The following is a 72089-nucleotide window of genomic DNA, read 5'->3' on the forward strand; positions in this document are numbered from 1 at the left end:
GTTCAGTAGGCTTAGGTGAGTCAAGCACATATTCCAGCTTCTCAACCCTGAGAACAATTCTCAAGTTTCGAAGCCAGTCAGCAAAATTAGGACCAGTCAACTTGTGAGCATCTAGTATACTCCGGAGTGATAGTGCAGAAGACATAACGAATATAGTAAATCTGTAAATGATGAACACATAACAACACTTAGCAAATATTCAATTTCATTTCAAAACACTATATGAATCGGGTCTTTATTCATAAGTGGCTCCCACTAGTTTATCTAAATTATATAACCCCCTTAAGTGAAAAATTAAGCATTCATAATGCTAGTGGGAATAGGGATCCTACATTCCATCACACAACCTCGGCTGTAGCACGAAACGTCATATGATATTCAATAGGCAGACAACTCTTGTCAATTACATCTTATGATGTTCCCTAATAAAACTTTAGCCTCTTGAATAATTGGGTCACGGCTGTAGCACGACAGACTCAATATTCTAAGTCAAGTCTAACCAAATATTTCGTACAATTGAATCAGTCTCCAACGGCCCACGGCTGCAGCACGTAACGACCTTTAGATTCTAATTCAATGCACACATCTCTATGTAATAGACAAGTATTTCTTATTTCGAAATCAAAGCCCTCGGCTGTAGCATAAAACGACAATAATTCAAAAATAAGAACTACTTTCTACCATGTTGGAAGGCTTTGACCGACACAAGCCCGTTGTGTCATTGGCCATTTACTACTTGATATTATTTAATTTTAGAGGGATTATATTTCGTTACAATCATAATCATATTATAAAGAGATTCTTCCTTTTAAATTAAATATTTTAAATCAATAATCGATAATCAGATGATTCCCAGATCGGGGGGAGCATTGTCAATAAGCGTCACTTAATACCCCTTTCTTACAGATAGAAATCTGTTGTTGACAGAATCATCCTTTCTCTCAATATTGAAAATTCATATTCAATTACGTGTTTCATAAACACAAGAATCTCATGATTGTATTCATAATATTTATATTAAGGCAAGAAATGATTCCTATTCTAGATTTTCTAGAGCACGCCTTATATTGATTTAAGTTCACCTAATTCTATCATCGCATGGTAAATATAGGCATATATCTCATATATAAAAATAAATAAACAAGTAAGCATGCAAGCAACTATCATGTCACACATTGATATAATGATGTATGAATTTATTATAGCATTTAAAAGCAATTAAAACAATTAAAACATGCTTTAAAACACTTTCGGGAATATAAACAGTTCAAAACTTTTATATAAGTAAAATTTGACCACTCCATTAGATCCATTTCGGAAAAACGAATCCAACGATATATTGCACGCCCAAAACGGAGTTACGAAACTCCCAGAAATCAAATTAAAAAAAAAACAGATGGGCTGTAACGCATTACAGTAACGCCTTACAAGCCCTGTAACGCATTCCGGTAATGCGTTACAACCCTTTTAAGCCATTAAAAGGTGTAACGCATTCCGTGAATGCGCCACAGGGTGTAATGCATTCCCGGAATGTGCGACACCCCCTTTTCCCGCGTGCAGCTTCTGCGCCTGTCAGAGTCTGTCACCGCCTTGTCTTGAAAACCGTGCCACCATCAATCAGCAACAGCAGAACACCTTTCTCTTTATTCCAGCAGTAAACAAATATATATATATATATACTTCATATACATATATTTATTACGAATTTTAATTAAAACAACTTCAAAAAATCATAATAATTAATCCACACATCAGAAAATTATGAAAATAATACCCAGATGATCTACAACACTTGTAGAACCCAGATCTACAGTCAAAACAATTTTGAGAAACAATTTATAATCAATCATAATTAATCCATGATATAACTTGAAAAAATTATAATAAATTCATACAAGATTATAAAATTCTGAAATTTTTATCACAGATCTATATGCATACAACCTAAGCTCTGATACCATTGTAGGATTTTATACATCACAGAAGTATGGTAAAACAATTTTCTTAATGTAAAATCCAAATAAAGGCATACAAATCGTGATTAAATCATATGGGATCGATTTCTAACCTTTAAAAGCGATCCAAGAACGAAGAGCGGAGATCCTTAGCAGTTGTTACTCAAGTGTGAAGCACTCCACCGGTATCCAACAAGAGATCAATGTAATGGAGGAGGAAGGGGTGGGAGAAATAGGGTTTGCTTAACTTTTTAGGGTTGAGCCAAAATAAGGGTTTATAATAGTATATTTATAGGCAAAATTTTCAGCTGAAAATTTTCCCATAAAATATTATTATTATTAACCCTTTATTTTTATTAACCTATTAACTAATAATTAAAACACCTTTTAATTGTTAATCCTTTTCCTAAACACTTTAGAAATAATTCTCTCACTTGATTTAATTTCTAAAAATTAAATTCTTAATTAATAATATTAAGAACTTTTTCTTAATTAATTTATAATCAATTAAATCTCATTTATTCAATTATTAAATTTTCCAATTAATTATTTATTACATGAATAAATATTTATCAGCCATTATTAATTAATTTCTCCACCATTAAATCATTCTCTTTTATGGTGTGACCCTGTAGGTTCAATATTAAGCCGGTAGTAGAAATAAATAACAATAAAACTATTTTATCATTATTTATATAAATTCTCTAATTCATTAAATATGATTAATTAATTAATCATATTTATTCTACATCGTGAGGGACACTTCTCAGCATATCGTGACTATCCGGATAATACGAATTCACTGCTTAGAATACCAAGAACCCATTCAGTGAATAGTTACCGTACAATCGATTATTTCTACCCTACAATGTCATGATTAAATACAAGGCTTGGAACTCGTGTCAAGCCTATCTTATTTAATCATATGCTTTCCCATGCACTATGCTTAGTTCTAATTAATGTAAATTAGAAACTCCTTTCTAATTTCATTCACTCTGGCCAGAGATTCCTGAACTAGCATAAGTGGATCAGCATTGAATATTCTCTTCCTTCACTGGAAGGGGCAGATCCTTTATTGATTATACAGTATCTTCGTGTACAAATTCCTATACCCAGTAGAGCCCTTATAATTGTCCCTAGAGACTAAGAACTAAACCAAAGCATAGTTCAGTGTACACAAGATGACTATGATGACCTCAAGTCTAAGGATACTTGTACAACTATCACTATGTGAACAACTGCTGACACGTGAGTGAACTCCATCAGTTGTTCAGCTGTGTGAGTTATGTTCAGTGAACTTATTCTATAATAAGCACCTACATACTAGCTATAGTGTCACCACACAAATGTCTATGAGAACAGACAGCCTTCATAATGAAGCAAGCATAGTATGTATCGATCTTTGCGGATTATTAATTACCAGTTAGTAATCCTACGACCAGGAACTATTTAAGTTTAGAGTTATCATCTTTTATATCTCATTATTATGATCTCATCACAATCCATAAAAATATTTACTTTAAACTGTGGTATATCTTATTTAAACACTTAAAATAGATAAAGCCCGCAATGAAAAAAACAAAACAAATCTTTTATTAATATCAATGAAATCAAAACAGATTCTATAAAAGTTATTCCTAAATCCTCATATATGATTGGACTTAGGACACATCTCTTTCAGTGGTGATAGATCCTGCTGGCAGAGAGTGTAACCAACATTTAGCCTTGTCCCTCAGAGAGAATGGGAACAGGCGTATCTTGATAGCATCTTCAGTCACATAATTGAATTTGAAAGTGTCACAGATCTCGATGAAATCCCTGATGTGCATATTGGGGTCTTCAGTAGGAGAACCCCCAAACTGAACTGAGTTATGTATCATCTGAATCGTGCTTGACTTGATCTCAAAAGTGTTAGACCTGATGGCCGGTCTGATGATGCTTGATTGAATGTCATTAATCTTAGGCTGAGAATAGTCCATCAAAGCCTTCGGATTTTCTGCTTGATCTCCCATCGCTACTACAACTGGTCTTCGACTTTCTCCTCTTCTTCTACCTTCTTTTCTTCCTAAAAAACTTCCTTACGAACTACCACAACTTCTTCCTCGGCTTTATCTAGTGTTCTCTTACGAGTACGCGAACGCGTATGCATACACCCTCGCTAGAGTAGCTGAAATAAGACAAGGAAACAGATAAGTAACAATGTCCGATTCAATGAACTTTAACGACCACTGATGGAAAGCACATAAACTATCAATTAACACTGCAGTCCCCGGCTGCGGTGCCAAAAACTTGTTAGTCGCTAAACACGTGCTAATAATACACGCAAGTATACGAGTTCGCAAGTAGTATAGAATCTTTTCTAGTTCGTTCCCACAGAGACTGTATTGGTTAACTAATTAATTCACGCACTAAAGCAACAATGTATGATTATTATTCAATGCTAAGATGATAACACAGTGAGGTTGTTTATAACTAAGAATTAAACTAATAATTATAACTGCGAGAATAAGATTGATTGAATTAATAAGTATGACAAATGTGGGATTCTAACTTCATTAAATACTTCATTCAATAACCTTATTGTTCTTAACCTTAGCATGTAATGGTGATGATACTAATCAGATAACACGAAACTGATAAACGCCAACTTTCGTTGCACGAGTACCATACTACCAGACATCTACAAAAGAGATAGAAGCTAAATAGACATCAATTATATTGAGACCCTATATATCTATAGAATTTGACAACATAATGGTTTAAGCAAAAATTATCTATCTTGATTACACAGGGCAAGTAAGATGGTTAAAATTACCTACGAATCATGCATGACAATACATGAACCTATGCTAGTATGGCAAGTTCTAAATCCTTAAATTCACTTTCGCTTCATTAAGAATTAACACATTATCTTATAAGTTCACGACGCTCATAAGAAGAATACGCACAACCAACACTAGGATATCATACAATCACCACATACTAAGGCATCAAACAATTTAAGTAAAAAAATCCATAAATAAATCCGTTAGAACCCCACGATAATGATTAGCCTATAATCGGACTCATCATCAATGTGGGTTCCAATGAAAGCATGGTATATAAAACGTAGTCTTTATAGCGAATAAATAAAACCAAGTACAAACAAGAGTATAGGTTCAATAAAATAAGAAACGAGCATCCAATATTATAACTCAAAATAAAGATTCACAAGAATAAACTAGATCGTCTTTGCCTTTGTTGAATTGTGCTATAGGTCTCTTGTCATCTTTTTCTTGTGCTCTGATAAGTCTCCTTATTAAAAAACGATCTTGAGTTATCAATATATAGCAGCCCAATCAACCCAGGAGTCCAGAAAACAGAATTATAATAGAATCAGGATTTTATTATCCTGATACGGCGCGCCCGCGCTGATGCGCACGGACACGCTGGCTTTCTGTACTTCGGCGCGGCCGCGCTGGGCTTCTGCTAGAAATAACTTCTTTTCTTTTTCTTTAACTTGCAGCTTCGAGCCGGCTTCAATGAGCTTTTATTCCAACACCACCTAGACACCATATTAGCACCAAAATAATGCTAATTCACCTGATTCACAGATTAATGCCTGAAATGCAAAAACACTAGAAAACACATTAAAATACTTACAAACTTGAGTACAAATGCATCAATCCAAAGCTTATTAGAGCATAATAAAGTGTCATTAATGCCACTCAACACCTTTATCTTCTCTGGGTTGGCTTCAATTCCCCGGTTGCTGATCATGAATCCTAGGAATTTTCCTGCCCCCACTTCAAATGTGCATTTATCCGGATTCAGCTTTAGTGAGTATTTTCTTAAGTTGTCAAAACATTCTTTTAGATCTTCTATGTGACCTGGGATCCTTGTGGACTTTGCGATCATATCATCAATATAGGACTCCAGGTTCCTTCCAAGCTGGTTTTTGAAGATTTTATTGATTACTCTCCGGTAGGTTGTCCCTGCATTTGTCAATCAGAAAGGCAGCATTACATAGGCATAGAACGCCTTGTGGGTGATGAAGTTTGTCTTCAGGATGTCTTTCAGATTCGTTTTGATCTGGTTGTACCCCGAGTAGGCGTCCATAAAACTTAGCATGACGTGCCCGGATGTGGCGTCAATCAATTGATCAATATTTGGTAATGGATAAGGATCTTTGGGGCATGTACTATTCAAGTCGGTGTAGTCGACACACATTCTCCATTTCCCGTTTACCTTTTTTACCATAATAATTGTTAGGAATATGTTGTGAACTTGATGATAAATTAAACAAAACACCTTAGTAGATTTAACTTAGTGAATTTTGTAGCACTCGATGGATAATCAAATATAAACTCGACGGATGATTTAATATAGTCCCGACAGATGATAATTTGACATCCACCGGGTGAGTATCTTATGTAACAAATAAGTATTGTAGCACATTTCTGTTAACAACTTTGTGCAGATTCTGTAGGAGTATATGAGTCATGTTGACTACTAGTGGATATGCAGAATAGGTTGATTAATTATAAATATGAGATGTCTTGTAATTCTGTATAAGTGAAATGAGTCAAGTGACAAATAGCTACCCGACGGATGATCAACAAAGCTACCCGTCGGATGATCAACAAAGTTTCCCGACGAATTATAAACATGTACCCGACGGATGATCAAATTCAAATATCTGTTGACAGTGACAACACAGTCATATGCGTTTGGGTGTTTGCAAAAGGAATGTGGTAGCCTGTTAAGCAAGAATTTGAGAACAAAGAAGCATTACCATTTCCATGCAATTGTGAAGATATTCAAAGATGCTGGAATAGAGTAGTGAAGCAGCATGGAGTTAGACTAGATATGTTTGTTTTATTATCTTGTCTTATTGTCATGTAAACTTGGTGATATATAAACCAAGTGTAGCTAATAGAACATTCAACTAAGCAAACACATTTTAAAAGAGAGATAGAAAAAGTTGTACTTGTCAAGAATTTCTTTGTAATTTGTTTGTTCTACTTGTAAAGCAGCTGTGAGCCATTTTAAGCTACACAGAGTTCTCAAACTGATATATATATCTCTGGTGGATACATTCAAATCCACCATAAAGTTTTAAAAGTTGTGTTCTTATTACTTTATGTTTATATTATATAACTCTTTCATTCCGCACTCTACAAATCAAACACTTATATATATTCAGTTAGAACAGTTTTTAAAATCTTGGAAAAGTAGCCAGAATTACATTCAACCCCCCCTTCTATAATTCTTGTTGTATTATTAGGGAATAACAACAATATTAGCCAACCATTCCGGGTACTTGACCTCATATATGATCCTAGCTTTGAGTAGTTTCTCAACCTCTTCATCTATTGCTTTTTGTCTCTCTGGGGCAAAATTTCTTCTCTTCTGCTTAACTGGTTTCCTCTCTGGATTGACGTCCAAGCTATGCATTACTATGGATTCGTCCAATCGGGCATGTCTCTTGGGCTCCAGGAAAATATTTCAGAGTACCCTCGGAGCAATGACACCAGGTCTTCTCTGAAGGTAGCTCTGAGGTCGGATCCTATCTTTACCATCTTGGAAGGATTGATTTCATCAATAATGATTGTTTCTATTTCCACTGCAGCCTCGATCTTGGCTTGATCCATGTTTGATACCAATTACTGGATTCGAGCTTCTGTATTCCTCTTCATATAGATTTGACCATGGGCTGTCATTTCTTTTTGGTTGATTACCCTTACTTCACTTGTTTCAGGGTTGGTTGCTTGCACAGTAAGATTGCCCTGGCCGAGGCCTGGGCTCAATTCGATCTATGCCGTGACTTGGTTGCTTTCTTGCTCTTTCGAGCTTGGCTTGGTTGCTTTTGGATCCGGAATGGATTCTATAACCTGGACTTATTTTTCTCGCATCATCTCTTGAGTGGGGACGATGTTTCTTAATACTTTGCTATTTGCGAAGGACTGTGGCCTTTCTCTTATTTTCTTGGTGGGTTTCGGCCATGACCAAGGCCTGGCTGTAGCATCTTTCAGCGACCTCATAGTCTCTGTAACAACCCAAATCCGGGGTCAAGATTTGGTGTCACCAAACAATCTTTGCATAAAATAAAAGAATATTCAATTAACCCCTTGAATCCGGATCGTTTACAGGTTGTGGTATGAAACAAGAATCTAACCTTCTACAACTTACAATAACTATAATACCAGTGAAAATACCATAGTCCTAATGCTCTTTGTCATATTCTTATAACTTCTTCAACCTCTCGCAGCGGAGATTTCTCTAACTTCTGTTGTCTATCAAAGTTGTTCACTTTTATCCTTATTAGTTTCAGGCAGAAATCAGAATTTACAAAGCAAGAGTGAGCCAAAAATGCCCAGCAAGTATATAATTTGAGTTTCAAGCATTAATACCAAGAGAAAAACTTCCGGACAAAATCTCAAAACAATTTTAAACAATTCTATTTATTTGGGCGGGTTGAGCGAATAAACGTTGGCTGTTACCCAGCCTTCAACTATAAGTCCAAAAGTGACAAGCGATTCCCAAATTCTTCTTCAGAATCAGGGTTTTTTTCCAGTTTTGGAATCATAAAACCTTTCGAGAGAGAATGCCGTTAATGGCGATCAAAAACAAATTAGACTGGACACTAGTTCGCATCTATATCCTGCTGATCAGTCAGGATACAGTGCAGATCTATACCTACCTGTATAGATCCAGTCGGGTCCCCAGGCACTACGGCCCATCTCAAGGAACCGGTCAAGTCCCGGTCCTTAGGATTAAGTAAAACTTAATCCCCAAAATATCACTATCCAGCCCGTGGAGTATTTTGATATCAAATCTTTTTGAATTCAAAACATCCCAATTCAGGGTTCGTAAATAACCCAAAAGAATGGGTATTTGCTCAAGAGAGCAATCGATAATATAGGAACAAGAATAAAAGGATCATGCATAATCAGAGTAATTGCAGCGAAATATAAAACATTTAACTATTCTGAACTTAGAATAGGAACAAAGAAGTAATTGCATTATTTTAAAAGAAAAATCAGGAATACTTGCCTCGATACGTTTTAACTATTATCACTAATTGACTTTGGTTCAACTTGAATGCGCAGCTTTTATCGTCAAACTACTATCCCATTTTGGATACGATCCCAACACTTAGGTTCTTCGATTGGAACTTCATTGATCTCGACGTCTAATCACTAGATCATTCCTAGTCCGATATTGATACTCGGGTTTTCCATCTAGGACCTACAGGGTTGAAATACCCTAATTCAGATAATCGCTTAAGCTTAACATCAAATCGCTATCCTATTCTACCCATACGATGTCATAACCGAACTCATATTTATATGTATTATTGGAATACACATAGAAATTATGGTCCACATCTTTGAAACTTGGTTCGGTATTTATTTTCGGAAAATACGTATACTCGTCGTTTTTGAAAAACAGGGAAATCGATTATTTATAAATTATTTTGTCTCAATCGCCCTTATGTTCATATAATATAATTATATATGGTTATTCGATGTCTCCGATAATTGCGGGTTACACTCCTGTATTTCGGAATTAATTTCCCGAAAATCGGGCAGCGTCTCCTTTGTTTATCGGCCTACCCGTCGAAGCCATTCGACATCAATCCAATCAAAACAACAACATCCAATCACAATCACAATTCCCAATCACCGATACAACTCAATTATTAATTATTATTATCATCCGTGTTTTTATGTTTTATTCGTATTTTTCATTTCGCAAGTAATTTTTACCGAACTAATTTTATTTAATTAATAAATGTAGGACTCAGATAAAAATCATCACCGTCCACCTTCGGCTCGCCGAGGCTCATCGCCGACGGCGATAAAATTCACGGGTTTCCGACTATATCGGACATCCTTCGCGAATTTCACCGATTAAATATTACAATATTCGCACGAAATCTTTTTATTTCATGAAGTGCAATCAATTGATTTCTGCAGAAAATTAAAATAAAATATAGTTAATATTAGTTTCGATTCATCATAAAAACACGCGCACAACACGCGTGCACATAACAGAAACAGAACAGAATCCGGCGACCACAGGCCGGAAAAACGCAGCAACACAGACGCAGTTCCCACACCCACACATCACACACACACACAGTTTTCTCACACACACACAATACACACGCATAATTTTCTCTCTCTCTCTCTCTTACACACACACACACAGTTTTCACGCACACACACAATCGATACACAGATACACATATAGATATATACATATACAGCCAAACAGGAACAAACTGAAGCCAACAACCGGAACAAAACGGCAGCCGGAGAAATAGAAACAGGACAACCGGAAAAATCAAGGTGGCGACGGCGAGGAAACTTACCAAAAACAGGAACACAAATATGGGGTAGAGAAAGGGAAAGAAAAAGGAGATTAATTGAGCCGGGTAGGAGAGAGAGAACATGGAGAGAACAGAGAGAACAGCGCGAGAGAGAATAAAGAGAGATGAGAGTGAGAGGCGGAGAGGTTGAAGAAAAAGGGGAGAAAACGGGCTAAACCCGATTAAACACCTGCCCCCTCCTTTTTCTTTTTATTTTGATAGTTCTGATTTCGTACACCGAAACTTCAAAATTTAACGAGCATTTAACGGGTAAAATCACTCAAAGATTCTCGGAAATAATTTTTAAAATCTCGGAATAATTAGAGGTTATCAAAATAAAGTTTCCAGAATTTCTAAATCATTGTTGAAATGTAAATCAGACCCGCATTTTGTAAATTAAAGAACAGACGTGCGGATAAATAAAATCCAAAAAATTGTCGGGATAATTTTGAAATTATCAAAATATTTAAAAATTAATAAAATAAAATTTTCATGATTTTTGAAGTATTCTAGAATTAAATACTGATTTCACAGTTTAATGAAGTCAGAAAATCATTTAGAATTAAATAATTAATAAAATACTGATTTCTAAATTTTATAAACCCCTAAAATTAATAAATAAAATTATAGAATAACAAAAATAATTTTTGAAACAATTTTAGCATTTATAAGAATAAATATTCAATAAAATCATTTTAAAAGCAAAATATTTCGTACAACTCAATAATTAACTTTACAATTAATCTTTGTACCTAACGGATCACACACAATTTGTAATAAAGCAAAGCACAGCTAACAGACTCATCGAGTATTTTATTTATTTAATAATTCGCTAATTATATTTACAGATCAGATCCGAAAATAGGTTACTTAGCCGCTAAGTAACTGAAAAGACGATACGATTTTAATACCAAATTTGGATAATTATCAAAACAGAGCTTCCTATAAAATACTTTATACGAAAATAAGGTAATAATGTCTCCCCTTTTGAAAATACGAATTTTATCGATATATAAAATGATTGGAGTATCGAAATTTTCATGCTGGGACTCGTACGGATCAAACCGTACCCTGGATCGAAAAAGTCAAAACATGAAAAGTGTTCAGAATTATCAGATTAGGTTAGGAAGGAGTTTTCGGAAGAGTTTCGGGTTGTAGAAACGCAAAAACGGTTGAAGTGGGATGATATCTGATTCCAGAAAGTAATTTTATAATTATGTAAAAATAATCATTATTAATTCTATAAATTCTTATAAAATCATACAGCAATCCAGAAAATACCAAAATTATCTACATTTAATTCTGGATAATTAAAAATTAAAATACTTAAATTTTATCAGAAATAAACATCCAATTATGATTATCCATCGTCAAATAATTCACCAAAATTCACATAAAAATCACATAATAATTATTTATTGATAAAATAATTACATAATATTTCTCAAACGTTACAGTCTCCCTTAACTTCTCTTACCCCCGTTGGAGTTGGAAATTTGATTTTTAAGTGTGATATGGAGGTGATTGTTTAGATCCTGGTTAGATCTGATCGGCCAATTATGCCATTGTAGGATGAGGGAGTGTTGATCATGTAGAATTTTATCACATGGGTGACTTGGTTTGGAGCTGATCCAAATATCACTGGAAAGTATAAGGTTCCCTGGATCGGGACCAAATTATTCCTGAACTCATAGAGGGGGTCCTCTCGGCATTCAATTGAGCGCATGCTCCCTAGCTTCATCCGGTCCACAATATGCTTGAATAATATATTTACTGAAGAGCCATTGTCTATCAGCATTCTCCTTACCTCATTATCAAAAATATCAAGTGTTACCACCAAAGCTTTATTGTGGTTCGGATTGACCCCTTCATAATCCTTGCGGCTTTATGAGATTACCATCTCCGGGTAGGATTGGATGGAGAATACTTCATCTCCTGAGCCCGGGCTCCTGGGGGTGAGTGGGACCCCCTAGGACCATATTCACTACATTCATCCCTCTTCTTTGTCTTTCTTCCTTTTGATTTGTATCCCGGGAGACATACTGATTCAGGTTACCCTTCTTGACTTGGTCTTCAATGAAGTATTTAAGAGAGAGACAGTTTTCAGTTTTGTGCCCATGGGTTTCATGATAGTCACATTGCCTGTTGTAAGGCCTGCTCTCTGAGGGAGTCTGCATGGGCTTCAGGGAGTAATAGAATGGCTTGTCTTTGATTTCTCTTAGAATTTCCTCCCTGGTCCTGTTTAGTGGTGTCCAATCGGGTTCTTGCCTAGGCTATCTGGCTTGCCTAGTTGGACCGGGGTCGCTTTTAGATTCTGTCTTAGGACCAAGTCTCTGAAATATTGGAGTATTTTGCACCACATTGGTCTGCTGGGCTTGTTGGCTTTGCTTGAACTTCTTTTTCTGATGGTAACCCCCTTTCGGTCGGTCATTGGAATTCTTGCTCCTAGATCCCCCGTTCCGGGTCATCATCATCGCCTTGAGCACATCTGTCTCCTTGATGAATTTGGCTGCCATAGAGTAGGAAGCAGCTAAGCTTTGTGGTTCCTTATTTATCAACTCTACAATGTACCTCTCATTGTGTCTAGGATCCAGGTTCCTTCGAAATATGCTCAGTGCCTCCCGCTCATCAAGATTCAAGACTTTGTTGATTGCTTCCCGGAACCTCCGCATGTAGGTTGAGAGTGATTCATTGTCATATTGGCGGATGGTTTCCAGGTGACACATATGCATTTCATGTGTCTTATTGGCTCTGAATCTTCTAAGGAAGGCTCCTCTAAACTCTTTCCAGGAGTGGATGCTTCGTGAGGGAATCCTGCTGAACCACCTTTGAGCCCCCCTTTGAGGGTCGACGCGAAGAACCTGGACTTTGTTAAGTCGTTGTAGTAGTATATTTGTGCGATTTGTTCGAATAAATTCAGGTGTTCTTCCGGATCCCCGACGCCGTGCATGGATCTTCCTTCTGAGAGCAGGGTGTAGCTGCTGTGGGGAGACTACAAAATAACACCGGAGGGGGGTTTTGTCCCCGCGGTGCCTCCGGTGTAAGAATAAGAGTTTGGTTGGGGAAGATGAAGATAGAGAGGACAAGGGTGGTTGTGTGTGTATAAGTTGTGTGTAAGAGAGTGTGTGTGTTCAAAATGTGTCTAACCCCTAAACCATTCATCTTTGGGGGTATATATAGCCCAAAGGTAGGGTTTAGGGGTTGGTACCTCTAGATCAGGGCCGTTGGTTGTCGGAGGCGGAGGACGCTTAGCTTGGGTAGATTGCATACACGTGTCTAGGAAAGGACCACCTTCAGGGTGTCCCAATGGTACTCTGACACGCGCTGTGTTTGTCTGATATGTTAGTTGTTGATAACTGCCATCGTCGCGTGCCCGCGTACCCCTCCTTGGCGGGTTGTGGGGCATGCATGTGCTTGTAGGGCGCCCCTTCGGGTTCACTCTAGCTGGGTATCCTAGTACTGTGATGGATCCAGGTTGGTGGATGATCCAGGTCCTGGGTTAGCACCTGAGCCTGGGTTTCTCCACTTGACTGCTCTGGGTGAGGGGTGTCTTGGTCCACCAGTTGAGCCTGCCTCACCCTAGATCTGTGTTGGGCCTTAGCCAGGCTGCTTATACCCTATCACTTTATATATACAAGCAGTACCCCAGACCGCCAAACCTTGGAATATCAACGAATGCTGCTAGTTTATTCGACGAATGAGCATTAGCATTATTTGTATCATACGATTGCAATCAGATACGGTAAATAAGTTATGAGCATTAAAAAGATACCGTCTAAATGTTCCTCAGTCATCTCTTCCATCTCGTAACACCTAAACTACTCTTGAAGTGTAGCGAGATACCTTCACTTCATGCTTCTTGGTACCTCTCGGTTAATTTTAATTTAATTTTGACACAAGTTGTCACTAGGGTTATTCACGAACAGAGTTGTTCGTAAATAAGCTCGAGCTCGGCTCGATAAGAGCTCGGTTTCACTCTGTTCATTAAGAACTCGAGTTCGAACACAAAAATATGTTCGTTAACAAAAACGAGCTTGAGCCGAGCTTTTATATGTTTGGCTCGGGCTCGGCTCGAGCTCGACTCGAACTCGTTCGACTTGAGCTCGACTCGTTAAAACTTGAAAAGAATGCAATATTTTCAGAATATTTTGATAAGAATTATAGACACATATACATACATACAAAATCAGCCCTACTCCCATATACAAAATACCAAAGGTGCGTAGCGCTGTTAGGGCGAAAACACACACTAATATTCACGCAAGTATACACGTTCGCAAATAGTGTAAGATATAAATCAGATTTGTTACCACAGAGACTGGTTTAGGTTAAGTTCAATTTATGCACCTATGCAACAATGTATGGTTATCGCTCAATGCTAAGACAAATAACAAATTGGGGTTGTTTATAATTAAGAATTAAACTAACAATTATAACTAAGAGAGTAAAGAGGGTTGTATATTATATAAGACAAATATGGGATTCTAACTTCATTAAATACTTCATTCAATAGCCTTTTTGTTCTTAACCTTAGCATGTAATGGTGATGACAGTAATCAGATAACACGAAACTAGTAAACGCTAACTTTCGTTGTACGAATACCCTACTACCAAGCATCCACAAAAGAGATAGAAGTTGAATAGACACCAATTATGCTTAGTCCTTATAAGTCTATAAGAATTGAAAATATAACGGTTTAATGCGCAAGTTATCTATCGTGATTACATAGGGCAAGTAAGATGGTTAAAATTACCTACGAATCATGCATAACAAATACATGAACCTATGCTAGCATGGCAAGTTCTAAACCTCTATATTCATTATCGCTTCAATAGAGATTAACACATTATCTTATATATTAGCTACGCACATAAGACGAATAAGCATAACCAATACTAGGATATCAATCAATTACCACACACCAAGATATCGAAACAAATTAATTATTGAAATCCATAAGTAAATCCGCTAGAATCTCGTGATAACGATTAGCCCATAATTGAACTCATCGTCATCATGGGTTCCAATGAAAGCATGGTATAAAACAAGGTCTTAATAAACTGAATAGTAATCAAAGTACGAATAAAAAAAGGTCTAGGTTCAACAAGAATGAAAACGAGCATTCAAAGTTACAACTATTTTCAAAGAATCACAAGTAGAAAATAAGATCTTCTTTTTCGCAGTTGTTTTGTGCTTCTAGGTCTTCTCCTTGATCTCCCAATCTTTTCAGATGATGAAAACCCTTTTTTTTAAGTATATAAGCCCCTAGTGGACCTGTATCCTTAAAATTATCAAATTCCACTCCAAAAAGGCCTTTTCAGCGAAATCAGCCACGCATCAGCATGCGGTCGCATGCGGGTCTGACGCGACCGCGTGTCGGCATGCGGTCGCGTGCACTTCTGACGCGGCCGCGTGGGCGACTTCTAGAAAATTCTGATGAATCTTATTTTAGCCATAACTTGAGTTCTACTCGTCAGAATTAGGCGATTCAACTGCCCATGCGAAGCTAACGAAATTCTGTACAACTTGAAAAGTGGCCTTGGATTCTAAATCTGATCACTTTTCATCATATTTCCTTTAAAAACTCCTTTCTTCATTTAACTGATACTTGAAATGCAATAACACAAAAACACATCAAAATACCAACAACTTGAGTCCAAAACACCAATTTAAGCTTGTAATAAAGCATTCCAAATGGATATAAAATCCACTTATCACACCCCTAAACTTGAATCGATGCTTGTCCTCAAGCATAAACAGACTCAAAACTACAAAACAAACCTAATGCATGAATGCAACTAAATGATAATGCAATCGATCCCCTCAGAATAACCATAACCAAATGAATAAGCCAATGCCTCTAAGAATGCAATGACTTAAAACAAAGTTTGAATAAATCCCGCAAACCAACTCACAAACCAGAAATGTGCGTGTGTTGAATGCTTAACAGATATCGATACTAGATCAATAACTGTGACGGCCTCAACCCCGGGGTCAGGAGTTGACGTCACTAAACACAATTACCAAAAATATAAACAACAGAATTATTATTAAAATATACTAACTTGACCCCAAACCAAGATCCGATCCAGGTTCAAGTATAATTCAGGTTCTCATTATTACAAACTCTTTATTCAATATCTAAGACACACTAACTTTATTCAGCAACTCTTCAGACCTCATGGTCTGATACAAACTACCTCAGAGGAGCCAGGTCCAGTAGGGGCGGAAACACGGGTCGGTCTGACTGATCTTCTAGGCATCTGCGAAATATACATAACAGTTTGCAAGGGTGAGCATAATCGCTCAGCAGTACCAAATATGAATAACAGATTAAAACAGTAATGTAACAATAATGGGAACAGAGCTGTAATCATGATATCAACATTTCATAATGATAATCAAAGCAACTGGATATCACTAATTAGCATGCTTTGTGAAAACAATATTGTAGTGTGATGTGTAATACCAGAGTCCAATTTTAGCATGCTAATCATTTTATAAAACCGTTGTATCAATCAATCATGCTTTCATATAATTCACAAATCCCAATCAGATATATAGCGGATATGTGAAGACAGCTGATCAGGCTATCAACACCAGACGGCTCTAACTGCCATCCCATTTACCTGTTCCGGAACTCAGAGACTAGCTAGGTCTCTGACCTGCTGGACTAATCGGTTTTATAATGCGCGCAACCGAATTAGCCTCTTACGCCACCTCAATAGGCCTACTCTGGCCCCAATGTATGCCATATCTGACCATTTTATCCAGTTTTCAAAACACTTGTACCTATCTCATTTTCAAAATCATTTAATTAACCAGCACACATATAAAATTCGTTTCGCAATTCATTTCATTTGAGACAGGTACCTTTCGAAGTTAATTTTCCCCAAAACAATTCGAAAACAGTGATTTTATAACTACAGTGGATACGTAACTTAAAACGTTTCTGTTCCATTACGAGAATAAAACATTTAGCTATTCATATGCACTGAACCATAAAAGAATGGTCAGGGGTACTTGCCTTGCAACGCTTTACAAACCCTAAATAGCTTTCACGCTGACTTTGATCCTGGAACAACTCGACCGGGATCTATAATTACAGAATACCCTAATTAGTTATACTGACATGCTTGATATCCTCAAATCCTAATGACCCAAATCCGACAACCCGACTCATATTATTATTATACACATAATCATGTAATCACATCTCTCGAACATAAATAGGAGTAACATGTAACACATAATTATGTACGATTACAAATATATTTTTAGAAAATTTTGGTAGCAACTTCTTTATTTATAAGACTACCCGTCGATTATAATCGACGTCAACAATTCTCAACAATCCACAACATTATTCTGAACAACCCAACACCAATAAAAATTAATTATCTAAATCCAAACATATTTTACATAATTATTTTATTTTATTTATTTATAGAATTTAGGACTCAGAACATCATCATCACCGTCCACCGTTGACTCACCGAAGTTCATCGTCAACGGCGGCACAATTTATTGGCGCCCAATATAATACGGGTTCCCAAATAAATCATATCGATTAATATTATTTTCTCGCCACGAAATTCTTTTATTTCACAAATGATACTCATTTATTTCTCTGCAGAAAAATTAAGTAAATAAAAAGAATCAAAATCAATTTACAATAACCAATCTGCTACACGAACATGCCCAAACAAAACAATCCAAAAACCCAACTGCAAAAACAAGCTCACAAAATAAGCCCAATAGTAGAGCCCAACTGCAAGCCCAAAAACCAGCCCAACCAAACACACAACCGCATCACTACATAGGTAACACACGCGCCACCGCGCCTCACACACACACACACACACACATACACACACACATACACACATGGCACACGTATATATATATGTATACCAACTGTATAAATTAAAGCCAAGCCAACCGGAAAATAGGGGCGGCTCACCGGAGAGATCGCCGGAAAAACAGAGAAATGGAGAAACGAAGCCCAGGGAAGCAAAGTAAAAGGAAGAAGATGGAAATCGAGGAAAGGAGCCGAGCAAAAGCAAGAAACAATCGAGAGAGAGAACAGAGAATCGAGAGAGTTCAAGACACAGCCGAATGACCAAAGGGAAATAAGCCAAGGAAATAACAGGGCAGCCACACGTGTCCTGTTAAAACAGGATACGTGTTGGTTTATTATTAATCCAGACTTCTGAATCCCCGGAACCCAACGAACCAAGTAGTATTAAAAACACATTGAAATAAATTCCAACTAATCCAAAAAGATCCGAAATATTCTAAACTAATTAAAACATAATTTTCAAAATTTTAAAAATAATTCCGAAAGCGCACTTTATACCCGCTCTTTAACAAACAACGAAACGACGCGCGGGTGAAACGATTCCCGAAAATTCCCAAAATAATTTTAAAATTCTCCGAATAATACGAACTTAATAAAATATAAATTTCATAATTTTTAAAGATTCCCATGATTAAATATGGATTTTAGCATTTAACACACTCAGAAAATTATTTAAAAATGAATAATTAACAAAATATTGATTTCTCAATTTTATAAAGTCCTAAAAATAATTATTGAAATTATAAAATTAGAAAACCAATTTTAAAGACAACCCAAATATTCATGGAATTAAAATTACAATAAAATCACTTTTACAAGCAAAATAAAATCATGTAACTCACTAATAAATCACACAATTCAATTCCACATATCAACAAATCATAATTAATTAAATAACAATCAATAACCGCTGCCAAAATCAATACACATCTTTTATTTATTTACTTAAACTTTTATTATACTTCCAAATATTAGAAATAAAATAAAAATACACGAGTCGTTATATTCTTTCCCCCTTAAAAAGATTATGTCCCCAGAATCTAATTCAACTAAACAAATGAGGATATTTATCAAGCATGTCTGACTCCAATTCCCAAGTAGACTCTTCTACTCGAGGATTTCTCCACAAAACTTTTACTATAGGAATTGATTTATTCCTAAGGACTCGTTCCTTACGGTCTAGGATCTGAACTGGTTGTTCTACATAGGACAAATCTGGTTGAAGCTCAATCGGTTCATATTCTATAACTTGATTCGAATTAGGGACATAGGGCTTCAACATAGACACGTGAAACACATTATGAATATGCTGCCACTGTGGTGGTAATGCTATCTCATAAGCGACATTTCCCACTTTCTTCAAAACCTCAAAGGGTCCTATGAATCTAGGACTAAGTTTACCCTTCCGACCAAATCGTACTAACCCTTTCCAAGGCGATACTTTTAGTAACACCAAAGCTCCTATCTCAAAGTCCATGTCTTTCCTATACAAATCTGCATATTTTCTTTGTCTATCTTGAGCTGCTTCCAATCTTTTCCGAATCAACACTATGGCATCTCTAGTTTGCTGAACCAACTCAGGGCCTAACACTTTCTTTTCTCCTACCTCATCCCAGTACAATGGTGATCTACACTTTCATCCATACAAAGCTTCATAAGGTGGCATCCCTATACTGGCATGGTAGCTGTTATTATACGAGAACTCAATCAAAGGTAGGTGCTCGTCCCAATTACCCTTAAAATCTAGAACACAGACTCTCAACATATCCTCTATGGTCTGAATCGTCCTTTCACTTTGGCCATCCGTCTGAGGGTGATAGGCGGTGCTCATATTCAATTTCGTTCCTAGGCACTTTTGGAATTTAGTCCAGAACCTGGAATTAAATCTAGGGTCTCGATCCGACACTATAGAAACAGGAACTCCATGTTTGGTAACTATCTCATCCAAGTAAAACTTTACTAGCCTTTCCAACGAATACCTCTCATTAATCGGAAGGAAATGCGCCGACTTAGTCAATCTATCAATGATTACCCAAATAGCATCATGATTCGCTCTCGTCTTTGGCAATCCCACTACAAAATCCATAGCAATATCTTCCCATTTCCATTAGGGAATCTTCAAAGGTTGCAAAAATCCACTCGGTCGTTGATGCTCTGCTTTCACCGTCTGACACACGTGACATTTACTTACCCAATTGGCAATATCCTTCTTCATTCCTGGCCACCAAAAATTTCTCTTCAAATCCTGGTACATCTTGGTACTACCAGGGTGGATAGAAAACCTAGAGTTATGTGCTTCCTGCAATACTTCGTTCTTAAACTCTGTTACATCAGGAATCCAAACTCTGGACGAAAACCTATATAAACCTTGACTATCTTTTTGAGTACACAACTCTTCTCCTGTCAAAGTATCCAACTCTTGTTCCATAACTCCTTCTTGACATCTTCTAATCTTTTCCATCAAGGCCGGCTGGAAAGTAATTTCATATAGTTGCTCTTGACTTCCGTTAGATCCTCGAACTTCAATTTCCATTCTTTCTAAGTCTCGTGCCAACTCTTCCGCAATCTTAATCATATTCAGCCTTTCCTTTCTACTAAAGGCATCAACCACTACATTGGCTTTACCTGGGTGATAATTAATCGAACAATTATAGTCCTTAATCAACTCTAACCACCTTCTTTGCCTCATGTTCAGATCTTTCTGCGTGAATATATACTTTAGGCTCTTATGGTCTGTATAAATGTCGCATTTCTCGCCATACAAGTAATGACGCCATAACTTTAAAGCAAATACTATAGCCGCCAATTCAAGGTCATGAACTGGATATTTCTGCTCGGGAGGCTTTAGTTGTCTGGAGGCATACGCAATCACTTTGTCATGCTGCATTAACACACATCCCAATCCTTTCAGAGAAGCATCACTATAAATTACAAAGTTTCCCGTCTCATCTGGTAGTGCTAATACTAGAGCCGTCACTAATCTTCATTTTAACTTCTGGAAACTCTCTTCACACTTTTCCGTCCAAACGAACTTCTCATTCTTCCTGGTCAACTTGGTTAGTGGGGATGCAATCTTCGAGAAATCTTTCACAAACCTTCGATAATATCCTGCTAATCCAAGAAAACTTCTTATTTCCATTGGTATCTTCGGTTGCTCCCATTTTGATACGGCTTCAATCTTTACCGGGTCTACTTTGATACCTTCTTTACTTATTACGTGACCAAGGAACTGTACTTCCGTCAGCCAAAACTCACACTTAGAAAACTTAGCATACAATTGCTTTTCTCTTAACTTTTGAAGGGCAATCTGCAGATGTACTGCGTGATCTTCTGGATTCTTCGAATATATGAGGATGTCATCAATAAATACAATAACAAATTTATCCAAATATTCCTTATATACCCTATTTATCAAATCCATGAAAGCTACTGGCTCATTCGTCAATCCAAACGACATCACTAGAAACTCATAATGGCCATACCTTGTTCGAAATGCAGTTTTGGGGATATCTTCCGGCTTTATCTTCAATTGGTGGTAGCCAGATCTTAAATCAATTTTTGAGAAGTAACATGCGCCCTTAAGCTGATCAAACAAATCGTCGATTCGTGGCAATAGATACTTATTCTTTATTATCAACTTATTTAACTCTCTATAATCAATGCACAATCTCATACTTCCATCCTTTTTCTTCACAAATAACACTGGAGCACCCCACGGGGAAACATTGGGTCGAATAACTCCTTTATCCAATAGTTCCTGAAGTTGCTTAGCTAATTCTTTCATTTCCATCGGGGCCATTCTGTATGGAGCCTTAGAAACTGGTTCAGCTTCAGGTACCAAATCAAGGGAAAACTCTATCTCACGATCAGGTGGCAATCCTGGTAATTCTTCTGGAAAAACGTCAGGGAATTCTCTTACTATAGGGATTTCATCCAAAATAGGGGTCTCTTTCTTCGTATCCACTACATGAGCCAAGTACGCTTCACATCCTTGTCTCAGCAATCTACTTGCTTGCATCACTGAGAGAAACTTCCTATCTTGCCTCTGCCCTTGATAACTCATCCTTCTATTATCTGAGGTGTACATAACAACTCCCTTTTTCTTATAATCAATATTTGCCCTATATCGAGACAACCAATCCATACCTAAAATAACATCAAAATCTCCCAACTCGAAGGGTATTAAGTCAACAGGGAATATATACCCCGAAATCTTTAGGGAACAATTAGGACAAAATTGTTTTACAGGTACTTTATCTTTATTAGCCACTTCTATAATTAAGGGTTCATCTAAGTCTTCTAACATCAATTGCACTTTATTCACACAATTCAAAGATATAAAAGATTTGGACGCTCCCGAATCAAATAAAATGTTAACAGGTACGGAATTTAGAGTAAGCGTACCTGCAACCACATCAGAATCATGAACTGGAGACTTCTGGGTCATCCTTTGGGACACACTCTTTCCAACATTACCTTGAATCACTGACTTGCAATTCTTAGCTATGTGTCCCACTTTGCCGCAACTAAAATAAGTAACTCCTTGAATCTCAGACTTACACTCCGTAGAATAGTGACCCTTCTGTCCACACTTAAAAAAATTAACATTCTCTCGGCACTGCCCACTGTGCTTTTTCCCACACGTCTTACAATCAACTACTGGCTTACTCATTCTCGTTGGGGCAGAGTTAACTGATGTTATACCGGGCTTAACTTGGAGAAAGTTCTGCCCTTTAAACTTTTTATTCTTATTTTTGCCAAACCAACGCTGGAACTTTCGACTTGCTATTCCTGATTCTGACTTTGCAGGTCCACTTTCAAATTTTCTTTTCTTCTCACCCTGCTCTTTTGCAGCTAATTTCTGATCACTTTCTATCACCAGGGCAGCCTGAACTACCGAAGTATATGTCTTGAGTTGTAAGGCTACAACTCCACTCCTTATTTCTGGCTTCAACCCTTGTTGAAACCGCTTTGCTCGTTGGGCTTCTGAACTCACATATTTCGGTGCTATATGGGCCAACTCCGTAAACTTCGCTTCATATTCCGTGACACTCCTATTTCCATGTTTCAGCTCCAAAAATTGCATCTCCATTTGACTTTGGAGACAAGCTGGAAAGTATTTTTCCAAAAACAATTCTGTGAATCTGGCCCAGGGAACTGGACCTTCTCCTTCTAGGGCTCGCGTAGATTCCCACCAATAATTTGAATCATTCCTCAGAAAATAACTAGCATAATCAGTCTTTAAAACCTCATTCACCTTAGTGAGCGCAAACGCTTTTTCCATTTCCTTTAACCATATCCTGGCAGCAACAGGATCTACCTCTCCTTTAAACTCTGGGGGCTTCACTGCTTGAAAAGACTTAAAACTAACACCTTGATTTGCCCCTCTCATCTCATGCTGCTGTTGGATTTGTAGTTGCTGCTGTTGGATTTGCTGTTGTTGCTGTATGAGCTGCTGTTGCTGTTGCTGTTGCAATTGTTGCTGGAATTGTTGTTGCTGTTGGGCCAGCTGTACAGTCTGCTGACGCAACAAGTTCATCAAATCACTCATGGAAGGATCCCCAGCAGATCCGTTATTGGGCTGAGAATTTCTCTTTGGTGGCATCTCCTGAAACATAATAGTCATATATAAAAAAATAGATTGCTCCAGCAGTTTATATTTATGCATCAGGAGAGCGTTGCCACTAAGACAATATTCTCATCCCCCATTATAATTGGATCTGTCCTGAGTGAATGATTATAATCTAAAAATGCCAGCAACAGAAACAACAATAATAATAACAACAATAACAGCAACGCACAATATATAAAAACTGAACAATAAGATAAAGCAGCTAAAATACAATAACCAACAGAATCCAACCAGTACAACTGAAAATCCAACTATAAAGAACCATCTGAATACACACCAAAATTGACTGTTATAACAGCCTCGCCTACTACAACCTATCACAACATAATGTACATATACAAAGTAAACAACTACAGAACTCCTAGAAGTCAACTCTGAGCTCTGCATCCCTCTACTGCAACTCTGTCTAGCCACTACCACTGCCACCAATGGAACCTAGCTCAAACACTAGCCAGTTCACTAGGTCCTGATACTGCACAGCTCTGAACTCTGAGCTAATAAACCGGTCAACAGATCTAGCTCTCTCTACAGCCATCTGGGTCAATGCTCGCACACGGGCTCGCACCTCAGGGAAAGGGGCAGAAATACCCTGAAATGGTGCAATAGGAACCTGGTCCAACTGGGCAGCAAACTCTGGACTCTGATCTCTGATAAAGGAAGTATTCACCGCCCTATGGACATGATAAGGGATCGGTGAAGAAGTACCACTAGGGGCCACAGGAGGTACCGGAGGTCTCATCATGAAAGAACTGGGATCGCAGCCGAGAGGGAAATCCCTGACAGTAGACACAGACCTGCGTACCCAACGGGGACGAGGACTAGGTCCAGGGATGTCTCGAGGCACAAAAGAAGGGACTGGTGGAGGAGGCATAGGGGTCTCTGATAAGTGGCATTTTATACCACTTAGAACATCTTAAAATGGTTTAAATTGGTGTCTTGAAATCAAGTATTTTGTGTATTTGATGCGTTTTTCTAGTGTTTATGCATTTCAGGGTAATAGTTGCATTTCAGGGGAGGAATCATCAAGAATAAGCCTTGGCATGTGTTCACCATTACGAGAGGAAAGAAACGGGCAGATTACGGAAAGAAACGGAGGAAATCAGATTTTTTCCAGTAGAGGTCTGAGCGCCCGCTCAGCATTGCTGAGCGGCCGCGCAGCAAGCTGAGCGCCCGCTCAGCTATGCTGAGCGGCCGCGTAGGGTCGGGGAAAAAAATATATTATTCAGGACTTCTACTTCTGTTTGGTTTCCACTTCTATGTAATCTGAGTTTTATGGGACTATTATATAAGTAGATTTGAGACGTTTTCACAAGTGTGGATTGAAGAAGATCGTGTTTTACGCAAGGAGCGAAGGAGATAAGGAAGAAGACTGATTTAGCACACCGCAACGAAGAGGAAGCATATTTTCTTGTGATTCTTGTTTTGTTGTAACGTTGGATGCTAGTTTTCTTACTTTGAACTTATTTACTCTTGTGACGTACTCTGTTTTAATATAATTAGTTTAGTTATTATTTTCTTGTGTTTGTTTATCATGATTTCATATGAACCCATGATGACGATAAGTGCTATTATGGGCTAATCGTGATCATGGGGTTGCAACGGATTTACTATGAAATTCTTTAGTCAATTGTTTAATACTTTAGTGTGTGATGATTGTATGATATCTAGTATTGGTTGTGCGTATTCGTCTTATGTGCGTCGCGAACATATAAGATAGGGTGTTAATCTCTTGTGAAGTGACGGTGGATCTTGAGATTTAGAACTTGCCATGCTAGCATAGGTTCATGTATGTTGTGCATGATTAGTGGGTAACTCTAACAGTTTTATTTGCCCTATGTAATCAAAAGGAATAACTTGCGCTTAAATCGTTGTGTTGTCAATTTCTGTAGACATATAGGAACTCAACATAATTGATGACTATTCAACTTCTATCTTAATTGTGGATGCTTGGTAGAATGGTATTAGTACAATAAAAGTTGGCTTTTATCAGTTTCGTGTTATTCGATTAATATCATCACTGTCACATGCTAAAGGTAATAACAATGACTATTGAAGGAAGTAGTAATGAAGTTGTGATCTCATGAGTGTTTTATTATTGATAATTTGAAGTGTGAAGTAAGCGATTAATTAAGTAGTTAATTGTAGTTAATATTTAATCAACAATTTTAAGTGTTAGTGTCTTAACATTGAGAAGTAATCATACATTGGTGAGTGAGTTTAATTAGACAATAATTTAGTCTGAGTCTCTGTGGGAACGAACTAGAAAGTATTCTATATTACTTGCGAACGCGTATACTTGCGTGAATATTAGTGCGTGTTTTCGCCCTAACAAGTTTTTGGCACCGCTGCCGGGGACTCGGCGTATTTGTTTAGTTTATGTACTTACCATCATTGGTCATTAGGACTCAGTGATTAGGACGTAGTAGTTAATTATTGTTTCCGGTTGTGTTTCAGGTACTTTAGCAAGCGTTTATGCAAACTCGTTCTCGTGCTCGCAAGAGGACTTTAGATACAGCTGAGGAGACAGACGAAGTTCTTGATATTCCGGAGAAGTTAGATTTTGAGGATTCGGATTCAGGAACTGAGCGGAAAGAACCAGTAAACATGGGAGATCGTATTGTTCAAGTTGATCCAGCTCTTATGGATTTTTCTCGGCCTAAAATTGATGACATTCAGTCAAGCATCCTTCATCTGGCTATTCAAGCTAACACCTTTGAAATCAAGCCGGGCACTATTCAGATGGTGTAGAATTCTGTTTCTTTTGGAGGAGCGGCAACTGAAGACCCCAACATGCACATAAGGAATTTTGTCGAGATCTGCAGCACTTTTAAGTATAATGGCGTGACTGATGAGGCTATCAAGTTGAGGCTTTTCCCATTCTCACTGAGGGACAAGGCTAAAGACTGGTTACATTCTGAACCAGCTGGGTCCATCACTACGTGGCAAGATCTTGCGGAAAAGTTTCTGGTGAAGTTTTATCCAATGGCAAAGACTGCTGCTATGAGGAGTGCTCTTACTCAGTTTGCGCAGCAACCTACAGAATCTATGTGCGAGGCTTGGGAACGCTACAAGGAAATGTTGAGAAAATGTCCACATCATGGAATGCCGGACTAGATGGTGATCACTGGTTTCTATAATGGTTTGGGGGCCCAATCTCGGCCCATGCTCGATGCAGCAGCTGGAGGCGCCTTATGGGCTAAAAGTTATACTGAGGCGTATAATCTTATAGAGACGATGGCTGTAAATGAGCATCAAAACCTAACTCAGAGGATGACGTCAGGCAAGGTAGCAGGAATTCTGGAAGTTGATGCAGCCACCGCTATTGCAGCCCAGCTCCAAGCGCTATCAATGAAGGTTGATTCTCTGGCTACATATGGAGTTAATCAAATAGCTATGGTTTGTGAGCTTTGTGCAGGTTCTCATGCTACAGATCAGTGTTCTCTTATCAACGAATCTGTTCAGTATGTGAATAATTATCAGCGACAACAGCAGCCTGTGCCAGTGACCTATCATCCTAACAACAGAAATCATCCAAATTTCAGCTGGGGAAATAATTAGAATGCTATTCAGCCACCATATCAGCAAGGAGTGAGTAAACAGTTTAACCCACCTGGATTCCAGCAACCACAGCAGTATGCTACAAGGCAATCATACCCTCAACAGGGAAGTACAGCTGCACCTACTAGTGCTGGTTTTGAGGAACTTAAGCTGTTATGCAAGAGTCAGGCGGTTTCTATCAAGACCTTGGAAAATCAAATCGGTCAATTAGCCAATGCAGTGCTCAATCGTCAACCTGGCACTCTTCCCAGTGACACAGAAGTACCAGGCAGGAAGGAAGCTAAAGAGCAAGTCAAGGCTATTACCTTAAGGTCTGGAAAAGTTGTTGATGCTGAAAAGGCAAAAGAAGGAGAAGCTGAAATTAGAGATGAAGAATCTAAGCAAAAGGAGAAAGCGGCGGAACCAAGGAAGACTACTGTTGAACATACTCTGCCTGAGGCTAATACAGGGGAGAAACAGCTCTATCCTCCACCACCTTTTCCTAAGAGATTGCAGCAACAAAAGCTGGATAGACAGTTCGGAAAGTTTCTGGAGGTGTTCAAGAAACTTCACATCAATATACCTTTCGCTGAGGCTCTGGAGCAAATGCCTAGTTATGCGAAGTTTATGAAGACTATTCTTTCAAGGAAGGTGAAACTGGATGACCTTGAAACCGTTGCTCTCACGGAAGAATGCAGCGCTGTTCTGCAGCAAAAGTTACCACCAAAACTGAAAGATCCAGGAAGCTTCACCATTCCTTGCACCATTGGCAAGCTGACTTTTGACAAGTGCCTTTGTGATTTGGGAGCAAGCATTAATCTGATGTCGTTGTCGATCTTTAAAAAGCTGGATCTGCCAGATCCAAAACCCACATACATGTCGCTACAATTGGCTGATCGTTCCATTACTTACCCAAGGGGCATAGTGGGGGATGTGCTCGTCAAGGTGGATAAGCTCTTCTTTCCTGCAGATTTTGTTATTCTGGATTTTGAGGAAGATAAGAAGATTCCCATAATCTTGGGAAAACCTTTCTTGGCTATTGGCCGTACCTTGATAGATGTGCAAAAAGGTGAACTTACTATGTGGGTACAAGATCAGGATGTGACCTTCAACATATTCAAGGCAATGAAATTCCCTACAGAAGATGAGGAGTGCTTAAAAGTGGATGTGATTGATTCTGCGGTTACTTCGGAACTCGATCGCATGCTAATGTCTGATGCATTGGAAAAGGCCTTAGTGGGGGATTTTGACAGCGATGATGAAGATGGCAACGAGCAATTACAATATCTTAACGCTTCTCCCTGGAAGCGAAAGCTGGACATACCGTTTGAATCTCTTGGTACTTCTGACCTTAAGAATGCTGAAGGAAAGCTCAAACCATCAATAGAGGAAGCACCTACCTTGGAGCTCAAGCCATTACCTGAACACTTGAGGTATGCTTTTTTAGGTGATTCATCTACGTTACCTGTTATTATTTCATCTGACCTTTAAGGTAGTGAGGAAGACAAGCTCTTAAGGATTTTGAGAGAATTCAAATCGGTTATTGGATGGACCATAGCAGACATCAAGGGGATAAGTCCTTCATATTGTATGCATAAAATTCTGCTAGAGGAAGGTAGTAAGCCAACTGTGGAACAGCAGCGAAGATTGAATCCCATCATGAAGGAGGTGGTGAAGAAAGAAATTCTGAAATGGCTGGATGCAGGCATCATTTATCCTATTTCTGACAGCTCGTGGGTGAGCCCCGTACAATGTGTACCTAAGAAAGGAGGTATCACTGTGGTCGCAAATGAAAAGAATGAGCTCATCCCCACTCGAACAGTTACAGGATGGAGAGTATGCATAGATTATAAAAAATTGAACAAAGCCACAAGGAAGGATCACTTCCCTCTTCCATTTATTGATCAGATGCTTGACAGGTTGGTGGGTCATGAGTATTTTTGTCTTCTGGATGGTTATTCAGGGTATAATCAGATTTGTATTACACCAGAGGATCAGGAAAAGACTACCTTCACTTGTCCATTTGGCACGTTTGCTTTTCGCAGAGTTTTGTTTGGGTTATGTGGCGCCCCGGCCACTTTTCAGAGATGTATGATGGCTATATTCTCTGACATGATTGGAAATAATATCGAAGTGTTCATGGACGACTTCTCCGTCTTTGGACATTCATATGATGAATGTTTGAATAATTTGCGCGCCGTACTCAAAAGATGCGTGGAAACTAATTTGGTGCTCAATTGGGAGAAATGTCATTTTATGGTGCGTGAAGGCATTATTCTTGGGCATAAGGTCTCTAACAAGGGTCTGGAGGTGGACAAGGCCAAGGTTGGAGTCATTGAAAATCTTCCCCCACCTAATTCTGTGAAAGGAATCCATAGTTTTCTTGGTCATGCGGGTTTTTATCGGCGATTCATCAAGGACTTTTCAAAGATATCTAAGCCGTTGTGTAATTTGCTTGAGAAAGATGTGCTTTTCAAATTTGATGATGAATGTTTGGCAGTATTCGAGACTCTCAAGAAGAGTTTGATCACTGCACCAGTTATTACAGCACCAGATTGGACAGAACTGTTTGAGATGATGTGTGATGCAAGTGATTATGCGGTAGGTGCAGTTCTGGGACAGCGCAAGAAAAATCTCTTCCATGTGGTCTACTATGCGAGTAAGACTTTAAATGGGGCCCAATTGAACTACACCACTACGGAGAAGGAGCTTTTGGCTATAGTCTTTGGTTTCGAGAAATTTCGATCTTATCTACTTGGTACGAAAGTAACAATATTCACTGATCATGCGGCTATTCGCTATCTGGTTTCCAAGAAGGATTCGAAGCCGAGACTCATTCGTTGGGTGCTTTTACTTCAGGAATTTGAGTTAGAGATCAAGGATAGAAAAGGTACTGAGAATCAAGTAGCTGACCATCTCTCTAGGTTGGAGAATCCCGATTCTACTTCACAAGATAGGACGTTAATCAATGAATCTTTTCCGGATGAGCAATTGTTCGCAGTTCAGGAGGAAGAACCATGGTTTGCAGATATTGTAAACTATCTCATCAGCAATGTAATGCCTCCTAATTTGACATCCGCTCAAAAGAAGAAGTTTCTGCATGAGGTGAAGTGGTATATGTGGGATGAACCATATTTGTTTAGACAGGGAGCTGACCAGATCATCAGGAGATGTATCCCGTTCTGTGAGACGGAGGGGATATTACGAGACTGCCATTCCACGGTTTATGGTGGACACTATGGTGGTGAGAAGACGGCAGCTCGTATTCTGCAAGCAGGTTTTTTTTGGCCTACTTTGTTCAAGGATACTCATCAGTTTATTTTAAGGTGTGATCGTTGCCAAAGAGTGGGAAATTTGACAAGGAAGGATGAGATGCCATTAAATGTGATGCTTGAAGTCGAGGTCTTTGATGTTTGGGGAATCAATTTCATGGGGCCTTTTATCTCGTCTTGCAATAATCAGTACATCTTGCTGGCAGTCGATTATGTCTCAAAATGGGTAGAAGTTAAAGCTTTACCGACAAATGATGCAAAGGCAGTACTAAATTTTCTTTATAAGCAAATTTTCACAAGGTTTGGAACACCTCGGGTAATCATAAGTGATGAAGGATCGCATTTCTGCAACCGTAAGTTCACTTCTATGATGCAGTGTTATAATGTGAATCATCGAGTAGCTACTGCCTATCATCCGCAAACAAATGGTCAAGCGGAAGTATCTAACAGAGAGATAAAGCGCATTCTAGAGAAGGTTGTTTGTCCGTCAAGGAAGGATTGGTCTTTAAAGCTCGATGAAGCTGTTTGGGCTTACAGAACAGCATACAAAACTCCACTTGGTATGTCCCCGTTTCAGTTGGTGTACGGTAAGGGATGTCATCTACCTGCGGAGCTTGAGCATAAGGCCTACTGGGCATTGAAAAAGTTGAACCTGGATTTAGATGCAGCTGATAAGAAAAGAATGATTCAGCTTAATGAACTTGATGAATTTCGACTTCAAGCGTACGAGAATAACAAAATGTATAAGGAAAAGGTGAAGAGGTGGCACGATAGGAAGCTACATCCTAAGTTATTTGTGCCGGGGCAACAAGTTCTCTTATTCAACTCTCGGCTCCGACTTTTTTCAGGGAAGTTGAAATCGAGGTGGTCTGGGCCTTTTATTGTCAAAATTGTGTTTCCACATGGAGCGGTGGAAATTTTTGAGAATGATCCGGACCAAGCATTTAAGGTTAACGGTAAGCGTTTGAAGCACTACTGTGGGGACATGGCAAACCGAGAAGTGGTTAGTGCCATTTTGTTGACTACTTGAGAAGGGTACGAAACGTCAAGCTAATGACGAAAAAGAAGCGCTGCGTGGGAGGCAACCCATGAATTATTGTTACAGGAACCCTTAGAAGTTAATAACCTATCCAAAAATAAAAAAAATCAGAAAACAGGGGCTGAAAAAAGAAATCCAGTGACCCCCTGAGCGCCCGCTTAGCATTGCTGAGCGACCGCTCAGCAAGCTGAGCGCCCGCTCAGCTTTGCTGAGCGACCGCTCAGGGGTCGAGTACCAGAATTTTTTTTATAGTTCAGAAAAAAAAAATAGTTGTAGCCCATAAACCCACGATTTGTTCCCACTACCCCATCATTTTAACCCTTAATTCCCAAACCCTAATCTAATCCACACCCTATATATACATACACCTATCCTACATATCTCCCACAAACTTCCTACACTTAAACTCTCTCCCAAGCACCAAAACTCAGTTCTTACACACTTTTATTCACGAATCAATGGCACCCAAGAGAGCACGCACTATTGACAGCAGCAGCACAGTTCCTACTGCTGATTCATCGAGGGGTACTGCTGCAAGGCCTCGGTTAACTGACAGAGCTGCGGAGGAGGAGTACACTAGGCTTTTGGGGAAGCTGATTCTGAAAGAGAGAGGGTTTTTACCATCGGGGAGGGATGGTGAGTTGCTGCCCATGATTGCAGAGAAGGGGTGGATAGCTTTTTGTGAGTCACCTGAAGCGGTACCGATGAGCGTTGTTCGCGAGTTCTACGCGAACGCGAAGGCCGAAAAGAATGGGTTTTCTGTGGTCCGAGGGCTGACAGTTGATTATCACCCTGCGGTGATTCGCCGTGTGATTGGACAGCGAGAGAGGAAGCCCGAGGAGGAGAACTGGAATGAAAAGACTGCTGAGGATTTTGACTTGGATTTGATTTGTGCGACTCTCTGTCGACCGGGCACAGTTTGGACCTTCAGGACCGACACTAATGAGTATCATCACTTTCCGGCGATCGCCATGAACAGGTATGCCCGTGCATGGAATGCATTTATTTGTGCTAATATTTTGCCTTCTTCGCATGCACACGAGGTCACAGTTGAGAGAGCACAGTTGTTGTGGGGAATTCTGAATGAGGAGTACTATGTGGACCTTGGTGAGTTTATCTACCAAGGAATTCTGAAGTTTTTGAGGGGAGCGAAGCATATGAACATCCCTTATGCATCCACGGTTACGAAGCTATGCCGAACAGTGGGAGTGAACTGGCCGGCTCATGAGCAGTTGCAGTTGCCGGCAGCTCCGATTGATTCTGGGACGCTGAATGGGATGCAGGAGTGGACCGGTGGTGAGCCTGAGGAGCATGGGCTGGGTTATCATCTTCCAGGAGGGCGTCCAGCACGAGGTGCTACTATGGCTAGGCCAAGGCGTGATGAGGCTGGTTCTTCGAGAGCTCAGGAGGGTGCTGGGTTGGCTGATGCTCAGTATAGGAGGCTTTCACGGCGGATGGATGCCATGTATGAGACGTAGAGCAGGTTTGCTCAGGAGCTCACCCTTGCGTTAGGGACTGCTTTTCGGGGCCTTGGAGCTGATATCCAGTGGCCAGTTTTTGGTGAGGACTCTGCATACCCGCCGCCTGATACTCCACGCACTGAGGGTGATGATGATGATGACTCCGAGTAGGTATACCCTGTGTTACTTTCTACTACCTTCACTGAGGACAGTGAAGATTTTAAGTTTGGGGGTGGTAGTTGAGGAATATTGTGTGTGTCATATAGCTGCATATTCATGATAGTTTAGTTCATATAGTTGCATAATTTATGCCATATAGTTTTTTTGTTATGTATGTCATGTAGCTCATGCATTTACCATGATCCCTTTTGCAATGATTTATCGACTGAATTGTGATATTGATGTGAGTGTAGTGATAGCATTAAAGTGATATTAAATCGTGTAGGTTGATATGCATGCTAGAAACACTTGTAATTCCACTAAGTCTTAGAGAATGCGTAAGGGCTAGATTGTTGTTATGATTTGGTTGTTTTCGAGGTCAATCTATTTATTATGCTTAGAATTCGATAATAGGTTCTTAGTGATAAAGGCATGAAAAAGAAAAAAAATTGGAAAAAAAATGGAATTTGTTGCTAGTTGTGGCTAGGCGTCAAATGGCTAGTAGCCGGCTCGCATATGGTGCGAGTAGTCTAGGGTTGAGCAAGATGGAGCGAAACGCACTTGCTCAGAAGTTAAAAAAAAATATTAGTTTATGCATAATTGATCAAGAGTGGGCTCTTTGGTATTCGAGTTATTAAGTTCTTAGGGGACTTTGTGCCTAGTGACCTAAGGCTTTTAGAGTCTGGGATCCGCTAACCTAACGCTCGTTACATGGATACCATTGTATAAGTCTTTTGTGGACCTCACTCATTGCACGGTCAAATAAGTATTTGTGTTGTGAATAAAAAGCACGATTCCGTAATAAGCTCCAGAATTCTTGTAGTGTTGTATATCACATTGTGCCTAGAATTTTTATTCTTTGTATAATCATATGATTGCCTTGAGGATAGTCGAGTCATAATAATTGGTCTAGTTCCGAAGCATATCTGTTAAGCATTTGCACACACCACATTTCTGGCTGTATGTCCGTTTGCATGAGTTTATTGATCTTTAGTTGTCTAACTGCATTCGTTGAGATGTTGCAATTTGGTTGGTTAATCGTAGTAAGGGGGATCGCTGCATTTTCATATAGATTGCATTCATGCATGTTTTATATTTGTTTTTGAGTCTGTGACGCTTGAGGACAAGCATCGATTTAAGTTTGGGGGTGTGATAAGTGGCATTTTATACCACTTAGAACGTCTTAAAATGGCTTAAATTGGAGACTTGAAATCAAGTATTTTGTGTATTTGATGCGTTTTTCTAGTGTTTATGCATTTCAGGGTAATAGTTGTATTTCGGGGGAGGAATAATCAAGAATAAGCCTTGGCATGTGTTCACCATTGCGAGAGGAAAGAAACGGGCAGATTACGGCGAAGAAACGGAGCAAAATCAGATTTTTTCCAGTAGAGGTCTGAGCACCCGCTCAACATTACTGAGCGGCCGCGCAGCAAGCTGAGCGCCCACTCAGCTATGCTGAGCGGCCGCGCAGGGTCGGGGAAAAAAATATATTATTTCAGGACTTCTACTTCTGTTTGGTTTCCACTTCTATGTAATCTGAGTTTTATGGGACTATTATATAAGTAGATTTGAGACGTTTTCACAAGTGTGGATTGAAGAAGATCGTGTTTTACGCAAGGAGCGAAGGAGATAAGGAAGAAGACCGATTTAGCACACCGCAACGAAGAGGAAGCATATTTTTTTGTGATTCTTGTTTCGTTGTAACGTTGGATGCTAGTTTTCTTACTTTGAACTTATTTACTCTTGTGACGTACTCTGTTTTAATATAATTAGTTTAGTTATTATTTTCTTGTGTTTGTTTATCATGGTTTCATATGAACCCATGATGACGATAAGTGCTATTATGGGCTAATCGTGATCATGGGGTTGCAACGGATTTACTATGGAATTCTTTAGTCAATTGTTTAATACTTTAGTGTGTGATGATTGTATGATATCTAGTATTGGTTGTGCGTATTCGTCTTATGTGTGTCACGAACATATAAGATAGGGTGTTAATCTCTTGTGAAGCGATGGTGGATCTTGAGATTTAGAACTTGCCATGCTAGCATAGGTTCATGTATGTTGTGCATGATTAGTGGGTAACTCTAACAGTTTTATTTGCCCTATGTAATCAAAAGGAATAACTTGCGCTTAAATCGTTGTGTTGTCAATTTCTGTAGACATATAGGAACTCAACATAATTGATGACTATTCAACTTCTATCTTAATTGTGGATGCTTGGTAGAATGGTATTAGTACAATGAAAGTTGGCTTTTATCAGTTTCGTGTTATTCGATTAATATCATCATTGTCACATGCTAAAGGTAATAACAATGACTATTGAAGGAAGTAGTAATGAAGTTGTGATCTCATGAGTGTTTTATTATTGATAATTTGAAGTGTGAAGTAAGTGATTAATTAAGTAGTTAATTGTAGTTAATATTTAATCAACAATTTTAAGTGTTAGTGTCTTAACATTGAGAAGTAATCATACATTGGTGAGTGAGTTTAATTAGACAATAATTTAGTCTGAGTCTCTGTGGGAACGAACTAGAAAGTATTCTATATTACTTGCGAACGCGTATACTTGCATGAATATTAGCGCGTGTTTTCGCCCTAACAGTCTCCTCGGTAACAGCATTAAGAGGTCTCTCAGAATCTGGGCTATCCGAATCAGAAGGATTCTCCCGAGATGGAGAGCTCAAAATTGCAATAGGCCACTGCCAACATAATAATATACAGACAAGACACAACCAGGTCAAGGCAATTCTATCAAAACATTTAATAGATGCCAGGGTAACACCGTCGGAACCCTCGACTGACTCTAAAGGTTTGCTCCTCTATATGAGTTGCTGACTCACACTTAAAGTCTCACGTTATCACCTACTTAACACAATCCCTAACCTGAATCAGGGACTTGAACCTGTGGCTCTGATACCAACTGTGATGGCCTCAACCCCGGGGTCAGGACTTGACGTCACTAAACACAATTACCAAAAATATAAACAACAGAATTATTATTAAAATATACTAACTTGATCCCAAACCAAGATCCGATCCAGGTTCAAGTATAATTCAGGTTCTCATTATTACAAACTCTTTATTCAATATCTAAGACATACTAACTTTATTCAGCAACTCTTCAGACCTCATGGTCTGATACAAACTACCTCAGAGGAGCCAGGTCCAGTAGGGGTGGAAACACGGGTCGGTCTGACTGATCTTCTAGGCATCTGCGAAATATATATAACAGTTTGCAAGGGTGAGCATAATCGCTCAGCAGTACCAAATATGAATAACAGATTAAAACAGTAATGTAACAATAATGGGAATAGAGCTGTAATCATGATATCAACATTTCATAATGATAATCAAAGCAACTGGATATCACTAATTAGCATGCTTTGTGAAAACAATATTGTAGTGTGCTGCGTAATACCAGAGTCCAATTTTAGCATGCTAGTCATTTTATAAAACCGCTGTATCAATCAATCATGCTTTCATATAATTCACAAATCCCAATCAGATACATAGCGGATATGTGAAGACAGCTGATCAGGCTATCAACACCAGATGGCTCTAACTGCCATCCCATTTACCTGTTCCGGAACTCAGAGACTAGCTAGGTCTCTGACCTACTGGACTAATCGGTTTTATAATGCGCGCAACCGAATTAGCCTCTTACGCCACCTTAATAGGCCTACTCTGGCCCCAATATATCCCATATCTGACCGTTTTATCCAGTTTTCAAAACACTTGTACCTATCTCATTTTCAAAATCATTTAATTAACCAGCACACATATAAAATCCGTTTCGCAATTCATTTCATTTGAGACAGGTACCTTTCGAAGTTACTTTTCCCGAAAATAATTCGAAAACAGTGATTTTATAACTACAGGGGATACGTAACTTAAAACGTTTCTGTTCCATTACGAGAATAAAACATTTAGCTATTCATATGCATTGAACCATAAAAGAATGGTCAGGGGTACTTGCCTTGCAATGCTTTACAAACCCTAAATAGCTTTCACGCTGACTTTGATCCTGGAACAACTCGACTGGGATCTACAATTACAGAATACCCTAATTAGTTATACCGACATGCTTGATATCCTCAAATCCTAATGACCCAAATCCGACAACCCGACTCATATTATTATTATACACATAATCATGTAATCACATCTCTCGAACATAAATAGGAGTAACACGTAACACATAATTATGTACGATTACAAATATATTTTTAGAAAATTTTGGCAGCAACTTCTTTATTTATAAGTCTACCCGTCGATTATAATCGACGTCAACAATTCTCAACAATCCACAACATTATTCCGAACAACCCAACACCAATAAAAATTAATTATCTAAATCCAAATATATTTTACATAATTATTTTATTTTATTTATTTATAGAATTTAGGACTCAGAACATCGTCATCACCGTCCACCGCTGACTCACCGAAGTTCATCGTCAACGGCGGCACAATTTATTGGCGCCCAATATAATACGGGTTCCCAAATAAATCATACCGGTTAATATTATTTTCTCGCCACGAAATTCTTTTATTTCACAAATGATACTCATTTATTTCTCTGCAGAAAAATTAAGTAAATAAAAAGAATCAAAATCAATTTACAATAACCAATCTGCTACACGAACAGGCCCAAACAAAACAATCCAAAAACCCAACTGTAAAAACAAGCTCACAAAATAAGCCCAATAGTAGAGCCCAACTGCAAGCCCAATAACCAGCCCAACCAAACACACAACCACTTCACTACACAGGTAACACACGCGCCACCGCGCCTCACACACACACACACACACACACATACACACACACATACACACAGGGCACACACGTATATATATATATATATGTATACCAACTGTATAAATCAAAGCCAAGCCAACCGGAAAACAGGGGGCGGCTCACCGGAGAGATCGCCGGAAAAATAGAGAAATGGATAAACGAAGCCCAGGGAAGCAAAGTAAAAGGAAGAAGATGGAAATCGAGGAAAGGAGCTGAGCAAAAGCAAGAAACAATCGAGAGAGAGAACAGAGAATCGAGAGAGTTCAAGACACAGCCGAATGACCAAAGGGAAATAAGCCAAGGAAATAACAGGGCAGCCACACGTGTCCTGTTAAAACAGGATACGTGTTGGTTTATTATTAATCCAGACTTCTGAATCCCCGGAACCCAATTTATATCCCGACATATATATTTTTAACGAACCAAGTAGTATTAAAAACACATTGAAATAAATTCCAACTAATCCAAAAAGATCTGAAATATTCCGAACTAATTAAAACATAATTTTCAAAATTTTAAAAACAATTCCGAAAGCACACTTTATACCCGCTCTTTAACAAACAACGAAACGACGCGCGGGTGAAATGATTCCCGAAAATTCCCAAAATAATTTTAAAATTCTCCGAATAATACGAACTTAATAAAATATAAATTTCATAATTTTTAAAGATTCCCATAATTAACTATGGATTTTAGCATTTAACAAACTCAGAAAATTATTTAAAAATGAATAATTAACGAAATATTGATTTCTCAATTTTATAGAGTCCTAAAAATAATTATTGAAATTATAAAATTAAAAAACCAATTTTAAAGACAACCCAAATATTCATGGAATTAAAATTACAATAAAATCACTTTTACAAGCAAAATAAAATCATGTAACTCACTAATAAATCACACAATTCAATTCCACATATCAACAAATCATAATTAATTAAATAACAATCAATAACCGCTGCCAAAATCAATACACATCTTTTATTTATTTACTTAAACTTTTATTACACTTCCAAATATTAGAAATAAAATAAAAATACACGAGTCGTTATAATAACCATAACTAATCTATCATGAAAACAATCACAAGTTTATAAAAAGAATAGACGTTAAACGCATAATGACTCACAACACCTCCTTCCTACTAAAGTTATACAAGGATTCATGCTATTATTGAACACATAACAATGTGCTTATTTGACCGTGCAATGAATGAGGTCCCAAAAGACTTATACAATAATACCCATGTAGCGAGCGTTAGGTTAGCGGATCCCAGACTATAAAAGCCTTAGGTCACTAGGCACAAAGTCCCCTAGAACTTAATAACTCGAGTATTAAAGAGCTCACTCTTGATCAATTATGCATAAACACATACTTTTTTTTTCTTTTTTTCTCTTTTTTCTTTTTTCTTTTTTCTTTTTTTTCCAATAATTTCTGAATGAGTGCGTTTCGGTCCATCTCATTCAACCCTAGACTACTCATAAAAATATGAGCCGGCTACTAGTCATTTGACGCCTAGCCTTACAACTAGAAATGAAATTCAAGTTTTTCTCCAGATAAAAAAAATCAGTGTTTTTACGTCATTATGAGAATATCACAAATTCTAAATATAACCAAGTGATTAAATCTCAACAACAAATAAGTATGATCATGATCTAGATCAAAAGCAACCCTATAAGACTTTGTGAAAACATTTGTTTTTGGCATGCAAATCAATTCATTAGGACTTAAACATCCCTCTATTCGTCATCACCACACTCAAATCAACATCAACTTATCAAATATCATAGTTCATCTTAAGGGATCATGCTAAATATGCATGCAAATGTAACTATATGAAATCACATAAAAACAAACAAATATGTCCTAAATGAACAGTCAAGCAAAAATATGAATGAACTACAACTAAACATGCAATATGAATCTATATGAATCTATATGGACACACACACTACTAATCCTTACATTATCACCCCCAAACATAAAATTTTCAATGTCCTCATTGAAGGTAATAATAAGGATTTCAGGCACACCTAATTAGCGGGAGAATCACCCTCGTCGGGTGGAGGATCTGGTGGCCAATCAACCTCGCCACCAGTGTCTCGAACAATAGTACCGAAAGCGTGTGTTAAATCTTCAGCAAAATATCGGTGGATGATATGCATGGCCTCCATACGCCTAGTCAATCTTCTATATTGTGCATCACCAACACCAGTCCTATCAACTACCTGTTGCACATGAGAAGAACCCTCTATAGGCACGGGAATATCCATCCAGCCACTCTCTATATCATCAAAAATATATCCCAACCCCTTATCATACAGTGCACTTAAGAATGAATAACTCAAGTGATCTGGCATCCGGTTGAGCTCAAGTGTGGGAGCTTTTTGAATAAATGGTTCAAAACGCTCTTGAGAAATTTTCAGCTCTGCTAACCCAAGAGAATCGAATGGAAAATCCGACCTCCTCATCCACGGAGGTGCATTCAAATCCTGCAATTGCTCTACTCCTTCTTTATCTTCAATAACTAATTCCCCTATTAAGGATCTCTCTAAGGTATCTGACTTTGGCAAGTGCTCAGGCTCTGAATTTACTACAGAGTCGACCCACTCTACTTTAAAGCACCCCTCTTTAGCTGTGGGTAACTTTATTTCCTTGAACACATTAAAAGTGACCTTTTGATCGTAAACCTTCATCGAAAGCTCTCCTTTTTGCACATCGATCATAGTTCGGCCTGTAGCCAAGAATGGTCTTCCCAAGATAATGGGAATCTTCTTATATTCCTCGAAATCAAGAATTATAAAGTCAGCAGGGAATATGAGTTTATCCACCTTGACCAAGACATCCCCCACTATATCTCGTGGATAAGCGATGGAACGGTCAGCTAGTTGCAATGACATGTATGTTGGTTTCGGATCAGGCAGACCAAGCTTCTTGAAGATAGATAAGGGCATCAGATTGATGCTAGCTCCTAAATCACATAAACACTTGTCAAATGACAAGTTTCCGATGGTGCAAGGAATAGTGAAGCTTCCAGGATCTTTAAGCTTCGGAGGCAACTTCTGTTGTAACACAGCACTGCATTCCTCCGTCAGAGCAACGGTCTCTAAGTCATCGAGCTTCACTTTCCGAGAGAGAATACCTTTCATAAACCTCGCATAGCCAGGCATCTGTTCAAGAGCTTCAGCGAAAGGTATATTGATATGAAGTTTCTTGAACACCTCCAAAAACTTCTCAAACTGCTAATCCAGCTTTTTCTTCTGCAGCCTCTTAGGAAAAGGAGGTGGAGGATAGATCTGTTTCTCCCCTGTATTACCCTCAGGAGGAGTATGTTCCATAATAGTCTTCCTTGGTTCCACCTCTACTTCCTTCTGCACTTCTTCTTCAGCCACAACTGCATTTTCTGAAACTTGAGATTTTTCAGGCTCTTCTTCTTGCTGAATTTGGGGGCTTGCGACCTTTCCAGACCTTAAGGTGATGGCGTTCACATGTTCTTCAACTTCCCTCTTGCCTGGATTTGTTTCTGTATCACTAGGAAGCGTTCCTAGTGGTCGATTCAATAAGGCATTAGCAATTTGCCCTATTTGGTTCTCCAGGGTCTTGATAGAAACAGCATGGCTTTGGCATATAAGAGCCTGGTTTTTGCACATAAGCTGCAACTCCTCCAGTTCAGATTTTTCATTCGAAGATAGACATGCACCAATAGTTTGTTGTTTTGGTGTAATTTGTTGCTGAAAACCAGGAGGGTTGAATAGCTTATTTCCAAACTGCTGGAACGGCTGTTGCATCGCATTCTGATTGTTGCTCCAGCTGAAGTTAGGATGATTCCAGTTGTCACGATGATAAGTGTCTGGAACTGGTTGCTGCGATCTCTGAAAGTTGCTCACAAACTGAGCTGAGTCACTAGATATAGCGCATTGTTCCATCAAATGCGGACCTGCACACAGCTCACAAACACTAATTATCTGCTTAACACCATAGTTAGCCAGAGAATTGATCTTCATAGACAACGCCTTTAGTTGAGCAGTGATCGTCGTAGCTGTATCCACTTCAAGAACTCCTACTACCTTGCCCTGTGGACATCTCTGGGTTGGATACTAATATTCATTAGCAGCCATCAGTTCAATTAGATCATAAGCTTCCTCATAGCTCTTTGCCCATAATGCTCCACCTGATGCTGCATCGAGCATGGGTCTGGACTGTGCTCCCAACCCATTATAAGAACAATTGATGATCATCCAATCAGGCATTCTATGATGAGGACACTTCCTAAACATCTCCTTGTAGCACTCCCAAGCTTTACATAACGATTCTCCCATTTGCTACACAAATTGAGTAATAGAATTCCTGAGTGCAATTGTCTTCGCCATAGGGAAGAATTTAGTAAGAAACTTCTGAGCAAGATCTTCCCAATTAGTAATCGAACCAGCTGGTAGAGAGTGTAACCAGCTCTTAGCCTTGTCCCTCAGAGAGAATGGGAACAGTCTCAGCTTCACAGCATCTTCAGAAACACCGTTGAACTTGAAGGTGTCGCATATCTCAATGAAATCCCTAATGTGCATATTGGGATCTTCAGTTGGAGAACTCCCAAACTGGATTAAATTCTGCACCCATTGAATTATGTCAGGCTTGATCTCAAAGGTATTAGCCGTGATAGCTGGCCGGACAATGCTAGATTGAATGTCATTGATCTTGGGTTGAGATAAATCCATCAAGGCTTTCGTTCATGCTGCTGGATCTCCCATTATAATGAGTACCTGAAACATAAACAAATAAACCGTGAAAGTAAAAGAATCTGAGTCAATGAACTTTAAGGACCACTGATGACAAGCACAAAAACTAAAAATTAACAATGAGTCCCCGGCAGCGGCGCCAAAAACTTGTTACGGCGAAAACACGCGTTAATATTTACGCAAGTATACGAGTTCGCAAGTAGTATAAGATATAAATCAGATTCATTCCCACAGAGACTGGTTTAGGTTAAGTTCAATTTATGCACCTATGCAACAATGTATGGTTATCGCCCAATGCTAAGAAAAATAACAAATTGAGGTTGTTTATAATTAAGAATTAAACTAACAATTATAACTAAGAGAGTAAAGAGGGTTGTATATTATATGAGACAAACATGAGATTCTAACTTCATTAAACAATTCATTCTATAGCCTTTTTGTTCTTAATCTTAGCATGTAATGGTGATGACACTAATCAGATAATACGAAACTAGTAAACGCCAACTTTCGTTGTACAAATACCCTACTACCAAGCATCCACAAAAGAGATAGAAGTTGAATAAACACCAATTATGCTTAATCCTTATATGTCTATAAGAATTGAAAACATAACGGTTTAATGCGCAAGTTATCTATCGTGATTACATAGGGCAAGTAAGATGGTTAAAATTTCCTACGAATCATGCATAACAAATACATGAACCTATGCTAGCATGGCAAGTTTGTTAGTCCCTTGACAATGTAGCAGAAGGGGGGTTGAATGGAATTCTTGAACCTTTTTCTTGAATAAAAATGTTCAACTCGATTATTGATATATTTGTTTTGATTAGCACAATACGGAATATAAACTCAAATGAATCAAAACAAAAGTAATTAAAAATAAGAGTCTTTAAAAACTTTCTGGTGGATTTAAACAATTTCACCAGAGATATATATAATATATCGAGAGGACTCTGTGTGCAGAAATGCTCACAGCTGCTTACAAAATAGAACTTCTGAGAATACAGGAAATGCTAAAGATTAAGCTTACAAAGATTTCTCTGTTTTTGTGTTTCACAACTATCTCAGTTATTTTTCTATTTGCTACTCTCTTGGTTTATATAATACCAAGATTACAAAGTCAAAAAGACTGAACAAATATAAAATCTAACAGTCTTAATCTTTGCTGCTTTTTGTCCTCTATTACCCAGTTAATGGGCTTCCACAATGTGTTTGTATCCAACTTGACGGCTGTGTGTCAGCTTTCACTGTTCAACTGATGTTTGAATTCTTGATATGATCATCCGTCAACTTTCAGATCATCTATCGATGACTTGATTGATCATCCGTCGACTGCTATATTAAACATCCGTTGATAGTCATTTGATCATCCATCGAAGGCTTAGTTAATCATCCGTCGGTAGCTATTTTGGCACTTGACTTCATTTCACTTATACAGAATTACAAGACATTACTTATGTACAATTAATCAACCTATTCTGCATATCTAATTAAAGTCAACATGACTTATATGCTACTACAGATTCTATACAAAGGTGCATACATCATTGTGCTATAAACTTATTATTACATAAGCTACTCACTCGATGGATAATAAGTTAATCATCCGTCGGGACTATAATGAGTTATCCGTCGGGACTATAATTCTTATCCGTCGAGTGCTACATTATTTCACTAAGTAAAATCTACTTAGATGTTTTGTTTAAGTGATCATCAAGTACACAACATATTCACAACAATCTCCCCCAATCTATGTCTACTGGAATTGTAGCCATAAATTAAGGGACACTTGATGATAACAAAACATCCTAAACATATATCTTTAAAGATAAGTAGATAAAACTGAAAGTGCTTCAATTAAACAAAGTGTACAAGGTTTGGCTCACAGTCAGTTCAAGATGCTCCTCTAGCCTGAGCAGGTTTTTCTAGTTTCTTGAAGGTCTGGATCTTCTTCCAAGCTTTCTGTTGTTTTCTTCAATTTGATTCTAGAGCTGCCTGTGGAATTCTAGTTCATCAGATTCTGAGAGATCTAGCATTTCTTGCATCTCCAAGAGAGTCTCATTGCTAGAGATACTCAATTGGTCTTCTAGTCTGAAGAATCTTCTCACACCCTTGTCATCCATGAATTCCATCAGCCAGTAGGGCCTTAGATGCACTCTTCTCCCTGTGTATGGGATGATTAGAGTCTTTGAGAGTGCATCTTTAGCTCTAACACTCCTCAGCTCTTCAATCTTCTTCAATACTAGTCTTCTTGCAGTTACATTGAACCCAAAGTTTTTCTTGAAGGATGAATAGACTTTGATCAACACAGCTTGGCTTTCTTGAAGTATCCTGTGAAGAGGCCACTGAATCTCCCTTCCTCCTTTGTATTTGAACACCAACCTTTCAGGTAGGTTTCTGTATGCATCAATTGCCCTTACTTCATCCAGTTCCTCTATATAAAGGTTTAGATCTGAGAATTCTTTGATGTCACACAAGTACAAGTAGTCTCCCCTGTTTACCTTGGGTTGAGCTTTAACTACTAACTTGGATTTGAGAGGTGACAGCTTCACTTTCTTGACTGCCCTTGATTTTGTCCTTTTTGGCTTGGTAAGGATTGGCAAGTTGAAGTCAGGAATTGGTAATTTATCCCATTCTATTGGCTCATCCTTTGGCACAATAGGCTCTCCATGTATGTTCCTGTAGGGGTCCACCACCCTTATGTCTTCAAATACCACAGAGGGCTTTGATGCTTGAGTTTTAGCTGGTGTGGATTCCTTAGGAAATTGATCTTCCAATTCCTTGTCAATAACATCCAGTTTCTTTTTTGTTCTTCTAGCCAATTCCTTCTTTCTTGGGGATTTCTTCTGTTCTTCAATCTTCTTCTTTGATTCAGCAGCTTCAGATGTTTGAGAGGGAATTTGTTGAGAAGAGTTTACAGCCTGTAGCTTAGCCAAGATGACAATCTGCTCTTTCTTTTGTTTAGATTTCTTAGTATCTAGAGCAGCTTACCTCTTTTCCTTCTTTAATCTTGCTTTCTCTTCTTTCTTTGCTTGAGCAAATTGTGGATGTCCAGCTACCACACAAATTTCCTTTCCATTTCTGAATATCTTAGCAATTCTCCTTTTTGAGACTGAATCAGCTGGATCTTTATAGAATATAATGGATCTTGACAGAAGTTTCTTTTCATCAGGCTTGGGTGTCTCATACACAGTGTCCAAGGGATTCTTCAAAGATGAATTTGGATAATTTGCCCTTGGTTTGAGAATTATTTCAGCCTTTTGTGATTTGATGCAGGAAGATTGTCCTTTCTCCAGATAGTTCATGCTCATCTCATTCACACTGATTGGCTTGACATGAGAGTGATGGATGGCTGACTTAACTGGCTCCTTGACCAGTTCAAACTTTTTCTGTATCTCCTCATCAATCTTATCCCAGTTGATTAAACTCAACTTTCCTTTTTCAGCAACTTTCAAATTTACTGCTGCTGCTTTAATTAGATCTATACCATCTGCAACTGGTGGCTTGGAGATAGTAATTGAAGGTACAATTACTTTGATGATTTGTACTTGAAGTTTCTCCCCCTCGGTTGGTCCTTTCTCCCCCTTACTTGATTCTCTCTCCCCCTTTTTGTTATCATCAAGTTGAGGAGTTAGGCTTTGTGCTTTAGCCAGTTGCATGAGAAGATTTGTCTGAGTCTGTTGATTTTGAAGAAGAATAGCCACTGAATCTTCAATAACTTGAACTCTTTTTTCCGGCTTGGCTAGCTTCTTCAAGTCAGCTATATCTCTTTTCAATTCATCCACACTGAGATTCTGTCTTAAATGCTGGATCTTCATTAGATGTAGAGAGTCTAGGTGAGCTTGAAGAACAGCCTTGGTACCAGCATCTGAAGTTTCCTGAAGGGCCTGTTGAATAGCTATTACTTGTTTGACCAAAGACACCTCAAATTGTCCTGGTGTAGATTCCTTTGCCCATGCCCATTCAGGTAAACTTAAAGCAGAACTTGGGCCTTCAGCTCCCCCTAAGTTCATGCTTCCATCCAAAGAACCAGAGTCATCATCATTAGAATTTACTCCAAATTCTTCAGATGGCTCTCCAGCTTGAGAAGGCATCCTGTTCACAGCAGCTTTATCTCTTTGAAGAGATTCTATGGTGTGCACCAAATTTAAAGTCTGCTCTCCCTCCACACTGCCCTGAGCAGCCAATAATTGATAGGCTGACACAGGATGAGTAAAAGTGTCAGCATCCAAGGAAATGTTATCAATTACAGCTTTGTAATGTTGCTGAAATTGTCTTTCCTTTTCAGCATCATCCACAATCATTGACTCACTAGCAATGGCTGGATCCACCCTTATTTCTCCTGTACCTGCCTTTCTCTCATATTCTCTCTTTTTTTGCATCAGGGTCTCACCCTGGCTCCCCACCCTCACACCCTCACCTTCACCTACTAAGGTGGGACTCCTCCCACTCACTTTTGCCAATCCTGAAGAAATGGATTGCTGAGTATCACTCTTTTTTGCTCTCCTTTTGCCTGGGAGCAACCCAGCCTCTCACTCAAAGCACTCTCCTCTCTCAATCCTAAGAGTGATTGTATTACCACTAAATCTTCTGCACTAGAAATAATTGAAGTTTGAAGTTGTGCAGAGATACTCGACGGATAAGTGATATCCATCGGGTGAGTGGTAAAGCTATCCGATGGATAACTGCTGTTAAGCTTATCCGTCGGGATATAATCACTACTCGACGGATGAGCAATATCCATCGAGAGAGTAGAAATGAATGAGGTGGGAAGAGAAACTATTGTTGACTCTGTGTTGATTGAAGTTATTTGAGGCACAGATGTCACAATAGTGTCTGAAAGAATTGGCAAGTGAGCCAACAAATCATCTAAAAGATGATGCTCACTTGCACTAGATTTTGGCTTCCCCAACAGAGTTAAAGAAGGGGAATCAGGAATTGAAGTGTTTATCATATCCACTTCCAGTGAGTTAGTTGGTGAGTATGGTGTTTCAGTGGCTTCTATTATAAGAGATTTTGGTTGTGACTCCACATTTATTGGAGCCACATCAATCTGAATTTGAGAAGGTGCAGGGACTGTGTCTTTAGCACCAGTTTGCACTATGTGTGTGCCCTGTGCATCCCCAGTTGTTTTGGATTTCTTCTTTCTAGTGTAAGTTTGGGGTGAGCTTGTGTCCCTAACCCTTTTGGCCTGTGCTCTTGGATGAGAGCTTTGTTCAATAGCCACATCCTTTTGGGAGGATGCAGCTAGAAGTGAGCTTTTGTCCTTTTTAAGCACTGCAGTTTGTTGGGAAACTGTAGTGTGGCTAGGCTGGGATTCACTCAACTCTCCAACCTTATCCTTGGGGTTTCTTTGATGTTCACCCATTCCCTTACCTATCTGACCCTCCTTCACACTCCCCTCTTTGGCTTTGGTAGATTTTTCGACTGGTACCTTTTGAGAGATACCAGAGGGGGTTTTCTTTGATTTGGATTTGGAAATTAAAGTTGATTTGGCAGCTTTGGTAGGCAACTGTTTGGTCATTGTTTTAGTTGCCATAGCTATGCCTGAAGTCAAAGAAATAGAGGAGATTGGAATAGTTGAGGGTATGGATGAACTTACCTCACTTACCTGAGGTGTCAGCATTACAGGGAAATAGAACATTGGCACATCCCTATGGTGGTTGGCTCTGTTCAAATCTGCAATGATTCTTCTCTCTTGAACCCAACAAGCTAATTTTTTGTTTGGGTTCTCAAGTTCAATTTCTTGACAGAGATGGTTAGCCAATAGCATAAAAAATCTAGCATAATATATGTTCTTTCCCCTTTTGGCTAACTCACCTAGTTTAAAACCTAACTCATATATGACAAGGTCACTGAAATTATAAAATTTGTCTGTAACTAGCATGTATAACATGTTAAGCATGGAAATGTTCACAGAATCAAAATTACTGATTTTTCCAGAGAAAAATTTAGTTACAACATCACACATAAAACTCCATTCCTTCCTAAGACCTAATCTCCTAATATCACTTAGCTTATTAGTAGGAAGTGCATAATGCATGGAGTTAAGCATATTGATCAAATCAGTGTCGGTGTGTGGTGAAGTTACATTATCATCAGGAATCTTGAAACATGCTTTTATCACATCACTATTGATACAGAATTCATTACCTTTGATGGTCAGAGTGATGGTTTTGTCAGTAGAGTTGTAAATTGCAGAGGTCCACATCTCTTCTACAACTTCACAAAAGATTATGGGTGATTCAAGCATGGCAAAACTTAACTTGCAGTTCTTCACGAAGTCCATCATCTTGTGATAGTCTTCTGATTGCTGAATGCCCTTGTTGATCAAAGCAGTGAAGTTGTTCTTCTCATAAATGAACCCAGTCTGAGACATAATCTTTACTACAGGTGCCATTTTTAGAGAAGGAAAGCTTGAAGAGAAAGAGGATTTTTGCTTGAGAGAGAATGAAATAAACACAGTTGAATTTGAGAATGATAAAAGAAAATGATTAGAATGAAATAAGCTTTTATACTTTGCTCAAAAACAACGGATAAAAATAATAAAGAGAAGTAAATTACCCAATAGAAATTGCCTAAATTAGCCATTTTAAAAATAAACCGTAAAAATTGCACTCATTATCCGTCGTGTAATGCTTACAAACTGTAAGTATACTCGATGGATAATGTCCAGGGAATTAACGGTTAAGATTTAGACACTTCGACGGATGAGGATAAACTGTTATCCGTCGAGTTTTAAAAGATTCCAGAAAAATAATTGATTTTTATTTGCATATTATATATCGACGGATGACTTAACTCGATGGATAATGGTCATCCGTCGAGATGCAAATTTTGACTTAGTCAAAATTTCATTCATGACTAAAAATCAGTTAAATTTCTGGCTGCTTTTCAACTTGCAAAATAACTCAGATAGATTCAAGAGTTATTAAGCATACCTAACTCACTTACCAACCTAGAAAAGGTGGATTCATCCAGTGGCTTGGTAAATATGTCTGCAAGTTACTTCTCACTTCGAACAAAATGTAACTCTACAGTACCATTCATTACATGTTCCCTTATGAAATGGTACTTGATGTCTATGTGCTTTGTCCTTGAATGTTGCACTGGATTTTCAGTGATGGCAATTGCACTTGTGTTATCACAGAAAATAGGAATCCTCTCAACTTGCAGACCATAGTCTAGCAATTGATTTTTCATCCATAAAATCTGTGCACAGCAACTGCCAGCAGCAATATATTCAGCTTCAGCTGTAGAAGTAGAAACTGAATTTTACTTTTTACTGAACCAGGACACAAGCATGTTTCCTAGAAATTGACAAGTTCCTATTGTGCTTTTTCTGTCAATTCTGCAACCTGCATAGTCTGCATCTGAATAACCAGTTAGATCAAAACCAGAATCTCTAGAATACCAAATGCCAAGTTTTGGTGTTCCCTTGAGATATCTGAAAATTCTCTTAATAGCTATTAAGTGAGACTTTCTAGGATCAGCCTGAAATCTAGCACATAAACATGTAGCAAACATTATATCCGGCCTACTAGCTGTTAAGTACAGAAGTGAGCCAACCATGCCTCTATAGCTTGAAATATCCACAGACCTTTCAGTAGTGTTTAGTTCAAGCTTAGTTGCAGTGGCCATGGGAGTTTTTGCAGATGTGCAATCCATTAGATCAAACTTCTTTAAAAGATCAAAAATATATTTAGTTTGACTAATGAATATTCCATCACTAACTTGCTTAACTTGTAAACCAAGAAAGTAAGTTAGTTCCCCCATCATACTCATTTCATACTTACTTTGCATCAGTTTGACAAACTTTTTACAAAGTTTCTCATCTGTCGAGCCAAAGATAATATCATCTACATAAATTTGAACAAGTATGCTAGAGCCATTAACATTTCTGAAAAATAAAGTTTTATCTATAGTACCTCTTGTGAAGTGATTTTCCAAAAGGAACTTTGATAAAGTGTCATACCAGGCTCTAGGTGCTTGCTTCAGTCCATAAAGTGCTTTCAGTAGATAATAGACATACTCTGGAAAATTTGGATCTTCAAAGCCAGGAGGTTGACTAACATACACTTCTTCCTCCAAATCTCCATTCATAAAGGCACTTTTGACATCCATTTGATAGACCTTGAAATTGGCATGGGCTGCAAAGGCTAAGAAGATTCTGATGGCTTCAAGTCTTGCAACAGGAGCAAATGTTTCAACAAAATCTATCCCTTCTTGCTGGCAATAGCCTTTAGCAACCAATCTAGCTTTGTTCCTTACTACTATGCCATTTTTATCCATCTTGTTTCTGAATACCCATTTGGTGTCTATTGGATTCTTTCCTTTAAGCTTGGGTACCAGCTTCCAAACTTTATTCCTTTCAAATTGGTTTAGCTCCTCCTGCATAGCTAAAATCCAATCAGGATCTAACAAGGCTTCTTCTACCTTCTTTGGTTCTTCTTTTGACAGAAAGCTGCTGTATAGACATTCTTCTTGAGTTGCTCTCCTGGTTTGAACTCAAGAAGAAACATCACCAATAATCAGTTCAAAGGGGTGATCTTTTGTCCATTTCCTTGGTTGAGGTAGATTAGCTCTAGATGAAGAGACCTCAATGTTGTTTTGATGTGTGATTGAGTTTTGATTGTTAGAAACTCCCCCTGAGTTTGTGGATCTTTGATTTGTGAAAGGGGTACTTTCTATAGGTGACCTTCCTTGATTTCCTGCTCCTTTAGATAACCCGACGAATGGTGAATTTTGAGTACCGACAGATGAGGCAGGTTGTCTTCCGACGGATAACACAGATTGCCTTCCGACGGATGAAGCATTATGTAACTCGACGGATGTTGAGTTGTGTGCTTCATTGGTGGTAGATTTGTCTGCATTATCCTTAGACACTGTTTCTTGATCACTCTCATCATCACTTTCATCACTGACCATCTCAACATTGTCGAATTTGAGGCTCTCATGGTAATCTCCATCTTTTAGTCCTTCAATCTTTTAATCATCAAACACAATATGTATAGATTCAACAACAATGTTGGTTCTTAGATTGTAGACTCTATATGTTTTACCAACAGCATATCCAACAAAAATTCCTTCATCTGCTTTAGCATCAAACTTCCCATTTTGATCAGTTTGATTTCTCAGAATATAACATTTACAGCCAAAGACATGAAGAAAGTTTAGAGTTGGCTTCTTGTTCTTGAACAATTGATAAGGTGTCATGCATCTTGCTTGATTAATCAGAGAGATGTTCTGAGTGTAGCATGCAGTGTTTACAGCTTCAGCCCAGAAATATGTTGGTAATTTTGATTCTTCAAGCATTGTCCTTGCAGCTTCAATAAGAGATCTATTCTTTCTTTCCACTACTCCATTCTGTTTTGGAGTCCTTGCTGCTGAAAACTCATGCAAGATCCCATTTTCCTCACAAAATGCTCTCATGACATAGTTCTTGAACTCAGTTCCATTGTCACTCCTGATTCTTCTAACTTTGAAATCAGGATGATTGTTAACTTGCCTTATGTGATTGATGATGATTTCACTAGCCTCATCTTTAGACTTTAGGAAATATGTCCAAGAGAACTTTGAGAAATCATCTACAATTACTAGGCAAAATCTTTTCTTTGAGATTGACAATATATTGACTGGTCCAAACAAATCCATGTGAAGGAGTTGCAGAGGCTCTTCAATTGCTGAATCAAGTTTCTTCCTGAATGATGCTTTGATCTGCTTCCCTTTTTGGCAGGCATCACACAGTCCATCCTTTGTAAACTCCATTAGAGGAATGCCTCTAACTAGCTCTTTCTTTACCAGCTCATTCATGGTCTTGAAGTTTAAATGGGATAGCTTCTTGTGCCATAGCCAACTTTCATCTTGACTTGCTTTACTGAGAAGACAAGTTACAGATTCTGCTTTAGTTGAGTTGAAGTCAGCTAGATACACATTTCCTCTTCTCACACCAGTGAGAACCACTTTGTTGTTTTGATTGTTAGTCACAACACAGGCTTCTTTGTTGAAGGTTACTGAGTTGCCTTTGTCATAAAGCTGGCTGATACTCAACAGATTGTGTTTGAGACCATCCACTAAGGCAACCTCTTCAATGATGACATTGTCCTTTGAAATCAAGCCATATCCCACAGTATAACCTTTGTTATCATCTCCAAAAGTGATGCTTGGGCTAGCTCTCTCCTTAAACTCTGTGAGCAGGGTAGAATCATCAGTCATGTGTCTTGAACAGCCACTATCCAAGTACCAAAGATTCATTCTATTTCGCTGCACACATCAAAATCAAATCAAGTTGATTTTGGTACTCAAGTTTCCTTGGGTCCTGCCTTGTTAGCTTTCTTCTTCTGTTTCTTAGGCCTTATCTCATTTGACTTAGGAATTTCAGATTCTTCCTTAGTCAATTGGGTTGTACCTTTGAAACCACTAAATGCAACAGAATTATCATGCATGTTATGGCTAACAGGAAATGGCATGTTTGGTGCAAACATGTTATTCCAGTAAGGCATGCTAAATGGCATTTGAGGCATATTATATGCAGCATAATATGGATTAGGTGCAAATGGCATATTAGCAAACTGTGCATTCATGTTCTGTGTAGGCATAGCATTAACAGGCATGGGAGGCATGGCATTTATGTTAGGAAATTGAGGTTGACCAGACATGGGAGTAGGCATGGCAGATTTGCAATTAACAGACAAATGATTTACACTACCACACTTGACACAGATCTTTCTAGGAGCATATTTATCAGGTGTGTAGTTATTGTGTTTGTTAATCCCTACTTTACCATTCCTATTGTTTTTCTTTTTAGTCTCTGTTTTTACCTCTATTTTCTCAAGTCTGTCACTTGACTGTTTGACAGTCATGTGACCAACATTAGCCTTTTTCCCTTTCTTAGCTTGACTTGACTCTCCTGAAACAAAGTTCTTGGAAACAGACCCATACTTATCATTTAGCTTGATTAATTTGGCTTTGCTAATGGGTTTGCTTACAGCCGACGGATGAGGATTTCTATCATTCGACGGATAATACTTTTTGTTATCCGACGGATAGTCCTCATCATCCATCGAGTCTACATCTGTCAGCAACCCATCTACCAAAATAGGTTCTAGTTTCTCCTTATTCTTTTTCCAGGCTTTATCACAAAAAGACTCAATTCCTTGAACCTTGGTGATTTGAGCATGAACATCTCTAGATGTTTTCCACGCTTTAATCACCTCTTGTTCACGATCGAGCTGCTTCCTCAAGATTTCTTCCTTTTTCAAGGACTCAGTTAATTCCTCCTTGGCAATCCTACACTCAAATTTTAGTTTCTCAAACTCAACAAATTGAGACTCAAGCACATTATTTCTCTCACTTAAAAACAAGTTATTTTCTTTGATTTTAGCATTTTCCTTAGTGAGAGACTTAAGTGTAACACGCAAATGATACAATTTTGTAGACATGTCATTTATTGCATCATTACACTCAGCTTTAGATAAATGTGCAAGGTTTGTAGTGATTACCTGATTGCTTGAGGAACTTGTCTCTGTTTCATCAGACTTGGCCATAAGGGCTAGATTGACATAGCTGACATCTTCATCTTCATCCAAACCATCAGCTGCCCAGTCATTCTCTTGTGTAATAAAAGCCCTTTCCTTTTGTTTGAGTAGATCAAAGCATTTTTGCTTGTAATCTAGAGACTCAAACCTTTTCTTACTGGAATCTGACTTTCTACACTCATTTGCAAAATGCCCTGCCAAGCCACATTTGAAACATTTGAATTTTGACTTATCCACCATGTTTCTATTTGGCTTGGCTGCTCCAAAGTTCTTTTTGAACTTGAGCTTGGAAAATCTTCTTGAAAGGAATGCTAGGTGCTCATCAATGTCCTCCATGTCATCTTGGCTCAATGATTCTTCACTTTCTGCAGCTAGCCCCTTACCCTTGCTTTCACAGACCTTTGAAGTTGATTCCACAGCTTCCATCTTCACTTCTTTCTCCTTTTCCAGATCAGCAACTAGTGCAATGGATCCTCCTTTCTTCTTTCCTCTCTCCATTCTTTCATCCTGCTCTATCTCAAGCTCATAGGTTTTCAGAATGCCATACAGTCTCTCTAAAGTAAACTCCTTATAATCTTGTGAGTTTCTCAATGAGACTGTCATTGGTTTCCATTCCTTTGGAAGAGATCTGAGAAATTTCAGATTGGAGTCTTTAATCTGATAGACTCTTCCATGCAACTTAAGAGCATTTAGTAGTTTTTGGAATCTACTAAAAATGTCAGTGAGTGACTCACTTTCTTCATTGTGAAAATGCTCATATTGCTGAATCAAGAGCTGTATTTTATTTTCTCTTACTTGCTCAGTACCATCACAGATTATCTGTATTGTGTCCCAAACTTCCTTGGCAGTCTTGCAGTTGATGATGTTATCAAACATGTCTGCATCAACACCATGGAACAGAATGTTCATGGCCTTTTTATCTTTCCTGACTTGTTCAATGTCAGGATCAGACCATTCATGCCTTGGCTTTGGAACAGATGACTCATTTCCTGTTGCAGCTCTCATTGGAACATGAGGGCCTCTTTCTATGCAGTCCACATAGGCCTCATCTTGACAAAGCATATGAAGATACATCTTTACCTTCCAATGATGGTAATTATCTTTATCAAGAAAAGGAATCTTGACTCCAACATCTTTCTTGTTCATCTTGCTGAATTGTTTTGATCTTTAAACTCTTTGTAGATTAAGAGCTTGCTCTGATACCAATTGTTAGTCCCTTGACAATGTAGCAAGAATTACAGAAGGGGGGTTGAATGGAATTCTTGAACCTTTTTCTTGAAATAAAAATGTTCAACTCGATTATTGATATATTTGTTTTGATTAGCACAATGCGGAATATAAACTCAAATGAATCAAAACACAAGTAATTAAAAACAAGAGTCTTTAAAAACTTTCTGGTGGATTTAAACAATTCCACCAGAGATATATATAATATATCGAGAGGACTCTGTGTGCAGAAATGCTCACAGCTGCTTACAAAATAGAACTTCTGAGAATACAGGAAATGCTAAAGATTAAGCTTACAAAGATTTCTCTGTTTTTGTGTTTCACAACTATCTCAGTTATTTTTCTATTTGCTACTCTCTTGGTTTATATAATACCAAGATTACAAAGTCAAAAAGACTGAACAAATATAAAATCTAACAGTCTTAATATTTGCTGTTTTTTGTCCTCCATTACCCAGTTAATGGGCTTCCACAATGTGTTTGTATCCAACTCGACGGCTGTGTGTCAGCTTTCACTGTTCAACTGATGTTTGAATTCTTGATATGATCATCCGTTGACTTTCAGATCATCCGTCGATGACTTGATTGATCATCCGTCGACTGCTATGTTAAACATCCGTTGATAGTCATTTGATCATCCATCAAAGGCTTAGTTAATCATCCGTCGGTAGCTATTTTGGCACTTGACTTCATTTCACTTATACAGAATTACAAGACATTACTTATGTACAATTAATCAACCTATTCTGCATATCTAATTAAAGTCAACATGACTTATATGCTACTACAGATTCTATACAAAGGTGCATACATCATTGTGCTACAAACTTATTATTACATAAGCTACTCACCCGATGGATAATAAGTTAATCATCCGTCGGGACTATAATGAGTTATCCGTCGGGACTATAATTCTTATCCGTCGAGTGCTACATTATTTCACTAAGTAAAATCTACTTAGATGTTTTGTTTAAGTGATCATTAAGTACACAACATATTCACAACAAAGTTCTAAACCTCTATATTCACTGTCGCTTCAATAGAGATTAACTGTAATAACCCCAATTTTTGGGAAATTTTGAAACCCTTATGAATAGTGTTTTTGCTGAATGAGAAAACTTTTCATGCCACACTATATAGGGGTTCTGATATGGATATTCTGAGATTTTATTAGTACTTTATATGGGATATAAGTGTATGTAAAGATCGTCAGAATCCAAATCCGAACACTTTGATTTTTCCCGGAAATCCAATAGATACGGAAAGAATTGAGTATAAGGTAACATGATAAAAGGATTTAAATTAAAGGATTATAATAGAGGATCATAAAAAAGAATATAATGTATTGAGAAAGGTTAAGGGAACCTAAGTAATAAGATCCCGGGTATGATCCCTCAAACGATAAACGAAAACGAAAGTTAAGCGAACAGTATAACAGATCAGCGGTCATTAGGCAAATAATTAGGAAGTTAATCAAAGGGATTAGAGAGGATGATGTCACCCAACCAATGAGAAGAGGACAAGGAGGGGAGGATGACATCATGAGGATGACACAAGCATGACATGAGAAGGAAGGAGATGTGGTGGCTTTTTAACCACACAAAATCAAGGGCAACTAGGTAATTTACTAAAACAAACACAAAAATCAAACCAACCAAGCCAAGCAAATCATTTTTCATCAAAATCAAAAAGAAACCAAGGCATTGTTCTTCATGCTCTCGGCCAAAACAGAACCAGCACACTAAAACTGCTGTATCTCCTTCATTTCTCACTCAAATATTGTGTTCTATAGCTCATTAGAAAGGTATTGAGATGACCTACAACTCTTGTTCACAAGTCTCGTCCAAATAATCATGGTAAGACCCTCAGTTTTACAGTTCTTTAAATCGGACTTTTAGAAACTTCAAAGCCTAACTTTGTGTTCTTGATTTCTTTGGAAAGATCAAGCTTGTAGGAGGCACCCTAAGGCTTCCTAGCAACTTAACACCTCCCAAGGAAGGTATAAACTTCAAACCCTAGCCTTTAATTTATTTGTTAGTAAGTTTAATGGTTGGTTTTGTGAAATGAGAAGTATGGATTGTGATTATTAGTAGTTTGGTTTGATTTGGAAGTGTTTTGGTAATTGAAGCTTGATTATAGTTCATAGGTCTTGATTATGGTTGTTTGAGTTGAAAACCTTGGAGATTATGGACTGATGTGGTATGGTTTCGGTGAAGTTTTGTTGTATTGATGGTTATGAGTTGGTTGGTGGTTAATTGGAGTAGTTTAAACATTGGTAATCGCGTAAACATAGCCGTCGTAATGTCCGATTTACTTTAGACTGCTTTTGTTCATAACATTTGGACCCGAGAACTCCCTGCTAGATTATGACCATTGCCATGTTTAGATAGTTCATGTTACAAGCTTCGTTTTGATATGTAGTTCGTTTGATTCCGATGTACGATTTAGGAGAAACGACCGTTTCAAGTAACGGCGTTTCGCGAACGAATCATTTCCCCTCGCCTTACTTTGAAACATAGGTTAAAGACCAAAAAGGGTTAATTAATGTATGAAACAATTATGGTAAGAGTGTTAGGAAGTTGGTAAGACACTCGCGAAGGAATCGCTTTAAAACTCGTAATGGTTAATTTATTAAAAATAGTGGAGCCGAGGGTACTCGAGTGACTTAAGAGAATCAATAAGCGCAAAACAAGCGTTAGAGTCTAAGTTAGTTAAAGTATAGATTTACAAGTGACTTTGGTTTAATTCCAACTTACTTATTGTTTATAGGTTACCAGACTCGTCCCGAGCCTTTTATCACCCCAAGTCGCTCAGGCAAGTTTTCTACCCGTTATAACTGTTGTTGTGATGAATATATGTATTTGCATTATCTTGCGATAGATGCATGTTGGTTAATTAGCAAATGATGCAATATATTGAAGCATGCTGCTATGGTATATATATGCATGCCTGTTTTGCATTCTTTCCATATATATCTGTTGATTCAGTTGATAATACCTATGCTAGAGGATAGCGGTAATTTGCATATACCCTTAGTACAGGGACCCAAAGGTGAAAATATTTTCTAAAACCGGGAGTCGAGTATCCCGAGTAGATTTTGTATATATGGATATAAATATATATATATACTTATATATATATATGGTCATAGTTTTCAAAACTATTAATCGAATAAGGTTTATTCGATAACTTTAACTTTATTTTATTATTGAATATTATTTCGAATATTATTCGAAGGCGTATGACTCTTTTATATTAAATGAATATTATTTTGAATATTCATTCGAGGACTTATGACTCCTTTTATTTTATTAATGAATATTATTTTGAATATTCATTCGGGGACTTATGACTCCTTTTATTTATTTATCTGAATATTATTTGAATATTCATTCGAGGGCTTATGACCCTTTTATTTATTTATCTGAATATTATTTGAATATTCATTCGAGGGCTTATGACCCTTTTATTTATTTATCTGAATATTATTTGAATATTCATTCGAGGGCTTATGACTCTTTTATATTATTTATTGAATATTATTTGAATATTCATTCGAGGGCTTATGACTCAGTTTATATTATTTAATAAATATTATTTGAATATTCATTTGAGGATCTATGACTCCGATTATTTGCTGAGGTATATTCTTTATTTTATTAAAGAATAAGGTGTCAATAATCAAACTTATTTTCGATTATTCAAATAAAGATAGTACTTTCATATAAGTATATCTTTGGTTATTTAATACTCGTTTCAAGTATAAGTTTTAATACTTCTACTTCAATTATTTTTATAAAGATTATTCTTTATGGGAATATTATTTAAATAATAATATTCAGTCATTTTCTAAATATTCTGGGGACTGATTTACTTCATTAAATCAGCTTTACTCCAAACACTCTATAAAGTGTTTTCGAGTCTTCAAAATGATTTTTAAAAGTTAGAGCGGATCCCAAAACTCATTTTTATATTTAAGATCTTCCTTTTTAAGGGGATTTAAATACTCGCTCAAAACCTGAGGGATCCGGCTCTATGGTGTATTTTATATTCGCAACAAGGTTGCAGTTTTGGTAAATGAATTGATTACTTACCCAATGTTCGGGAAGTAAGTCCATCTATTGAGTCGGCATAAGCAACATGGGCTCAGTGGGCGTCCATGATAGTGTAAGTGGCTCAGTGGGAGTCCATCAAATGCATAAGTGGCTGAGTGGCAGTCCAGCATAAGGTCCTATTGTGACCAGGGTGATGACCAGTGGGGAATTCGTCCATCTACTAGTAGAAAAGGTTACTTATGGGTATCTTTGCCTGATCAGCAAGATATCTGGCTTATGCCAAATTCTTTTTCTTTCCAAATTTATTGGATATTGCAATTCTGTTCATACTTTACATGACAGAGGTTTTCAGGAAATGTATAAAGAAGATGTATATGTGGATATATATATATATATATATCAGAACTAAATGAAGTATATCATAACTTCATTTCCTTTAATAATATTTCAAAGATTTAATCTATTCAAATCTTTTCTGGTAGTCTCATCTATGTGATGAACTGTTGAAAGCTCATTATACTTTGAACAGTGGTAGTTCAAGTAGCTTTATAAATGATATAAGTATAGTGAAGTATTTGGTAACTTCATCCCTTGTTTTTACTTATATCTAGTAAGTAATTATCTTACTCATGATAAAAGATTCTAGTAAGTATCCATTTAGATACTTATATTATTGTTATCACTATATATTATCTTGCGAGCTGTAAGGCTCACTCTTGCTTTATTTCTTCATCACACAACAACAGTTAGGAAAGATGGCCAGACTCCAGCAGACCCAGCGCAAGCGCGTGGGAAGCGTCCCGCATCTTCCCGATGATGTTGTGGCTGCTATAGCTGCAGAGGTAGATCTATTGGTAGATCAGGCATTCTATTTTTGAGAATCAAATTATGTATAATTATAACTTGTGGCAGATAATGGCAATTAACTGTAAATTTATCAAGTAATCATTTTGGGTTGTAATAACTTTTAAATTGTGGATTCAAAGACTTGTACTTATTTAAATTTCATCTCTGAGACTATAACGGGTTGTGGTGTGTGTTAGTGTGGGGTCACAGCATAAGGTTATTATTATTAATTAAGTGAAGTGATATTGTGGAAAGAAAGACCGTGACGACCCGGATCCCCGACCCCGGATCTGGGGGTGTTACAGAAGTGGTATCAGAGCTAAGCGTTATAAACCTCAGAGATGATGTGACGTTAATATAATAAGTTCACAAAGATAATGAGAACTCTTGCCAAGTTCATAGTCGGGCTACCTAACGTAGTACTGACAGTTAAAACCCTTATGGGAACCCTTATAAATATCGTGATAGGAGCGTAGTTCGTTATCGTATATGGTAGCGGGACTCCGAACCCTGAAGTTGAGGAGCAACAGCGCGATGATGTTTTATTACTAATTGGAGATCGGATTGTGGATCCGATAGAGTGTCCTAATGCAGGACCGGATGATGTTGATATTGAGGATGTAGCGGTTGAGGATGTTGTCCTAGAAGGGATAGTTGTTGAGGAGGATCCCATGGAGGATCCTGACAAGATTGGATAAAGGACCACTGATGAATTGATGACCATGGTTAGGTCGACTACCAGAGGTAGGATTAGCCGGTCACTACCGGAGGTTCGTTCAAGTTTGTAAAGATAGTAACCCCTTTAACGCGGCTTACTCGTAAGACTGAGAAGTTCGAATGGACAGAGAAATGCGAGAACAGCTTTCAAGAACTGAAGCAGAGGTTGGTGATGGCCCCTATGCTGGCATTGCCGGATGGAAAAGGAGATTTTGTGAAGTGTAGTGACGCTTCGCACAAGGGCTTAGGGTGCGCGCTTATGCAGCACGGTAAGGTAATCGCGTACATGTCAAGACAATTAAGGTAATATGAAATTCGATATCCCCGCCCATGAGCTTAGGCTCGTGGCAATAGTTTTACCCTAAAGATTGGAGGCACTACTTGTATGGAGAGAAGTGCGAGAATTACCTAAGCCATAAGTGCTCTAGTACATTTTCACGTAGAAAGAGCTCAACATATGCCAGAGGAGGCAGTTAGAGCTAATCAAGAATAATGATTGGGAGATTCTTTATCATTCGGGGAAAGCCAATGTGGTGGCTGATGCCCTTAGTAAAAAGGAGAGACTCAAGATGATAATGTCTTTGGGAGAGTTTATAAGAGATTTTGGAAATAGTAGTGAAGGTAACCGGAGCCGGTACCGAAAAGCTGTTTGAGATTGCAATAGAGACCGAATTATTGGAAAAAAGCATACGGTGCCAGAGAAAGATGATAAGGGAATAATGAGGTATTCCTATAGAATTTGGGTTCCGAAAGTTCAAGAGCATAAGGATTAGAACTTAGATGAGAGCCATAGTTTGAGGAATAAGATTTAGAGCAAACCCTGAACGTGATAGTCAGGGAGGTCGCCATCAAGATAGAAGGAACCCATGACATAATGGAGTGGAAAATGAGGATTTTAAATTAAAAGATGACCCCAATTATGGGGAGTAGGATGAAACATTTCATACTAAGGAAACAGAAAGTCGAGTAAGGAAAGGAGACCCGAGACGGTACTCCTATACGGCAATTCATGGACCTGTCTAGACAGAACTTAGACTATTATCCCCAACCACCACCTTGAGGAAACAATGCGATAGGAAATTCTTTCAGGACCTTTAAGTCTAAGCTCTCAGAGTTTCAAGGAACAGGTTGACCTAGTCGAGGCAAGAGCCTGGCTAAAGGAAATAGAGGAATCATTGAGATTCTGAATGATTGACGAACCACAAAAGACTGTTTTTGTCACTTACCCTCCTAAGAGAGAGACCACCCGCTGGTGAAATACCAAGAAAGGCACGGAGCCAGAGGTTAGAATAAACTGATTTAAGTTCAGTCAATTGTTTTCGAGAAAGTAATTCCCAAAGATAAAGAGATAGTGTAAAAGCTTTGGAGCTAGAACAAAAGCGGATGAGTATGATGAATTATGAATCTAAGTTGTAAAAGTTATCAAGATTCGTTCTGAGGACACGAATCCAGAATGACGGGATGTTTGGAATCAATACTTATGTTGTGTTAGTTCATGAAATAATGATAAGAGAAAGGAAAATAAAAAGAAACTGAAGTGGAAAGGAATATAAAGGCAATAGAGTTTGAGGTATGATAAGGGAGTTGGGTATGAGGAAACCCTAAAGACTCGTAGCAATAGACATAGAAAAGTATGTAATCGTCAGGATGAGGGTGATTCACCATGAGTTAAAGTTGATGGTTGAAGGCATACGAGTTATGTACATTTTATCCCCTTTAAGTTGGGAGGATTCAAGGAAACCTTTAGATAGTTCGAAGGATAAATAATAAGACGCGGATAGACTAAGGAGACAAGAAAGTAAGAAAGTAGGAAAATTTGGATGAAGGAAGTGACCTTCAATAATGTGAAATGTAAGACCGGTGGCTCGATACTCAGAAAGGGAGACGCCAGGTATGAGAGGTATCCCAACATTGAGGTGACTGTTGAGATAAACAACAAAAGTAAATAAGGAATTATTAAGAAGAAGTTCACGTTGAACATGACCAATATCTTCCAGAACATCCATGTTATCATTACCAAATCAGGAAAGAAAAACGGATGACCATTGTTATCTTTTGGAGGCCATATGGATTGACCTCAATTTGAATAAGGATACTATTATGAAGTTAGGTATAGACTATCGAGGTGGGAATGATGAAGAAGATAATCTATCAAGGATATATGACTTGGTTTATCCATGGATGGATGCATGTACCTTTTCAAAGGTGGAATTAAGGATAGAACATCGGTAACTTAAAATGAATCCTAGGGGAATGCATAAAGGTTGGCATTTCACCCTTAATAGGGATAGTATGAAATTTGACAGTATGAATTGGAAAGGATTAAGGTAATAACAACCTTTAAAGAATCAATGGAGAAATTTTTTTTCAAAAGTATATAGACAATGATTCTAGTATTAGTATATGGTATTTTGATATGCCCTGTATCTAGGGAATACAGGAGGAACGATTCAAGGATAACCTTAGAGGTTTTACAAGGAGAAAGGTAATATTCAAAATTCTCAAGAATAGAAATGTGGATAAAGGAAATATGACGTAATTATAGTGTTGCCAAGTGGGGCACGTGTTAAACCACGAGAAAGTATGGATCGAACCAGTAATGGTCGAAATTATTCAGGGCAATTAGGACTTAAGATAAAAGATGTTCTAATTATGATTGAGAGTCAGTCATGACAGTGATTAACCTCTAAAGACTGAGGCAATAACTTATGGAAAAATGGTGATTTTTTTACTTATCAGATTTTAAGGAAAACATCTTCACTCAAGCAGTGATCGGAAATAGGGTAGAAAATTTGTGAAAGTGGTTAAAATGAAATTGACTGTAAGGAAATTTTACTATCAGGAAAGGCCAAAGAGGTGGCCGACACTTTAAAGGTAAGAGGATAATTATAGGCGCTTGTGCCAAAATAATACAGTGAGGATGGTTAAAAATGTGAAGGTTGTATTATGGTTTGGAAGATTGACATTCCTTCTGATGACTGTGCAATACCCAACCGTAATAGTAGTTGGTAAAGGTTTAATTCGTGTAATCGCCATGAGCGGGCTATCTATCTTAGGAGGTCCTATCTTGAGATAAGCTAGGACCATGTTTCAAAAAGGACTAGACGAACCTTTGAGTTAAGTCTTCTATTTAAGGCATATGATTAAGAATGGTATTAACCTGCTATCGTTGCTTTGATTGAAACTCTTCTGCAATTTTATCTACTTCATGTCATGAAAGTACGTCAGAGTTTGGAGTGTTCTTCATGAATTGTGATTGGTGGTTATGTTAACTCCTTAGGAGAATTAGATACAAGATGTATGGACTCCGTATGGTTAGCTATTAAGACTTCATGGAAAATGAATGACTACAGTAGGTCAGTGGTGGACCATAGTAAGGCAGCAATGATTCTGCGAGTAATGAGCTGATTACAACCGTGAGAGTTGTATTGGAATGGGTGTTGAGATTGAGTACCACTAATCGGGTCGTGGTAGTGTATAAGTTATCATTGATAGACTAATTAAGTAGAGTATCTACCTAGTGAATTATTATTCTTTCTTATCAATAGAGAGTCGTATTATTATACGAGGAAGGTTGCGGTGCAAGCATAGAATTCTAGTAACGATGATGTATAGAATGAGATCCCAGATTCGATTTTCGATGTCGAGGGAGTTTCAAAGGTGATTGTGTATAAGCTCGAGGAAGAGCATGGGTCCATAGAATGATGGACGGAATAGCAAAAATATTTAGGCATGTGAAATAGGATGCTATAATACTTGATGTTGATATAAATACATATATGTTTTGTTCTCCTATGACAAACCTCTATAGTTCAGAGGTAGGTTCCAAGCCAGATATTTTGTGGCAGTATATTTTTTTATATATATACAATTCTCTTCAGTTTGTTCTTTTCTCTTCTTTTCATTTCATGTAAGTTGAGAAGAACAACCCTTTCAGAAGGGGAGGTATTGCCGAATGACTGTCTATATGTGTGATAGAAGCCTAGTAGGATACCAACTATTGTTTAATTGCTTGTCAAGTACTAAAGGCTGGCCACCTTCTGTACTAACTATGCGAGATAACAAGTGTTAATGATCATAGTGATCTCTCAACAAATTCCTTTACTTCTATATGATTGATCAAACTTTGGGAAATAGAAACAGCTGAAAAAGGAGTAATAAAGTTGTGGTAGTATTCGGAATGGAAACACATTCGTGATACTAAGGTTGACGTGGTTATTAAAAGGTTATAGAACGCTAACGAGCAAAAGTATAACTAGTATAATATTAGGAACGGAAGATAGTAGCGACTACGAACTGGGAAAAATGATGGGTAGTGAGAAGCAAAAGCTCTAATGCTAAAAGATATAATGAGAGTCTGTGCAATAGACTTGAAAGAAATTGGAATGATCACTTAACACGGGTTGAGTTTTCTTACGACAATAGATCATATGTCAGTATTGAGGTATCGCCTTATGAGATCCTTGAGGGAAGACAATGTCGATCTCCCTTATGTTAGGATGAAGTTGTAGAGCGCAAGATGCTCGGACCCGCAGTAGTCCAAAGGACCAAGGATATGATAGATCTAATCAGAGGACGGCTGGTAGTAGCCCAAGATGGACATGATAAGTATGTTGATTTGACACGAAAGGAAAAAGAGTATGAAATAGGGGACCTAGTGTTGTTATAGGTATTTCCTTGGAAAGGAAGGATGAGGTTCGGAAAGAAATGAAAGCTAAGTCCACGAATTGTTGGACCCTTGGATATATTAAGACGTATTGGGAGGATAGCATAGGAGCTAGCCCTAACCCCGAACATGTAGCAGGTCGTAACGTGTCTCACGTATCAGTGTTAAGGAAGTGTAATTCAGATGCCAGATAAATAGGGGCATATGAGCGCATAGATATGCAACCCGGCGTAACCTATATGGAGCAACCAGGAAGGGTTGTAGAGTGAAAAGGGAACAAGTGCTTAGGAGAAGGGTTATCAAACTATTCAGAGTTTGATGGAAGAACCACAATGTGGGAAAATTTATTTGAGAGTTAGAAAGTGTAATGCTAAGAAAGTATCCCAATTCATTTTCTATCTGATTCCGGGACGGAATCCTTTTAAGGAGGGGAGACTGTAATAACCCCAATTTTTGGGAAATTTTGAAACCCTTATGAATAGTGTTTTTGCTGAATGAGAAAACTTTTCATGCCACACTATATAGGGGTTCTGATATGGATATTCTGAGATTTTATTAGTACTTTATATGGGATATAAGTGTATGTAAAGATCGTCAGAATCCAAATCCGAACACTTTGATTTTTCCCGGAAATCCAATAGATACGGAAAGAATTGAGTATAAGGTAACAGGATAAAAGGATTTAAATTAAAGGATTATAATAGAGGATCATAAAAAAGAATATAATGTATTGAGAAAGGTTAAGGAAACCTAAGTAATAAGATCCCGGGTATGATCCCTCAAACGATAAACGAAAACGAAAGTTAAGCGAACAGTATAACAGATCAGCGGTCATTAGGCAAACAATTAGGAAGTTAATCAAAGGGATTAGAGAGGATGATGTCACCCAACCAATGAGAAGAGGACAAGGAGGGGAGGATGACATCATGAGGATGACACAAGCATGACATGGGAAGGAAGGAGATGTGGTGGCTTTTTAACCACACAAAATCAAGGGCAACTAGGTAATTTACTAAAACAAACACAAAAATCAAACCAACCAAGCCAAGCAAATCATTTTTCATCAAAATCAAAAAGAAACCAAGGCATTGTTCTTCATGCTCTCGGCCAAAACAGAACCAGCACACTAAAACTGCTGTATCTCCTTCATTTCTCACTCAAATATTGTGTTCTATAGCTCATTGGAAAGGTATTGAGATGACCTACAACTCTTGTTCACAAGTCTCGTCCAAATAATCATGGTAAGACCCTCATTTTTACAGTTCTTTAAATCGGACTTTTAGAAACTTCAAAGCCTAACTTTGTGTTCTTGATTTCTTTGGAAAGATCAAGCTTGTAGGAGGCTCCCTAAGGCTTCCTAGCAACTTAACACCTCCCAAGGAAGGTATAAACTTCAAACCCTAGCCTTTACTTTATTTGTTAGTAAGTTTAATGGTTGGTTTTGTGAAATGAGAAGTATGGATTGTGATTATTAGTAGTTTGGTTTGATTTGGAAGTGTTTTGGTAATTGAAGCTTGATTATAGTTCATAGGTCTTGATTGTGGTTGTTTGAGTTGAAAACCTTGGAGATTATGGACTGATGTGGTATGGTTTCGGTGAAGTTTTGTTGTATTGATGGTTATGAGTTGGTTGGTGGTTAATTGGAGTAGTTTAAACATTGGTAATCGCGTAAACATAGCCGTCGTAATGTCCGATTTACTTTAGACTGCTTTTGTTCATAACATTTGGACCCGAGAACTCCCTGCTAGATTATGACCATTGCCATGTTTAGATAGTTCATGTTACGAGCTTCGTTTTGATATGTAGTTCGTTTGATTCCGATGTACGGTTTAGGAGAAACGACCGTTTCAAGTAACGGCGTTTCGCGAACGAATCATTTCCCCTCGCCTTACTTTGAAACATAGGTTAAAGACCAAAAAGGGTTAATTAATGTATGAAACAATTATGGTAAGAGTGTTAGGCAGTTGGTAAGACACTCGCGAAGGAATCGCTTTAAAACTCGTAATGGTTAATTTATTAAAAATGGTGGAGCCGAGGGTACTCGAGTGACTTAAGAGAATCAATAAGCGCAAAACAAGCGTTAGAGTCTAAGTTAGTTAAAGTATAGATTTACAAGTGATTTTGGTTTAATTCCAACTTACTTATTGTTTATAGGTTACCAGACTCGTCCCGAGCCTTTTATCACCCCAAGTCGCTCAGACAAGTTTTCTACCCGTTATAACTGTTGTTGTGATGAATATATGTATTTGCATTATCTTGCGATAGATGCATGTTGGTTAATTAGCAAATGATGCAATATATTGAAGCATGCTGCTATGGTATATATATATGCATGCCTGTTTCGCATTCTTTCCATATATATCTGTTGATTCAGTTGATAATACATATGCTAGAGGATAGCGGTAATTTGCATATACCCTTAGTACAGGGACCCAAAGGTGAAAATATTTTCTAAAACCGGGAGTCGAGGATCCCGAGTAGATTTTGTATATATTGATATAAATATATATATATATATACTTATATATATATATATGGTCATAGTTTTCAAAACTATTAATCGAATAAGGTTTATTCGATAACTTTAACTTTATTTTATTATTGAATATTATTTCGAATATTATTCGAAGGCGTATGACTCCTTTATATTAAATGAATATTATTTTGAATATTCATTCGAGGACTTATGACTCCTTTTATTTTATTAATGAATATTATTTTGAATATTCATTCGGGGACTTATGACTCCTTTTATTTATTTATCTGAATATTATTTGAATATTCATTCGAGGGCTTATGACCCTTTTATTTATTTATCTGAATATTATTTGAATATTCATTCGAGGGCTTATGACCCTTTTATTTATTTATCTGAATATTATTTGAATATTCATTCGAGGGCTTATGACTCTTTTATATTATTTATTGAATATTATTTGAATATTCATTCGAGGGCTTATGACTCAGTTTATATTATTTAATGAATATTATTTGAATATTCATTTGAGGATCTATGACTCCGATTATTTGCTGAGGTATATTCTTTATTTTATTAAAGAATAAGGTGTCAATAATTAAACTTATTTTCGATTATTCAAATAAAGATAGTACTTTCATATAAGTATATCTTTGGTTATTTAATACTCGTTTCAAGTATAAGTTTTAATACTTCTACTTCAATTATTTTTATAAAGATTATTCTTTATGGGAATATTATTTAAATAATAATATTCAGTCATTTTCTAAATATTCTGGGGACTGATTTACTTCATTAAATCAGCTTTACTCCAAACACTCTATAAAGTGTTTTCGAGTCTTCAAAATGATTTTTAAAAGTTAGAGCGGATCCCAAAACTCATTTTTATATTTAAGATCTTCCTTTTTAAGGGGATTTAAATACTCGCTCAAAACCTGAGGGATCCGGCTCTATGGTGTATTTTATATTCGCAACAAGGTTGCAGTTTTGGTAAATGAATTGATTACTTACCCAATGTTCGGGAAGTAAGTCCATATATTGAGTCGGCATAAGCAACATGGGCTCAGTGGGCGTCCATGATAGTGTAAGTGGCTCAGTGGGAGTCCATCAAATACATAAGTGGCTGAGTGGCAGTCCAGCATAAGGTCCTATTGTGACCAGGGTGATGACCAGTGGGGAATTCGTCCATCTACTAGTAGAAAAGGTTACTTATGGGTATCTTTGCCTGATCAGCAAGATATCTGGTTTATGCCAAATTCTTTTTCTTTCCAAATTTATTGGATATTGCAATCTGTTCATACTTTACATGACAGAGGTTTTCAGGAAATGTATAAAGAAGATGTATATGTGGATATATATATATATATCAGAACTAAATGAAGTATATCATAACTTCATTTCCTTTAATAATATTTCAAAGATTTAATCTATTCAAATCTTTTCTGGTAGTCTCATCTATGTGATGAACTGTTGAAAGCTCATTATACTTTGAACAGTGGTAGTTCAAGTAGCTTTATAAATGATATAAGTATAGTGAAGTATTTGGTAACTTCATCCCTTAGTTTTTACTTATATCTAGTAAGTAATTATCTTACTCATGATAAAAGATTCTAGTAAGTATCCATTTAGATACTTATATTATTGTTATCACTATATATTATCTTGCGAGCTGTAAGGTTCACTCTTGCTTTATTTCTTCATCACACAACAACAGTTAGGAAAGATGGCCAGACTCCAGCAGACCCAGTGCAAGCGCGTGGGAAGCGTCCCGCGTCTTCCCGATGATGTTGTGGCTGCTATAGCTGCAGAGGTAGATCTATTGGTAGATCAGGCATTCTATTTTTGAGAATCAAATTATGTATAATTATAACTTGTGGCAGATAATGGCAATTAACTGTAAATTTATCAAGTAATCATTTTGGGTTGTAATAACTTTTAAATTGTGGATTCAAAGACTTGTACTTATTTAAATTTCATCTCTGAGACTATAACGGGTTATGGTGTGTGTTAGTGTGGGGTCACAGCATAAGGTTATTATTATTAATTAAGTGAAGTGATATTGTGGAAAGAAAGACCGTGACGACCCGGATCCCCGACCCCGGATCTGGGGGTGTTACATTAACACGCTATCTTATATGTTAGCTACGCACATAAGACGACTAAGCACAACCAATACTAGGATATCAATCAATCACCACACACCAAGATATCGAAACAAATTAATTATTGAAATCCATAAGTAAATTCGCTAAAATCTCATGATAACGATTAGCCCATAATTGAACTCATCGTCATCATGGGTTCCAATGAAAGCATGGTATAAAATAAGGTCTTAATAAACTGAATAGTAATCAAAGTACGAATAAAAAAAGGTCTAGGTTCAACAAGAATGAAAATGAGCATCCAAAGTTAAAACTATTTTCAAAGAATCACAAGTAGAAAATAAGATCTTCTTTTTCGGAGTTGTTTTGTGCTTCTAGGTCTTCTCCTTGATCTCCCAATCTTTTCGGATGATGAAAACCCTTTTTTTAAGTATATATAAGCCCCTAGAGGACCTGTACCCTTAAAATTATCAAATTCCACTCCAAAAAGGCTTTTTCAGTGAAATCAGCCGCGCATCAGCATGCGGTCGCGTGCGGGTCTGACGCAACCGCGTGTCGGCATGCGGTCGCGTGCACTTCTGACACGGTCGCGTGGCGGCTTCTGGAAAATTCTGATGAATCTTATTTTGGCCATAACTTGAGTTATACTCGTCAGAATTAGGCGATTCAACTGCCCACGCGAAGCTAACGAGATTCTCTACAACTTGACAATGGCCTTGGCTTCCAAATCTGATCACTTTTCATCATATTTCCTTTAAAAGATCCTTTCTTCATCTAACTAATACCTGAAATGCAATAACACAAAAACACATCAAAATACCAACAACTTGAGTCCAAAACACCAATTTAAGCTTGTAATAAAGCGTTCCAAGTGGATATAAAATTCACTTATCAAGCATAACTTTACTTTGCAACTTTCAGAGTATACTTTTCGACCTCCAGAGTAGCTCATTACTGAACCTTACTTTCCCGCCAAAAACATCAGCAAAACATCAACCAAGATCAAGCAACCAGAATCCAAAATCAAGCCTTTCACACATATACATACAAAACTCACCATACAATAAACATACAAAACTCTTCAACTAGAAAAACAGAACAGACAAAAGATTAAGAATTTAGTTTACTAAATAAAATGGGATTTATAAATTTAGGGATTTAGGAGATATGAAAGGGGATAAAGAGAGAGAATGGACGTTATGATTTAAAGCTACCGCTACAGATATTTTGATAATTGGGTTGGGCCCAAATCAGTTGGGCTGGGCCAATAAAGGTTGAATTTTTTTAAATTTTTAACGAGTTGGTCGGTTACGGCTCGACTCGGTTCGGCTCGTTTTTGTTCGCGAACAGGCTCGTGTTCGGTTCGATAGTTAACGAGTTCGAGCTCAAATACAATTTTATGTTGGATAAGAAAGCTCGGCTCGACTCGGTTCGCCAGAAAAAAAATAGAGCTCGACTCGATTCGGTCAAAACTCGGCTCGTAAACGGCCCTGATTGTCACACGACTTATATCAATCCAAAGTTAAATGTTTGCAACTCACATGTGAACCCTGAAAAGTACACCAATTTTATAAAAAAAAGAATAAAATATCAAATGATATGAAAGGCATATGTCATAGCCTACTCGTTTATTCGAGTATTTAACTCAACTCAAAT

General features: G+C 37.8%; 2 non-coding genes across 2 annotated transcripts; one reads left to right on the top strand and one right to left on the bottom strand.

Moving 5' to 3' along the window:
* Positions 1–26802: 26802 nt before the first annotated feature.
* LOC141715661 (small nucleolar RNA R71) lies at positions 26803–26909 on the bottom strand. The gene has a single exon (XR_012572415.1). It is a non-coding gene; the product is annotated as a small nucleolar RNA R71 (small nucleolar RNA).
* A 15414-nt stretch (positions 26910–42323) lies between these two features.
* On the top strand, positions 42324–42430 carry LOC141716480 (small nucleolar RNA R71). The gene has a single exon (XR_012573188.1). It is a non-coding gene; the product is annotated as a small nucleolar RNA R71 (small nucleolar RNA).
* Positions 42431–72089: the final 29659 nt, after the last annotated feature.

This window comes from Apium graveolens, chromosome 3 (assembly GCF_009905375.1).
Source record: "Apium graveolens cultivar Ventura chromosome 3, ASM990537v1, whole genome shotgun sequence".
Classification (NCBI taxonomy): Eukaryota; Viridiplantae; Streptophyta; class Magnoliopsida; order Apiales; family Apiaceae; genus Apium; species Apium graveolens.